Source organism: Pleurodeles waltl, chromosome 2_2 (genome assembly GCF_031143425.1).
Source record: "Pleurodeles waltl isolate 20211129_DDA chromosome 2_2, aPleWal1.hap1.20221129, whole genome shotgun sequence".
NCBI lineage: Eukaryota > Metazoa > Chordata > Amphibia > Caudata > Salamandridae > Pleurodeles > Pleurodeles waltl.
This window is the reverse complement of record NC_090439.1, coordinates 233,306,223-233,378,311: the sequence shown is the minus strand read 5'-3', so window position 1 is coordinate 233,378,311 and position 72,089 is coordinate 233,306,223. Positions and strand designations below refer to the sequence as shown.

General features: G+C 47.2%; 1 protein-coding gene across 1 annotated transcript; it reads right to left on the bottom strand.

Moving 5' to 3' along the window:
* Positions 1-31,952: 31,952 nt before the first annotated feature.
* On the bottom strand, positions 31,953-46,967 carry LOC138273147 (uncharacterized). The gene is made up of 2 exons (XM_069218877.1): positions 44,551-46,967; positions 31,953-32,625 (listed from the first exon to the last, which is right to left on the bottom strand). The coding sequence occupies exons 1-2, from the start codon at positions 45,803-45,805 to the stop codon at positions 32,564-32,566; spliced, it is 1,317 nt and encodes a 438-aa protein (XP_069074978.1). The 5' UTR covers positions 45,806-46,967; the 3' UTR covers positions 31,953-32,563.
* Positions 46,968-72,089: the final 25,122 nt, after the last annotated feature.

The following is a 72,089-nucleotide window of genomic DNA, read 5'->3' as shown; positions in this document are numbered from 1 at the left end:
CACCAACAGGAATACACCCACACTATCACGACCCACGAATCAATGCGGCGGTCTTTCAACCGCGGTAATCCATTGGCGGTACGCACCACCACGCTCAAAATACACACACACTTACAAAACTCAACCACATTGGACAATTCGAAATACACACACCTGATACACATACACACACCACACACTCACAACACTAAAAAACACACACACACATTACCCACAAACCCTTACAACCATAAATTTGAAAGAAGGCCAGAGAGAGAGACTACCTAAAACAACACCAGGATCCACAGACACACAACACTATCACTTACACAACATCCACGCACCTCAAACAACACACACCAACACATCCCCTCACACATCACAACAGACACCACCTCACACATCACCCAGACCACATCATGGCACCTCAAAGACACCCCAGGTTCTCTGAGGAGGAGCTCAGGGTCATGATGGGGGAAATCATCCACGTAGAGCCACAGCTATTCAGATCACAGGTGCAGCACACCTCCATTGCAAGGAAGATGGAGCTATGGCGCAGAATTGTCGACAGGGTTAACGCAGTGGGACAGCATCCAAGAACACAAGATGACATCAGGAAGAGGTGGAATGACCTGCGCATTCCGTGGTTTCAAGACACCAGATTGCTGTACAAAGGACTGGCGGTGGACCCCCACCTCCTCCCCCACAACTAACAACATGGGAGGAGCAAGTCTTGGCATTGCTGCATCCTGAGGGCCTCGCAGGAGTAGCAGGAGGACTGGACTCTGGTAAGTCAAATCTTGGCCACCATATCCCCCCCCACACCACCTGCATGCCATCACATACTCCCACCCTCACCCTCACACCCATCACCCCAACACCCCGCAGATACCCCACTACCACAACCCACACATCCCAAAATCAAGCCCTGCATGTAACACTAATGCATGTACACCCATCACCAAAGCATGCCCAGTACAGAGACCCACTCATGCCCCAAAATCACCAATCACACAAGGGCCACGGCAATAATGCAAGCACAGGAGTAGAGGTCAACACACCCATTGCACAAGATGGCACACACAGATACTAAGATTATGCATTCACACCCCAACAGGGCCCCTACCCAACGTCACCGGACAGGAGGTGCCAGACATATCCAGTCCCCCCACAGAAGAGGCCCACAGTGATGACAGCAGCTCTGCGCGCCTGGATCAAGATGATCAGCCCGGCCCATCAGGGACCTCGGGACAGTCGGTTCCCCTGACACAGTCACAAACCATCACTGAACCTCCCCCCTCAGGAAACACGGCCACAGCACCCACCCAGCGGGCCCATCCTTCTGTCCCCAGAACACGTCAATCAGCAGAGTGTCCACCACTTCAGGTAACCCAGGCAAACCCACTAACACAGGACGATCAGGGACCTGAGGTCAGTGGCAGTGGGCACACGTTCAGGGGACAGAGGCACAGGATAACAGGGAAGCTGGGAGGACTGCTGTGCGATAGGGAGAGGACAGGCCGAGGGAACCCACTCTCCACGAGGCACTCTCCAACATCATGGGAGCTTACCACCATTCCCTGGAGACCATGCGCACGGTTCTGGCCAAGTTTCAGGAGACCCAGTGGCTGCAGGAGGAACACTACCTGGGGATCAGGGAAGACTTGAAGTCCATCAACACCACCCTGGTCACCATTGCAGGGGTGCTGGCAGACCTTGTCAACACCATGAGGGACACAGTAGCACACCAACGAGCCCCTGACACTAGCCTGGATGATGAACAGCCCTCCACCTCCACCGGCGCTAGTGGACAGAAGGCACCACCACAGGACCAACAGGCCACCAGCACCCCACCCCCTGCAGATGGAGAACCACCCTGCAAACGGTCCCTGAGATCAAGGAAAAAGACAGAGAACATTGCCAAGACCCCCGCCAGGAAATAAGACCCCTCCTCAATGCCACCCTTCTGTCCCACTATGGGGGTCATTCTGACTCCCGGCGGCGGCGGTAACCGCACGCCCGGCGGGAGCCGCCGAATGACCGCACTGCGGTCAAATGACCGCGGCGGCCATTCTGGCTTTCTCGCTGGGCTGGCGGGCGAACGCCAGAAGGCCGCCCGCCGGCCCAGCAGGAAAGCACCTTCAACGAGGAAGCAGGCTCCGAATGGAGCCGGCGGAGTTGAAGGCGTGCGACGGGTGCAGTGGCACCCGTCGCGATTTTCAGTGTCTGCTTGGCAGACACTGAAAATCAATGTGGGGCCCTGTTAGGGGGCCCCTGCAGTGCCCATGCCATTGGCATGGGCACTGCAGGGGCCCCCAGGGGCCCCACGACACCCGTTACCGCCATCCTGTTCCCGGCGGTGAAAACCGCCAGGAACAGGATGGCGGTAAGGGGGTCGGAATCCCCATGGCGGCGCTGCAAGCAGCGCCGCCGTGCCGGTTTCCCGTTTCTGACCGCGGCTGTACCGCCGCGGTCAGAATGCCCATGGAAGCACCGCCAGCCTGTTGGCAGTGCTTCCGCGGTCTCTGGCGGTCGGTGACCGCCAGGGTCAGAATGACCCCCTATGTCACCCTGTCCATCCTTAAACAGCCATTGCTCCACTTCCTATGCCCCTTTGGACAATGCACCTGTGAAACAAATAGACTGGACTCTGCCATGGACATACCTCCACCATCACCCCAGCACATTTTACAACCCCGTCCACTTATTTGCACAGGAATAAACACACTTCAATCACAAAAAAATCTGGAGTCAGTCTGTGCTTTCACAAATGTGTTATTGCAATATCTATGGAATACCAATGTAACACAGCTGTAGGCCAGGAGTAAACATAGCAGAGGGCACAAAGTGGGACCCAGATCTGTGAAATGGAAAGTCAAAGTGACAAGTCAGGGTCCATACACTGAGTGAAAATGACAGACTTATGCTAGCTCCAACAATAGTATGAGATGTGGGAAGCAGTGACATCTTCTTACCTGTGTCTCACTGGAAGTACTGCAAGACGATGTTGTTCAGGTTGTTGATATCCTCTTCTTCTGCCTCCTCTTCTTCACTGTCCACAGGCTCCACAGCTGCCACAAGACCACCATCTGGCCCACCCTCCTTCAGAAAAGGCACCTGGTGTCGCAAAGCCAGGTTGTGCAGCATACAGCAGGCCACGATTATCTGGCACACCTTCTTCGGTGAATAGTATATGGAACCACCTATCAGATGGAGGCACTGGAATCTGGCCTTCAGGAGGCCGAAGGTGCGTTCTGTTATCCTCCTTGTTCGCCCATGTGCCTCATTGTAACGTTCCTCTGCCCTTGTCCTGGCATTCCTCACTGGGGTCAGTAGCCATGAGAGGTTGGGGTAACCAGAGTCACCTGCAAATGTCGAGGGACAACTGTTAGACAGACACTAACCCTTAGGGACAACCCCATACCCAGACACCTATGCCAACTGTATTGGGACCTTGGCCTCACCTATTAGCCACACACGGTGCCTCTGGAGTTGCCCCATCACATAATTGATGCTGCTATTCCTCACAATGTAAGCGTCATGCACAGAGCCAGGCATTCACATGGGAGATGTACTGGTCTGCCAAACACACCATCTGCACATTCATCGAACGGTAGCTTTTCCGGTTTCTGTACACCTGTTCATTCCTCAGGGGGGGACAAATGCCACATGTGTACCATTGATGGCACCAATGATGTTGGGGATATGTCCCAGGACATAGAAGTCACCTTTCATTGTGGGCAAATCCTCCACCTGAGGGAAAACGATGTAGCTGCGCATGTGTTTCAGCAGGGCTGACAACACTCTGGACAACACGTTAGAGAGAATTTGCTGGGACATCCCTGATGCCATGGCCACTGTTGTTTGACAAGACCCACTGGCCAGGAAATGGAGTACAGACAGGACCTGCACTAGAGGGGGTATCCCTGTGGGATGGTGGATAGCTGACATCAGGTCTGGCTCCAACTGGGCACACAGTTCATGGATTGTTGCACGATCAAGTCTGTATGTGATTATGATGTGTCTCTCTTCCATTGTCGACAGGTCCACCAGGGGTCTGTACACCGGAGGATACCGCCATCTCATCACCTGCCACAGCAGACGTGCCCTATGGAGGAGAACAGCGAGCAGAGAGTCATCCAACACTGAGGTATCACAATGTGTTATTTTCAGAAACGTTAGTTATCCGCAATGTGCTGGTATCTCTCTGTATTCCCGGCCTAGATAGGTGTGACGCAGTTTTCATACATCCCATGTGGCCCCCTGAAATGGCGGCTGCCTGACATGTAAGGTGGGACAAGGGGATATGAGGTAACTGCGTTGGCGTTGTACACCGTCGCGGTGGGTGATCGAAGACCGCAGCGCAATTCTGTATTGGTTAACATTGGGCCCTATGGGTCCCAGGAGCCAATGACGATGTACGCCGGCGGTGACGGTACGCACCGCCGCGGACGTGACCGCCATTTTCTGTCTGTTCACTCACTTGATACCTGACCTTCAACAGGAGAGGACCTACACTGCAAGTGCTGCTGTGACCTGTGTCTGAAAGTGACAATGGCTCATGTGTCTGGGGAAAGGGCCCCTGCCTTCACTTCGGAGGAGTTGGAGAAACTAGTGGATGGAGTCCTCCCCCAGTACACGCAACTGTACGATCCTCCAGACAAACTGGTGAGGACACTGTGAGCATGCTGCATGGGCAATGCCTGCTTTGAGCGGTGTGGATGGAAGATACATGGGGGGGCTGAGGCCTGCATGTGCGACTGGTGAGTGTATGTGCATCAGGGCATGGGTGGGAACTGGTGAGTATGACAGTCCGGACTGGTGAGTAATTTTCTTTCCCCCTGTACCATTCCTCTAGGTCAGCGTCCACCAGAAGAAGGGTATTTGGCGCGCCATCCCCAGGACGTCCGGACCCTCGGGGTCTACCACAGATGGAGCACCCACTGCCATAAAAGATGGGAGGACCTGCGCCATTGGAGCAAGAAGACGGCGGAGGCCCAGCTGGGAATGGCCTCCCAACGTGGAAGGGGTGTCCGTCGCACCATGACCCCCCTGATGTCCTGGATCCTGGCGGTGGCCTATCCGGAGTTGGATGAGCGCTTGAGGGCATCACAGCAGCCACAAGGGGGTGTGTACACTCTCATTCAGCTGACTCTGCGTGCATTACGAGGTGTCTGGGTGGGGGAGGTGGGCAGTGTGTTCCCCTAGGCCAGTGCAAACTTGGTAGGCAAGGTCCCTTGTGAGGCACGCTATGTGGCACCCCAACCCGACTAGTGGTAAGAGCCATCTACACTTAGTCAGTCTCCTGTGACTTTCAGGTGTGCAGCAATTGGGCTTAGGACTCGTACCCCATTGTCAGGTGAATTTTCTAGTGCATGGCGTAGTGCTGAGGGCTGCTCCCTGTGTGTTGTATCCGCCAACGGTAGTGGTGTTGCATGCGCTGAAAAAGTTTTTATTCTGTCTTCCCCCCCTTTTTGTGGTCTCCCTGTTCTTGTGTGCAATAGCATCATCAGGCGGAGGAGCAGTGTCACTGGAGCAGGAGGGAGCTGCAACCCACTTGGCCCTGGAGGATGAAGCAACAGAGTCTGAAGCTACCAGTGAGACAGAGGGCGAGGGGAGCTCCACGGCAGGGACAGGAGCATACACCAATGACAGCGACTCCTCCTCTGATGGGAGCTCCCTTGCGGTGGCGGGCACCTGTGTGCCCACCGCTTCAACAGGTACCACCGCCACCCCCCCTACCAGCACTGCCCTCCCAACAGCCCCTCAGCATGTGTCCCATGCCCGCTCACCCAGGAGGGTGGGTATCTCCTTTGCCCCAGGCACCTCAGGCCCTGCCCTAGTCCACCCTGCTGCCCTCTGTGAGGAGGCTATTGACCTATGGAGATCTCTCACTTTTGGGCAATCTACCATTTTGAATGCCATCCAGGGTGTTGAGAGGCATTTGCAACAAACAAATGCATACCTGGAGGGCATTCATTCTGGGCAGGCGGCCCAACAGAGAGCATTTCAGGCTCTGGCCTCAGCACTGATGGCAGCCATTGTCCCTGTGTCCAGCCTCCCTCCTCCAACTTCCTCCACCCAGACCCAATCCCCTGTACATCAGCCTATCCCAAGCACACCATCAGACCAGCATGCACACACATCAACACACAAGAGTGGACATGGCAAACATAAGCACCACACATCCCACAGGCACTCACACAAGCACCATCCCCATGCAGACGCAGTAACATCCACTGCCTCGACTGTGTCCCCCTCCTCCACGTCCTCCTCCTCCCTCCCTGTCTCGTCTCCACTCACACCTGCATGCACTACATCCTCAGCCACTACCTCCATCACCAGCACGCTCATCACCACAGACCGCTCACATGCAATCACCACCCCCACTACCATTCACACATCCCCAGTGTCCTCTCCCAGTGTGCCTGTGAGCCCTCCTCCCAAAGTACACAAACGCAGGCACACACCCACCCAACAGCCATCCACCTCACAACAGCCTCTGGCCCATGTACCTTCACCCAAATTCAGCAGACGTACACCTCCTACAACCACTATCTCTTCCTCCACTCCCAAACCCCCTCCATCTTCCCATCCCAGTGTGTCTAAAAAACTCTTCCTGTCTAACATTAACCACTTCCCTATAACCCCTACCCGCCGTCCTTCCCCTAGGGCCAGGCTTTCCAGGTCCCAGCCCAGCACCTCAGCCACCAAATCCCCAGGCACAGTGACGCCAGCAACTATGGGGTCATCGAGTGCACCACCCATCAGGGCTGCCAGTGTGCCACGTAGCGAGGGCAAGGACATTCTGCCACCTGCCAAGGTGAAAAAGGTGCCCACATCCCGGAGGGAGAAGCCGCAACTACCAGCCACCAAGGGCTCAGCAAAAACAAAATGGGATAGTGGCAAGACAACTGCGGTACCATCAAAGGTGAGGAAGGGACAAAAGCACAAGAGCACGTCAGGAGAGGGTACGGTGGCACCGACTGAGGGACCAGTGTCACACCTTCTGTCCACGACCACACCAACATGTACGGAGGCGAACACCGCAAGCTGCCCTGCCACCACAACCGCCACCTGCCAGGCCACCTGCACGGCCACCTGCACAGCCACCTGCACAGCCATCTGCACAGCCACTGGCACGTCTACAGCCTCAGCGACAGTCCCCAGCCTCTTCCCCAGTGGGAAGCCGTCCGAGGCTGCAGGAAACGTCCTGCTGTGTCCCTCAGCAGGTGCTGACCCATGCACCACTGCCAGCACCGCCGGCAGACACGACCGCAAGCACCGCCACCAGCCCCGCGACGTGCTCAGACAGTGGCACCACCGCTGACATGGCTACCATCCCCAGTGGTCAGTCGTCCGAGACTGAAGGAGACTTTCTGGGCCCTGGCCAGTTCCATGAGGCATGATTTCCATCACTGTTTGCACCTGCAGGTGGAATGCAAAGCCGCAGCAGTGTGGGGTATGTCGCTGCCTTCATGGTGTATCATACTACCTGTACCTCGGTAATCTCGTGGCACACACACCCAGGTGAGGAAATTGTACCGGCCACACTGCAAGTGGAGCACTCTGGGCACCAGGCCCCCTCCAGAACCAGTGTAGATTGACATCCACTACCTCAGTCCTTGGCAGGATGAAGCACGCTGGACACCAGGCCCCCTCCAGAACCAGTGGAGATTGACATCCACTACCTCAGTCCTTGGAAGGATGAAGCACTCAGGGCACCAGACCCCCTCCAGAACCAGTGGAGATTGACATCCACTACCTCAGTCCTTAGCAGGATGAAGAACTCTGGGCACCAGGCCCCCTCCAGAACCAGTGGAGATTGACATCCACTACCTCAGTCATTGGCAGGATGAAGCACTCTGGGCACCATGCCCCCTCCAGAACCAGTGGAGATTGACATCCACTTGAGAGACTGTGGCTTTCCACTCCCCAGGATAAAGCAGTGGGCAAACCACCCACTGGAGAGACTTGAGAGACTGTGGCTTTGCACTCCCCAGAATAAAGCAGTGGGCAAACCACCCACTAGAGAGACTTGAGAGACTGTGGCTTTGCACTCCCCAGGATAAAGCAGTGGGCAAACCACCCACGTGAGAGACTTGAGAGACTGTGGCTTTGCACTCCCCAGGACCAATCAGTGGGCATGGAGCCCCCTCGTGCAGCAGTGGCGTCGTGCGTTCATCTGGCTGAGGTGCCCCCCTTCCTCCTCCCCCTGTGACAAACAACAGATATCCATTATAGTTAAACAGATATACCCTCGAAACACACATTTTTCTTGGAAGCCTTTAACAAGCTACAGAGAAACCCCACTTTTACTTACTGGTAGACTTAAAAGCCAATACTTTAGAGGATTATAGGCTGTGTACGGGTATTTTCCCACCTGACCTCCCCATCGCTTGCACACTTAAAGCCAAGTTCAAAGCCTATAAAAAGAATCTTTAAAGAGACTCCCGTAACACTTACACTCCTGACCTTAAAATACAACGTATTAACCATGTCAGCACATCTATGCTGTAATCTAGCCCTCCTACAAATGCTAGTCACTGCCAGCCCCCAGCAAAGAAAGGCCATCCTGTGTGCGGCTTTGGATGTTTTAGGAGCTGCAATTTCAGAGATCATCATGAACACCTTAAAACGCAATGTCCCTATATCAGAGTGCCAGTTACGTGTTTTGAAAGAAGTGCCAACTTATCAAGAAGCTCAGTAACAAAAGGGCTTCCCTCATTTCTGAGAAGAAACATGTAAAGCAGTTGGGTGATTTTATAGGTTATTTGTTGGGCATAGCTATACCACTAATTACCAGCCTCCTAAGCGGGAACTGATAGAGCACACCCAAAAGATGTACTTGGTGCCCATGCAACAGATGGAACAGTTGGGGACGTCCACGGTTGAAGCATGGGATATCCAGAAAAATTTGATGAAGCACCTGGATGCCCAGATTAATAACATTTTGACCCGTACAGATTTAAAACCTTACGACAAAGCAGGCCTTCACTGGAGCACTCTTCAAAACATTTTAAAATATTTCAGGCAGGGGACTGATGAAAGAAACAGGCAGACTGTATATGACCCTTACTCTGAACAACCTCTACCACCCCCTTTCATTGCCTCATGAACCACCACCAACCTCAGACATCTTTGTTGAAGAACTTTTAAAAAATATAGGTCAAAGGTACAGAGGACCCACGCAAATGTTGCTAAGTAAAATGTCAGCTTCTAAAGACCTGACCTCATGGAAGGCAAATTCATCTACAAAGGTCAGCCGGTTGTGCAATCCCATATGTACAACCTAGTCAAAGGTCTTACGCACCTCAAAACACCATTGATCCAGAAAGTGCCAAGAGGGTGGGAACAGTTGTGTGACCCTCTGCAGAACTCATCATTCCTTCTATGATTGTTGGCAATGTGGAACACTGGCGGTGGCTTGACAGTTTGAAAGATCCAACTTATACCCCTCCTAGTACTCCGGTTCCAGTTGCTTTTCACCCATGCATGAAGATACCAACATCACCTTTCTTTGCCCAGCTATTCCCCTCAAGGATCACAGAGGCTCTGCCTCTGAAACCTTCAAAAGACATTTTTCAAAATGAACATGTGGTTCCCTCTCTAATGCTTCTTGTGAATTTTGAACTGCTGTGTATCTGAGCTTATGTTTGTGTGTATACTTTTGCCAGAGTTAACATTTGGTGTTTTTTTCTACTTTTATTTCTTTAGTGAATTTTATCCGTTTGTACTGCAAAAAAAGCTGTGTAAATAAACATTTGAGCTTTCCTGTCATCTTTTAAAAACAGTTTAAATGTGTGCGCTTGTGTAGGAATAAAAATGCAGACTCTGTATTCAAATTTTCAAAAATGTTTATTTTGAGACAACCATCATTACACATGAGTCGTTACACGACCTTACACTTTTGACAAATGTGTAATCTATTTTAACAACCCTTGATGTAGATCTAGAGTTTCCCTTCACATATTTAATAACAACACGATCATTGCTAACTAGGTTGTTGGAATATAGATATAACACATTTCTAAACTTCATACCCTTGGCCATTTTACTAATAAGATCTACGCAATGTTCCCCATATTTGATGGCAAGAGAGTCCTGTACCTGTATTTTGCTACACTCCACCCTTGCAGCAGCTTTTTTTACATACGTGAAAATAGGTTTTGTAATGATGCTATGCTCAGGAAACGCTGTTGAACTGTCAAACACTGTAACCTTGTCTTTATCTACAAACAGGGCTGCCCAGTGAGTTCATAGCATGTAGCCTGCCGCATATCCTTCTTTTGTGATATGCACAAAGAGAGGTTTATAGTAGGAAAGAATGATACTACCTTTATAGTGCCAGTGAGAACATAAAGTAGTCACTGTTAATCTGGAAATCACTTTGAAAAACATATTTATTATAATTCATCAAAGTCACGCAGTAATCTGTTGCTTGATACACAAAGCACCTAGAATGTGAAAACATCAATGCACTTTGAAAGATATACAACATAAAATGCCACAATCCACAAAGACAAAAACAGTGTCAAACTTCTAGCTGAAAATTCAGTTAGCTGTGATCATACTCCAATCCTCCTTTAAATTTGGCTTAATGTGGCTGTAATCCTCAATCTATTAATCAGTCCACATGGGAGGTAGTTTAAATGCAGAACACGTCAATAGGGTACTTCTGTCCACTTCTTTTCAAGGATGTGTTTCTCAAAATCATTTGAATATCGTTATAGTTCGAAACAACTCCTCCAAAAAAAGGTGTTGATGCATTTCAGCCAACTTGAAACCACATAGAGATAGACAAGTATCATAAATGCCAGCACAAGTGCCAAAGCCTCACTTGTGATGGTTGCACCACAACAAATGTGTCATAATTGGAACTTGTGTATATCAAGAACAGTGAAGTGTCAAGCCAGGAGGGGGGGTGCATTAGTACCGGTGACCAACCATAGGTGGACTAAGTGGTGACTAAACTCAGATTAGTGTACACCAAAGTATTACCAGGTCACACGTTACCTACCACTCATAAGGCAGTGAGAACACTCAAGAAATCCTGTCAAACGAGTGCGTCGTGAGCCTTTGGACTATTCATGTTGCTCCACGACAAAGCAAGGTGGCATAGGCCTGTATCCATTCTTTGAGTGGTATAACCAAATTAGACCTGCCTGCAATACACAAGTTAACACACAGACCATCAGCAATTGTAGCACCAGATCTAGGAAGTGGTGCTGGCTACAAGCACCTTCAAGGTATAAAGAACAGGAGGTGCTGGAATTAAGCTTTGGTGACTTACCCGTTAAAAATAGCATGGTGCCTGTAGCGTGTTGAGATTGATTATCTGCCTGTATCTGAGTCCTGTTTAGTAGGACTGGGTCCTGTGTCTGTACTTAGGTGAGCAGGTCAAGGGGCATTACTATAAATGATTTACCCATCACTAGGTCCCTGCCAAGAGCTGGGTGCCATAGGAAAGCATCAGCCATCTTGAAAGGTGCATCGAGTAATGCACTGGAGTCCTCCCAGTGTTACTGTAACCTCGCTTGCTAAAAAAACCTGAGGTAGACAGAGCCAACCAAAGATTGATTTGTTCTATGACTAATACCCCAGAGCCTAAAGCCTAGTATAGTAGGACTCCATCTTATGTCAGGGCAATGACTAGATGTGCGGGTGAAAGGGCGTGCCTAGAAACGCTCACCCGATCATAAGGCTCATGCCGTGGTAATTCTGAGCCAAGGGAAAGTATTGGCTTTCCTTCTCTTGATACAATGACCCCGAGCCTTTATCTAAAAACAGGGCTACTCAACGAGTTCACACCATGTAGCCCACCCCATATCCTTGTCTTGACATGACGCCTCCTGTGTCAGGCAGGTGCTTCCTGGCCCAGATATTCCCTAATAAAATTAGCATCTCCAAAGCTGAGTGTGTGCATTTTTGCAGGAATCACAGTCCCCATTGTGGAATAGTGCCACACAATTGATGCCGTAGAGTTTGAAATTGAACAGGTTTTTGGCCATATTATCGACACAACCCTTGATAATATGTTTTGGTAGTTTCCCCAGAAATACATTTTTCTGCTGGGTTAATCTGGTGTCGTCTGGGATGCTGAATATCTTCAGAGGTACTCTTTCAATGGTGTACATGGCGTTCAATAAATGTAAAGCTTTGGCATGAGCCAGTGTGACATTTGAGGACACTTTCACTCTCTTTACAAACAAACTATTGGACAGTGAGAAGTTTATTCTATTCCACATCCTTGCTCATGGGACTGAACAAGTTCTTGTTGCGGTTAAGTTTAATCTTAAGATTGATACCGTTGATAAGCAGTTTATCTTGGAAGAAAAGGTCTAAATGTATATATCCAAGGAAGTCCATTTTTTAACTGCCGGAGGCAAAGCTTGCTCTTTTAACAAAACATTTATTAGCGCTGTCCAGCTCCTTGTCTTCAAAATGTGAAAATGTATCCTTGTAAAAGAGCCCTGCTGAAAGCTGAGTGTGCAGGATGTTGCAGCTGTAATTTACAATAGTCTCAACGTAGGCTCTGTGGGCATACATGTTAGTACTTTGCGTGATGAATCAGTCGCTGATGGTAATGTCCACCTGATTAAACATGGTTGCTATGGGGTAAGCGATCATCGCCACTTTAACGGCTCCCAGTATGTTGGTACCACCAACTTTTGTGATTTTACAGACAAGATGCAGCAAAGTATTGGTGTGATCCAAATACATATCCATCCACCCTGACACAAAAAGCTCCATCAGCATCACTGGCGTCATTGCGGCTAGAGGCAATACTTCCATGAAAAAACTGCTTTCAATGCTGGTCTGAGTGGGCTTTAGTAAAAACAATTCTAACTCTGATTTGGCACATTTTCTGGATGCACAGTACACAAAAGCCATTGTTTTAGGTTATTGTATTTTAAAAAATATTTACACTAGTGGGTTATGTCTTGTTCTTCAAGACACTCTTCTGCCTTATGGATCTTCTTTTGTGAGTGCCTTTGGAGACACCCTCCTTTTTTATAGGGCACCGGCGGACCCCTACGCCATGAATACCTTTGCTTCCTTTTAAAACTTGTGCTTTGTCTGTACACAAGTCCTGCTTCTTCGTGGGGTTTTTTGTTCTTGCGTTTGGTGACCAAAGAAGTCACAGATTGCACCACATCCTGGGTAATGTTCATGGCGACTGCTTCAAGGTGGGGTTTAGCAATTTCAAAGACTCTTCTCAAGAAAGCATAGCTCTTCTAAATTATCTATATAGAAAAAACCCTCCCAGTCTTGCAGGGGAGGTACATAATAGGGGCCCCATGATAGAATGATGACCCTCCATATCCCACCATGTGTCTGTAATTGTGCCTGAACAGAGCAGGTTGAACAGAACGTGTATCGGTGCCCACTTGGCTGTAAAGCAGAAGGCGGTGAACCATAACATTTTTATACCTCAAGTGAAAGTCCTGACTTTAATTTTTTTTTTTATAAAAGGGAGGAACTCATTTCCCAATGAAGTTTGGAGATCAGACATACTCCTTATTGGAACTACTCCTATAACAAACGCCGTTCGGGATGATGTGGTGCAGTGAACAATCCTGAAATCTTGAACATAAGTTCTTTTGGGATACCAAAATGGAAAGATAAGCTCCTTCAAGGAACTATTACACACATTTTTGGTTTATATTTATTTTTAATGCTTGTGGGAGAATATATTTTTTGTCCTGAGAAAGGTGGTAATCATCTGTGGCATCCACCAAAACTTGTCAACTGAATCGTCCCTTTTGTTTCTCCCTGCTTTTTTGCTTGATTTTTGCATTTTATTAAAGTTTACTGTGTGCTGTATTTTTTGGGTGGTGTTTAATTATGTCTTGCGATTGGAAGTGTTTTTAACCCTTCAGGTGCCCAGGACGAGGTGGTTACGTCTGCTGCCGTGATACTCAGGCACCAGGGATGGAACTACCTCGTCCAGCTACAGGCCCTTGGGGGAAGTGCTAGCGCTCCCCCAGAGGGCCTGCCGCCCCCCTCCCATGGGCAGGGATTGAAGAGGAATCGTTCCCCCTTCCAACCCCTGACCCCCAAGGCATCTGATGACGTCAGCACGCCTTTGCGCACTGACCTCATCAGAGGCCTGCCCCTCCGCACTGAAAGCTCAGCTTCCAGTGCGGATCGGAGGAGAAATGCAAAAGCATTTATCCTCCGATCACATGGAGGGGCCGAGAGAGGCATCAAAGGAAAGGAAAGGCCTTTCCTATCCTTTCACGTCTCTCTCTGCATTTCTGCTGTCAGATTGCAATGCGATCGGGCAGCAGAACTGCCACTAGACACCAGGGAAATGGTTTGTTTTGTTTATTTGTGAATGAGGGGAGTGGCCCCTTGGGCAAGGGCTGCTTCCCAGAGGAGCAAAATATTTTTTGTGATCCCACACAGAAATGTGGGAAAAATTTGATTTTTTAGCTAAAATGTAGGTCTGCTGAGGATTCTGGATAAGGAAACACTGGGGGATCCACACAATTCACACCTCCCTGGACTCCTTCGGGTGTCTAGTTTTAAAAAATGTCTGGGTTTGGTAGGTTTCCCTAGATGGCTCCTGAGCCCAGGACCAAAAACACGGTTGCCTCCCCCGCAAAAATAGGTAGTTTTGTATTTGATAATTTTGATGTGTCCAGATAGTGTTTTGGGGCATTTCCTTTCGAACACAAGTGAGGTGCCATTTTTATTCGAAGACTTGGGGGAACGCTGGGTGGAAGGAAATTTGTGGCTCCTCTCACATTCCAGAACTTTCTGTCACTGAAATGTGAGGAAAAGGTGTTTTTTGGGCCAAATTTCGAGGTTTGCAAAGGATTCTGGGTAACAGAACCTGGTGAGAGCCCCACAAGTCACCCCATCCTGGATTGCCCTAGGTGTCTAGTTTTAAAAAATGCACAGGTTTGGTAGGTTTCCCTAGGTGCTGGCTGAGCTAGAAGCCAAAATCTACATCTAGGCACTTTGCAAAAAACATGTCAGATTTCAATGTAAAAAGGTCCATGTTGCGTTTCCTGTCGTGAGCATTAGGCCTACCCATGCAAGTGAGGTACCATTTTTATCGGGAGACTTGGGGGAACACGAATAGCAAAACAAGTATTAATGCCCCTTGTCTTTCTCTACATTTTGTCCTTCCAAATGTAAGGCTTTGTGTAAAAAAGACGTCTATTTGAAAAATGCACTGTAATTCACATGCTAGTATGGGCACACCGGAATTCAGAGATGTACAAATAACCACTGCTTCTCAACACCTTATCTTGTGCCCATTTTGGAAATACAAAGGTTTTCTTGATACCTATTTTTCACTCTTTATACTTCAGCAAATGAATTGCTGTATACCCGGTGTAGAATGAAAACACATTGCAAGGTGCAGCTCATTTATTGGCTGTGGGTATCTAGGGTTCTTGATGAACCTACAAGCCCTATATATCCCTACAACAACAAGAGTCCAACAGAGGTAATGGCATATTGCTTTTAAAAATCTGATATCGCAGGAAAAGGTTACAGAGTAAAACGTGGAGAAAAAGGACTGTTTTTTTGAACCTCAATTTCAATATATTTTTTTATTTCAGCTGTTATTTTCTGTAGGAAAACCTTGTAGGATCTACACAAATGACCCCTTGCTGAATTCAGAATTTTATCTACTTTTCAGAAATGTATTGCCTTCCGGGATCCAGCATTGGTTTCACACCCATTTCTGTCACTCACTGGAAGGAGGCTAAAAGCACAAAAATAGTAAAAATGGGGTATGTCCCAGTAAAATGCCAAAATTGTGTTGAAAAATTGGGTTTTCTGATTCAAGTCTGCCTGTTCCTAAAAGCTGGTGATTTGAGCACCAAAAACCCTTTTTTTATACCATTTTCAGGGAAAAAGCCAGCAGCCTTCATCTGCAGCCAATTTGTTTTAAAAATAACTACATTTGCGCTGTATTTTGGTCTCCTTCAGGGGAACCCACACATCTGGGTACCTCTAGTATCCCTAGGATGTTGGAAAAAAAGGATGCAAATTTGGCGTGGGTAACTTATGTGGACCAAAAGTTATGAGGGCCTAAGCGCAAACTGCTCCAAATAGCCAAAAATGGCCTGGCACCTGGGGGGAAAGGCCCGGCTGCAGCATTTCTTTTGCCACCCATAGGGAGCTCTGACAATTCTTACACAGGCCTGCCACGGCAGCCTGAGTGAAATAACGTCCACATTATTTCACAGCCATTTTACACTGCACTTAAGTAACTTATAAGTCACCTATATGTCTAACCTTTACCTGGTAAAGGTTAGGTAAAAGTTACTTAGTGTGAGGGCACCCTGGCACTAGCCAAGGTGCCCCCACATTGTTCAGAGCCAATTCCCTGAACTTTGTGAGTGCGGGGACACCATTACACGCGTGCACTACATATAGGTCACTACCTATATGTAGCTTCACCATGGTAACTCCGAATATGGCCATGTAACATGTCTATGATCATGGAATTGCCCCCTCTATGCCATCCTGGCATAGTTGGCACAATCCCATGATCCCAGTGGTCTGTAGCACAGACCCTGGTACTGCCAAACTGCCCTTCCTGGGGTTTCACTGCAGCTGCTGCTGCTGCCAACCCCTCAGACAGGCAGCTGCCCTCCTGGTGTCCAGCCAGGCCTGGCCCAGGATGGCAGAACAAAGAACTTCCTCTGAGAGAGGGTGTGACACCCTCTCCCTTTGGAAAATGGTGTGAAGGCAGGGGAGGAGTAGCCTCCCCCAGCCTCTGAAAATGCTTTGTTGGGCACAGATGTGCCCAATTCTGCATAAGCCAGTCTACACCGGTTCAGGGGACCCCTTAGCCCTGCTCTGGCGCGAAACTGGACAAAGGAAAGGGGAGTGACCACTCCCCTGACCTGCACCTCCCCTGGGAGGTGTCCAGAGCTCCTCCAGTGTGCTCCAGACCTCTGCCATCTTGGAAACAGAGGTGCTGCTGGCACACTGGACTGCTCTGAGTGGCCAGTGCCACCAGGTGACGTCAGAGACTCCTGCTAATAGGCTCCTTCAGGTGTTAGTAGCCTATCCTCTCTCCTAGGTAGCCAAACCCTCTTTTCTGGCTATTTAGGGTCTCTGTCTCTGGGGAACCTGCAGATAACGAATGCAAGAGCTCATCCGAGTTCCTCTGCATCTCTCTCTTCACCTTCTGATAAGGAATCGACTGCTGACCGCGCTGGAAGCCTGCAAACCTGCAACATAGTAGCAAAGACGACTACTGCAACTCTGTAACGCTGATCCTGCCGCCTTCTCGACTGTTTTCCTGCTTGTGCATGCTGTGGGGGTAGCCTGCCTCCTCTCTGCACCAGAAGCTCTGAAGAAATCTCCTGTGGGTCGACGGAATCTTCCCCCTGCAACCGCAGGCACCAAAAAGCTGCATTACCGGTCCCTTGGGTCTCCTCTCAGCACGACGAGCGAGGTCCCTCGAATCCAGCGACCCAGTCCAAGTGATCCCCACAGTCCAGTGACTCTTCAGTCCAAGTTTGTTGGAGGTAAGTCCTTGCCTCACCTCGCTGGGCTGCATTGCTGGGAACCGCGACTTTGCAGCTACTCCGGCCCCTGTGCACTTCCGGCGGAAATCCTTTGTGCACAGCCAAGCCTGGGTCCACGGCACTCTAACCTGCATTGCACGACTTTCTAAGTTGGTCTCCGGCGACGTGGGACTCCTTTGTGCAACTTCGGCGAGCACCGCCTCAGCAGTGTCCAAAAATGCTAACCGCATGATTTGCAGCTAGCAAGGCTTGTTGGCGTTCTTTCGGCGGGAAAACACTTCTGTACGACTCTCCACGGCGAGAGGGATCCGTCCACCAAAGGGGAAGTCTCTAGCCCCTTTCGTTCCTGCAGAAACCTCAGCTTCTTCTGTCCAGTAGAAGCTTCTTTGCACCCGCAGCTGGCATTTCCTGGGCATCTGCCCATCTCCGACTTGCTTGTGACTTTTGGACTTGGTCCCCTTGTTCCACAGGTACCCTAGATTGGAAATCCACAGTTGTTGCATTGCTGGTTTGTGTCTTTCCTGCATTATTCCTCTAACACGACTGTTTTGTCCTTAGGGGAACTTTAGTGCACTTTGCACTCACTTTTCAGGGTCTTGGGGAGGGTTATTTTTCTAACTCTCACTATTTTCTAATAGTCCCAGCGACCCTCTACAAGGTCACATAGGTTTGGGGTCCATTCGTGGTTCGCATTCCACTTTTGGAGTATATGGTTTGTGTTGCCCCCATCCCTATGTTTCCCCATTGCATCCTATTGTAACTATACATTGTTTGCACTGTTTTCTAAGACTATACTGCATATTTTTGCTATTGTGTATATATATCTTGTGTATATTTCCTATCCTCTCACTGAGGGTACACTCTAAGATACTTTGGCATATTGTCATAAAAATAAAGTACCTTTATTTTTAGTATAACTGTGTATTGTGTTTTCTTATGATATTGTGCATATGACACTAAGTGGTACTGTAGTAGCTTCACACGTCTCCTAGTTCAGCCTAAGCTGCTCTGCTAAGCTACCATTATCTATCAGCCTAAGCTGCTAGACACCCTATACACTAATAAGGGATAACTGGGCCTGGTGCAAGGTGCAAGTACCCCTTGGTACTCACTACAAGCCAGTCCAGCCTCCTACATTGGTTGTGCAGTGGTGGGATAAGTGCTTGAGACTTCTTACCACTCTTGTCATTGTACTTTTCATAAGAGAAAAATATACAAAACAAGGTCAGTGTATATACACATAGCCAAAAAGTTTTGCATTTCCTCTTTTCACTTTTTTCTAAGTGCTGAAAAGTACTCCTAAACTTTCAAAAAGTTCTTAAAAGTTTAAAAAGATTTTTTTCTGTCTTTCCAAAAAGTTCTGAAAACTTTTTTCTCTTTTACTATCACTTTAACTCTCTCTAAAAATGTCTGGCACAGGCCAAAATGTTGATCTGTCCAAACTTGCATATGACAACCTTAGCTGGAAAAGAGCAAGGAGTCTCTGTATAGAGAGAGGTTTAAGTGTAGGGAAAAATCCTTCCTTGGAACTGTTACTTAACATGCTTAGAGAACAGGATAAGGCCATAGGTGCCTCATCTGTTGAAAAAGTACCTAATAGTTCCCAATCTGATTCAGGGACTCCCCCAGGAAAAGATTCAGGAAAGAAACTTCCTAGCCTGCCCATTACTAGACAGTCTAGCATAGTTGGGAATGATGATGAGCCACACCATACAAATAGTGTTGTCTCACATCATAGCAAAAGCATTTATTCTCACCATACTGGTAGTAATGTTTCTGTTAACCAAGCTGTTAGGGTGGCTTCTGTAAGGGACAGGTCTCCTTCTGTTCATTCCCATCATAGCTCTGTTTCTAGGAATGTCCCTCCCACCAACCCTGATGACAGAATGTTAGAGAGGGAACTCAATAAGTTGAGGGTGGAACAAACCAGACTGAAGCTTAAAAAGCAACAGCTGGATTTGGATAGACAGTCTTTTGAATTAGAGAAGGAAAGACAGAAGTTGGGTTTAGATACCCATGGTGGCAGCAGCAGTATTCCCCATAGTCATCCTGCAAAAGAGCATGATTCCAGGAATCTGTACAAGATAGTTCCCCCTTATAAGGAGGGGGATGACATTAACAAGTGGTTTGCTGCACTTGAGAGGGCCTGTGTTGTACAGGATGTCCCTCAAAGGCAGTGGGCTGCTATCCTATGGCTATCATTTAGTGGAAAAGGTAGGGATAGGCTCCTTACTGTGAAAGAAAATGATGCTAATAATTTCCAAGTTCTTAAGAATGCACTCCTGGATGGTTATGGCTTAACCACTGAACAGTACAGTATAAAGTTCAGAGAGACCAAAAAGGAGTCTTCACAAGACTGGGTTGATTTCATTGACCATTCAGTGAAGGCCTTGGAGGGGTGGTTACATGGCAGTAAAGTTACTGATTATGACAGCCTGTATAACTTAATCCTGAGAGAGCATATTCTTAATAATTGTGTGTCTGATTTGTTGCACCAGTACTTGGTGGACTCTGATCTGACCTCTCCCCAAGAATTGGGAAAGAAGGCAGACAAATGGGTCAGAACAAGAGTGAACAGAAAAGTTCATACAGGGGGTGACAAAGATGGCAACAAAAAGAAGGATGGTAAGTCTTCTAACAAGGGTGGGGACAAATCTAAAAATGAGTCTTCATCAGGCCCACAAAAACACTCTGGTGGGGGTGGTGGGTCCAAATCCTCCTTTAATCAGAACAAGGAAAAGAAACCATGGTGCTATTTATGTAAAATAAAAGGCCATTGGACAACAGATCCCAGTTGTCCAAAGAAAGGCACCACTGCTCCTACCACTACAACCCCTACTGCTACACCTAGTGTCCCTACTAATAGCAGTGGTGGTGGGAGCAAACCTACTAATAGCCAATCCAAGGGAGTAGCTGGGCTCACTTTTGGTAACTTAGTTGGGGTTGGTCTGATTAGGGAGACCACAGAGGCTACTTTAGTCTCTGAAGGGGCTATTGATTTAGCCACTTTGGTTGCTTGCCCCCATAACTTGGAGAAGTACAAGCAACTAACCCTAATAAATGGTGTTGAGGTCCAGGCCTACAGGGACACAGGTGCCAGTGTCACAATGGTGATTGAAAAACTGGTGCACCCTGAACAACACATACTTGGACACCAGTACCAAGTAACCGATGCTCACAACATAACACAAAGCCACCCCATGGCTGTTGTAAATCTCAACTGGGGGGGGGGGGTAACTGGTCCAAAGAAAGTTGTGGTAGCTTCAGATTTACCTGTAGACTGTCTATTAGGGAATGATTTGGAGACATCAGCTTGGTCAGATGTGGAGTTGGAGGCCCATGCAGCAATGCTGGGCATCCCAGGGCATATTTTTGCTTTGACAAGGGCGCAGGCCAAAAAGCAAAAAGGACAGGGAAGCTTGGATCCTGGAACAATGGACCAAGTGCTCCCTAAAGCTAGGGCTAGTAGAAGCAAACCACTTCCTACTATCCCTCCCTCTACAGTGGATTCTACTTCTAAGGAAGAAGAATTCCCTCCCTGTGCAGAACCTACGCCAGAGGAGCTGGAAGAAGACACTGCTGAGCTTTTGGGTGAAGGGGGGCCTGCCAGAGAGGAGCTGAGTGTGGCACAGCAAACCTGTCCCACATTAGAGGGTCTCAGACAGCAAGCTGTCAAACAGGCTAATGGGGATGTCAGTGACTCTCACAGAGTTTACCGGGAGGACAACCTCTTGTACACTGAGCATAGGGATCCTAAACCTGGAGCTGCCAGGAGATTAGTGATTCCTCAGGAGTACAGAAAGTTCCTCCTAACACTGGCACATGACATTCCCTTAGCTGGGCACCTAGGACAAATGAAAACTTGGGACAGGCTTGTTCCCCTGTTTCATTGGCCTAGGATGTCTGAGGACACAAAGGAATTTTGTAAGTCCTGTGAAACCTGTCAAGCCAGTGGCAAGACAGGTGGCACCCCAAAGGCACCCCTTATCCCACTGCCTGTGGTTGGGGTTCCCTTTGAGAGGGTAGGGGTTGACATAGTTGGCCCCCTTGACCCTCCTACTGCTTCAGGCAATAGGTTTATCTTAGTGGTAGTGGACCATGCCACAAGATATCCTGAAGCTATTCCTTTAAGGACCACTACAGCACCTGCAGTGGCAAAGGCCCTCCTGGGGATATTTTCCAGGGTGGGCTTCCCAAAGGAAGTAGTATCAGACAGAGGAAGCAATTTCATGTCTGCATACTTAAAGGCCATGTGGAAGGAGTGTGGTGTAACGTACAAGTTCACAACACCCTATCATCCACAAACAAATGGACTGGTGGAGAGATTTAATAAAACTCTCAAAGGCATGATTATGGGTCTCCCTGAAAAACTCCACAGGAGATGGGATATCCTTCTACCATGCCTCCTTTTTGCCTACAGGGAGGTACCCCAGAAAGGAGTGGGCTTCAGCCCCTTTGAACTTCTTTTTGGACACCCTGTTAGGGGTCCACTCACACTTGTAAAGGAGGGTTGGGAACAACCTTTAAAAGCTCCTAAGCAGGATATTGTGGATTATGTACTTGGCCTCAGATCAAGGATGGCTGAGTACATGAAAAAGGCCAGTAAAAACCTTCAGGCCAGCCAAGAGCTCCAGAAGCAATGGCATGATCAAAAGGCTGTTTTGGTTCAGTACCAACCAGGGCAGAAAGTGTGGGTCTTGGAGCCTGTGGCCCCAAGAGCACTCCAAGATAAATGGAGTGGTCCCCACACAATTGTTGAAAAGAAGGGAGAAGTCACCTATTTAGTTGACTTAGGCACTGCCAGGAGACCCCTTAGGGTGCTCCATGTCAACCGCCTGAAACCCTACTATGACAGGGCTGATCTCACCCTTCTCATGGCAACTGATGAGGGACAGGAAGAAGACAGTGATCCTCTACCTGATCTCTTCTCTTCCACAGAACAAGATGCTCTTGTGGAAGGTGTAGTTTTGGCTGATTGTCTTACTGCTGAGCAGAAAGATAATTGCATAAATCTCCTAGATCAATTCTCTGAACTCTTCTCTACTGTGCCAGGTACCACTTCCTGGTGTGAGCACACTATAGATACTGGAGACAGTTTACCTGTCAAAAGTAAGATCTATAGGCAGCCTGACCATGTCAGGGACTGCATAAAGCAAGAGGTCCAGAAAATGTTAGAACTAGGAGTAGTTGAGCACTCTGACAGTCCATGGGCTTCTCCTGTGGTACTGGTACCAAAACCCCATTCCAAAGATGGAAAGAAGGAAATGCGGTTTTGTGTAGACTATAGAGGTCTCAACTTGGTAACCAAAACTGATGCTCACCCTATACCCAGGGCAGATGAGCTCATAGATACACTGGCATCTGCCAAGTATCTAAGCACTTTTGATTTGACTGCAGGGTATTGGCAGATCAAATTGTCAGAAGATGCTAAACCTAAGACTGCACTTTCTACCATTGGAGGACATTACCAGTTTACTGTAATGCCTTTTGGTTTGAAAAATGCACCTGCCACTTTTCAGAGGTTGGTGAACACAGTCCTGCAAGGGCTGGAAGCTTTCAGTGCAGCATATTTGGACGATATAGCTGTCTTTAGCTCCAGCTGGGATGATCACCTGGTCCACCTATGGAAAGTTTTGGAGGCCCTGCAAAAGGCAGGCCTCACTATCAAGGCTTCAAAGTGCCAGATAGGGCAGGGTAAGGTGGTTTATCTGGGACACCTTGTTGGTGGGGAACAGATTGCACCACTTCAGGGGAAAATCCAAACAATTATTGATTGGGTTCCCCCTACCACTCAGACTCAGGTGAGAGCCTTCCTAGGCCTCACTGGGTATTACAGGAGGTTCATTAAGAACTATGGCTCCATTGCAGCCCCTCTTAATGACCTCACATCCAAGAAAATGCCTAAAAAGGTATTATGGACAGCAAACTGTTAGAAAGCTTTTGAGGAGCTGAAGCAGGCCATGTGCTCTGCACCTGTCCTGAAAAGCCCTTGTTACTCTAAAAAATTATATGTCCAAACTGATGCACCTGAATTAGGAGTAGGGGCAGTCTTATCACAACTTAATTCTGAGGGCCAGGATCAACCTGTTGCTTTTATTAGTAGAAGGTTGACCCCTAGAGAAAAGCGTTGGTCTGCCATTGAGAGGGAGGCCTTTGCTGTGGTCTGGGCTCTGAAAAAGTTGAGGCCATACCTGTTTGGCACTCACTTCATTGTTCAGACAGACCACAAACCTCTACTTTGGCTAAAACAAATGAAAGGTGAAAATCCTAAATTGTTGAGGTGGTCCATATCCCTACAGGGAATGGACTATACAGTGGAACATAGACCTGGGAGTAGCCACTCCAATGCAGATGGACTCTCCAGATATTTCCACTTAGACAATGAAGACTCATCAGGTCATGGCTAGTCTTATTGACCTTCGTTTGGGGGGGGGGTTGTGTAGGAAAGTACCATCTTGCCTGGCATGTTACCCCCATTTTTCACTGTATATATGTTGTTTTAGTTGTATGTGTCACTGGGACCCTGGTAACCCAGGGCCCCAGTCCTCATAAGTGTGCCTGAATGTGTTACCTGTGTAGTGACTAACTGTCTCACTGAGGCTCTGCTAATCAGAACCTCAGTGGTTATGCTCTCTCATTTCTTTCCAAATTGTCACTAACAGGCTAGTGACCATTTTTACCAATTTACATTGGCTTACTGGAACACCCTTATAATTCCCTAGTATATGGTACTGAGGTACCCAGGGTATTGGGGTTCCAGGAGATCCCTATGGGCTGCAGCATTTCTTTTGCCACCCATAGGGAGCTCTGACAATTCTTACACAGGCCTGCCTCGGCAGCCTGAGTGAAATAACGTCCACGTTATTTCACAGCCATTTTACACTGCACTTAAGTAACTTATAAGTCACCTATATGTCTAACCTTTACCTGGTAAAGGTTAGGTGCAAAGTTACTTAGTGTGAGGGCACCCTGGCACTAGCCAAGGTGCCCCCACATTGTTCAGAGCCAATTCCCTGAACTTTGTGAGTGCGGGGACACCATTACACGCGTGCACTACATATAGGTCACTACCTATATGTAGCTTCACCATGGTAACTCCGAATATGGCCATGTAACATGTCTATGATCATGGAATTGCCCCCTCTATGCCATCCTGGCATAGTTGGCACACTCCCATGATCCCAGTGGTCTGTAGCACAGACCCTGGTACTGCCAAACTGCCCTTCCTGGGGTTTCACTGCAGCTGCTGCTGCCAACCCCTCAGACAGGCAGCTGCCCTCCTGGGGTCCAGCCAGGCCTGGCCCAGGATGGCAGAACAAAGAACTTCCTCTGAGAGAGGGTGTGACACCCTCTCCCTTTGGAAAATGGTGTGAAGGCAGGGGAGGAGTAGCCTCCCCCAGCCTTTGGAAATGCTTTGTTGGGCACAGATGTGCCCAATTCTGCATAAGCCAGTCTACACCGGTTCAGGGGACCCCTTAGCCCTGCTCTGGCGCGAAACTGGACAAAGGAAAGGGGAGTGACCACTCCCCTGACCTGCACCTCCCCTGGGAGGTGTCCAGAGCTCCTCCAGTGTGCTCCAGACCTCTGCCATCTTGGAAACAGAGGTGCTGCTGGCACACTGGACTGCTCTGAGTGGCCAGTGCCACCAGGTGACGTCAGAGACTCCTGCTAATAGGCTCCTTCAGGTGTTAGTAGCCTATCCTCTCTCCTAGGTAGCCAAACCCTCTTTTCTGGCTATTTAGGGTCTCTGTCTCTGGGGAAACTGAAGATAACGAATGCAAGAGCTCATCCGAGTTCCTCTGCATCTCTCTCTTCACCTTCTGATAAGGAATCGACTGCTGACTGCGCTGGAAGCCTGCAAACCTGCAACATAGTAGCAAAGACGACTACTGCAACTCTGTAACGCTGATCCTGCCGCCTTCTCGACTGTTTTCCTGCTTGTGCATGCTGTGGGGGTAGCCTGCCTCCTCTCTGCACCAGAAGCTCCGAAGAAATCTCCCGTGGGTCGACGGAATCTTCCCCCTGCAACCGCAGGCACCAAAAAGCTGCATTACCGGTCCCTTGGGTCTCCTCTCAGCACGACGAGCGAGGTCCCTCGAATCCAGCGACCCTGTCCAAGTGACCCCCACAGTCCAGTGACTCTTCAGTCCAAGTTTGGTGGAGGTAAGTCCTTGCCTCACCTCGCTGGGCTGCATTGCTGGGAACCGCGACTTTGCAGCTACTCCGGCCCCTGTGCACTTCCGGCGGAAATCCTTTGTGCACAGCCAAGCCTGGGTCCACGGCACTCTAACCTGCATTGCACGACTTTCTAAGTTGGTCTCCGGCGACGTGGGACTCCTTTGTGCAACTTCGGCGAGCACCGTTTCACGCATCCTCGTAGTGCCTGTTTCTGGCACTTCTCCGGGTGCTACCGGCTTCAGAGAGGGCTCCTTGTCTTGCTCGACGTCCCCTCTCTCTGCTGGTCCAATTTGCGACCTCCTGGTCCCTCCTGGGCCTCAGCAGCGTCCAAAAACGCTAACCGCACGATTTGCAGCTAGCAAGGCTTGTTGGCGTTCTTTCGGCGGGAAAACACTTCTGCACGACTCTCCACGGCGAGAGGGATCCGTCCACCAAAGGGGAAGTCTCTAGCCCCTTTCGTTCCTGCAGAAACCTCAGCTTCTTCTGTCCAGTAGAAGCTTCTTTGCACCCGCAGCTGGCATTTCCTGGGCATCTGCCCATCTCCGACTTGCTTGTGACTTTTGGACTTGGTCCCCTTGTTCCACAGGTACCCTAGATTGGAAATCCACAGTTGTTGCATTGCTGGTTTGTGTCTTTCCTGCATTATTCCTCTAACACGACTGTTTTGTCCTTAGGGGAACTTTAGTGCACTTTGCACTCACTTTTCAGGGTCTTGGGGAGGGTTATTTTTCTAACTCTCACTATTTTCTAATAGTCCCAGCGACCCTCTACAAGGTCACATAGGTTTGGGGTCCATTCGTGGTTCGCATTCCACTTTTGGAGTATATGGTTTGTGTTGCCCCCATCCCTATGTTTCCCCATTGCATCCTATTGTAACTATACATTGTTTGCACTGTTTTCTAAGACTATACTGCATATTTTTGCTATTGTGTATATATATCTTGTGTATATTTCCTATCCTCTCACTGAGGGTACACTCTAAGATACTTTGGCATATTGTCATAAAAATAAAGTACCTTTATTTTTAGTATAACTGTGTATTGTGTTTTCTTATGATATTGTGCATATGACACTAAGTGGTACTGTAGTAGCTTCACACGTCTCCTAGTTCAGCCTAAGCTGCTCTGCTAAACTACCATTATCTATCAGCCTAAGCTGCTAGACACCCTATACACTAATAAGGGATAACTGGGCCTGGTGCAAGGTGCAAGTACCCCTTGGTACTCACTACAAGCCAGTCCAGCCTCCTACAACCTGTTACTCCATCACAAATGTGATGGATATCCCGTCTGCCATATTACGATCTATGTAGATTATTATGGGATCGAAATAGGGCGGATGGGGTATCCGTCACTCCTGTGATGGAGTAACCCCATCCGCCAAACTCTAAATCAGGCCCACAGTGTCAAAATGTTTTTGAGAAATTACTACACAATCAGGTTTGATAGACTGAATATTAATCATAGTGTTATTTTCCCTCTTCAACTTACCCACCTTAACAATGGTGAATAACTATACCCAATCCTCTGTGTCTCTACAATGTCACTATACACATAGAGGGGGTTATTCTAACTTTGGAGGAGGTGTTAATCCGTCCCAAAAGTGACGGAAAAGTGACGGATTTACCACCAGCCGTATTACGAGTCCATTATATCCTATGGAACTCGTAATACGGCTGGTGGTATATCCGTCACTTTACCGTCACTTTTGGGACGGATTAACACTCCTCCAAAGTTAGAATAACCCCCAGAGTGTACAGAACCCCCCATTAATAATGTGGTGTGTAGTGTCTGGCTCTACCTGGCTTTTTATATGTTGTACTGTATCTAAACTCCTGCCTAATGTACCCTTACAGCAAAACTCTGTATCGCAACTTGGGGTTTTAAGAGACACTTTCCTTCTAACATTATTTAATACTATCTGAATATTCAAACAAGTTTCGATCCCGGCTATCGATTTGTTGATGGCATCAACCACTGCTGCAACATTCAGGTATTAACCTTGATGAAAGCATGTTGGAGGATCAAGGGGTCCTGATCACGCTTTATAGTAAATTTGGCCTTGAGCATATTAAATGTATTCCAAGTTCCCAGGTATTGGATTTCAGTTAGGGCTACCTCCCAGTCCCCTTTTAGATCCACCGGTTTAGCAAGCTTCACTGTACAATTGGAAATGTGATTGTCGGGGAACATGTCCCTTAAAGCGTTGGATGGCCAGGTGATATAAAATAATGTCTTCTCCATATTGTCGCCTTTAAAGCGCACCAGACTCAGACATCCTGCATGGAGCTGGCAGGCACCCAACTGTACAATTCGTCCGACCACCCCCTCCATTTGACATAGTCCTGTCTGTTAGGCCTGCTACCTTTCCTTTTCCCAATCTTTTCAACCCTCTGCACCTGTTGTGGATCTTCCAGGACCATTTATAACTCTTCGTTGTAAAAGCCACCGGACACAGTTTCGCCATGGTAGTCCTTTAACAGTTAAATATATACACCTTCTTTAAGCTCTACACTTTCCAATATATAAATATTTCAGCACTGAAAGTCTTCTGGTAGCCCTTCATAAAGACCCCTTTCAACGTTGACACCCTAACACGATCACCATCTTTTGAAAGAGACTTCTTTACGTCATCAGCAAAACATTCTCCACACCACTAAGGAATTAACAGGTGTTACCTCTACGGGAAAGGTTTTAATAGTTCTGTGATAACTAGCATTAAAAACATTATAAATGCCAGTAGAACATCTACATAGCAGTAGGTGTTCTAGGCTGTGAAATGTATCTGCATCTTATATTTTAAAGTTCTGTTAAAATGCACTATGACCTCTACTTTTACCTCTGTGTGTATCACAAAATGATGAACTGTGTGCTGTTTTAATCATTTCTGGAACAACTTGCTTAAACATTATTTTCCTACATCTGTTTTTAGTTTTTGAGGGGTTAGCCCTCTCCTGCAAATGGCTTTAAAGGGTGTGGTGATGCTAGTACCAGTTTTATCGTTTAGTGCTTCAGAATATTCGTATTTGGACAACACATCTATTACCATTAGTATATATAAAGCTCTGTTATTATACTTGGCTAGATCTTGAAGAGTGACTGCCTGCCATTGATAATCTAGCTGTGCATTAATGATGGTCGGTCTCCTCTTAAAACACTTCCTGGCTGGTATGTAGTGAATACGGCTCTTTCCCAGACAACTACGTCTTCTCCTGCACTCTGTTTACTGGCTCATTTTCGATTAGAGCGCTTCTAAACAGAGATTCCGCACTTCCAAAGCTTCTGACCCCACTCAAATCATAATAAATCCTCCTTAGCCCATTCCCCAACATGCTATACACCCCGGCATCCCATGAAATGAAAGACAATGTGAAAGGTCATTCCTACATGCTTCAGACATTATTAGGAGCCGGTAGATAATTTGTCACAGCATCCTAAGTTTTGAAATTTTTACAGCTATAAATTCAATGGCTCTAGATAGGACTTCACAGTCACCCCTCCTAAAACCTTGTACAGTTTGGATAGCAACGGCATACACAGAATAGTAAAACTCCCTGTCATACAATACATAACCTTTATTTCTAAAATAATCTTCAGCCTAAAGCTCCAAGGTGCTATGTAAGCTGGTCGTCGGCGATAGTATTAATGCCGGCATATGGTATTTGTATATGCTTCAGTATTCATCGTTGTAGGCAGCCACGCATTGACATACCAGTTGGATATGCACGTACTACTGTCACATTTCATCGCCACAGGATTTGCAGGTTGTATTTTAGCTATTCTTTCTTTAAGTAACATGTATATCAATCTGACAATACATATGTATCCTGGCTTTAACTTGGAATCCGCTTGGGCACTGACATTCTAATGCTTGTCCTAAAAGTGAGTAAGTATTAAATAATACACTAATGACACTATAACGTGGGGTTCATCATTTTTTAAAACAGTTTTCATGGGGCTTAAGAGCCGACTTGTTGTCTGTTTTTAAAAGAGTATTGTACATACGCTTTTTTTTTTAGCATTTTCTGCCATCCTTCTAACAAAATATGTACACAACCCTTGCATACGGCAGAGTTTAGAGCTTGGCTTGCATGAGCATTGGATCTCTTTGAGCATGGTCGACAAGACCTTAAACATATTAGGGTGGACATTTTTCTTTTCCTCCAACAAACGATATGCCAGCCGTAACGGTTTATCTACTTTGTACCGCTCTAGCAAGCTACATATCGGACAAATTGTTCTTGATGTGTATGAGGCGTTTAGACACTGGTGAGCTTCCTGCTGTGGATCATTAATTATGTGGCCATAACAGAGGTTATAAAGGTCATGTTTGAGATACGCGTTCACAACAATTGCAGCAAAACCTTTACAGGTCACATGTTGTCATAGGGAGGCCTGGTTCTTCCTTTTCAAAATCTGTGATATTGTGGATACAAAAACATTTCTTATGTGGCTCTTTGTTTGAGATTATGGAACTTTTAGTCTGTTTTGAACAGCTTAAGCAGTATATCTTAACAGTATTAACCGTCAGCCGCGTCCACTCTACCCTGATGCTTTATGCTGATGCCTTCTATGGTTTAAAAAAGACAAACTATTAGTTAAAGTTAAAATATAGCCATACATATGGTATATGTGTCTATAATGATCTTTCAACTCTGTCATTTTTGTGGGACCCAGCAGTGGCTTCGAAATCGTTTGGCACTGAGATCCATCGAGGCATAACCAGCATCGGAGTTTGCGGGTGGCTGATGCACGGGGACAGCTTCCAGAGCCAGTTCCTCCAGAAACCCCATATCTTCATAGACCGGTGAATTAGGAACTGTTATAGATTCTTCACCATCTTCCATTTCGATGAAATTGTTTTCAGCCGTTGTTTTGTTATTCAAGGCTTCGCTGATGGACTCCTTAATAGGGGATATGAGTTGCAGCAAATCCTTGAGGCTGAGGGCCTGATTATACCCTTGGTGGATGGGATACTCTGTCACAAACGTGACGGATATCCTGCCTGCCATATTACAAGTTCCATTATATCCTATGGAACTTGTAAAACGGCGGGCGAGATATCTGTCACGTATGTGACTGAGTATCCCATCTGACAAGGTCGTAATCAGGCCGAGTGTTTTAAACCAGTGGCAGAGCTCCTTGTCAAAACCTGGAGACATTATAAACCCCCTCTTTAAGGCTGCTCTGCTGCACAGTCTGCTCTATAGTCGCTGGTATCAGGCTATGATAATATCTATCAATAGTGTTCAAACCATCAACAGAGCGTGTCTTTTTGGTGTTGGGACTGTATCACTTCTTAACAACCAAGTGATTTATTTCTGGAGGGGGCACCTGGGTTTGACATAGGCTGCTTTGGGAGCTTCTTATATGTAGTATTCTACACATCAAAAACAGGGGGCGTACTCCTGTATATCACATCATGGTCACATGATCATGTTGGGTTACGTGTGTTGTGACATCACAATAGTCATGTAGTAGAGCATGGAGCACATGACTAGGATGATGTCACAACACATGACCAAACACAGTTATGTGACTCCGGAATTGACAACACTTTAGGGGAGGGCCCCATGGGGCCTGAAAGTCCTGGTAACGGAAGTGATGTTGCTTCTGGGGTGGTAAGATTTTCACTTTTTGGGCTTGATCTAAAGTATCCCATTGTTCTACTGGCAGCTCAGTGGAATCTCTGTGGATGGCCTAAACCTCAGAGATTCACTCAAATATTAGGAGTTATAAAAGAAAGAAAACTGTTTTTTTACAGATCAGCAATATCTTCCTCACATATTACATATATAAAGTTGCCCACCAGACACAAGTCAAATATATAAAGAGGACTGGCTGCCTCGGAAGCAAATATGAGAATTGCAGTTTGATGTAGGAAAGATAAGTGTTACACAAGCGGGATTTATCAAAAATGCCAGACAGGATTTTTTTGGGTGTAATCTCTGTTTTCCTTTTATTAGGTATTTATAATAGTGTGTAAAGTAATTCCTTCTTTTGTCCTTTCTTCTCTTTTTCCAGGAATCCTGAAGGCATGACCACCAGGTTGGGAAATGCTTCTCAGAAAAAAAAAGAAACAGCAAATGGTAAAAAAAAAAACACTTTCTTTCTGTCTCCCAATCACCCAGAGCTCGGTAGCTCTTGTGAAGTCTGCTGTGCGATATCCCTCTAGGGAAGGGTATCAGAACAATCTAGCATTAGGCAAGTGACCCATAAAGCACCCCCAGTGACGTATAAGCAGTGTTTTCGTATAACCAGTGTTTTCAAAAAGAGGGAGGAGAGAAACAAAAATAAAATAAACACAACGAAAATCTTCTCTCAAACATGGATACGAATTCTAAGCTTGTGGGTAGTGTTCCCATACCAAAGCATACAAATGAGTGTGTCAGATTCAGGTTTTACTTCTTTGGGACACTTGCAAGGTTTAATGTAACCTGGTTCTTCCCTTCTACCACCTGCCTCCCACTCTAGGGTCTTTTATGAAAAAAACTCCCAGGAGACAATTCCCTACTTAGAATAGCCATGCTCCTCCTGGAACGTGGTGGGCCATCTTGTTTCACTGGTGGCCCTCAGCTTCGTTTGTGATCTTTGCTTCTCTTGTTGTGTCCTGCAGCTCGGTCTCTGAGGCGGCCTTCAGGTCTGAAGGAGTATAAAGTTCTCCCATCTCGTCTCCTCTCCCTGTGCTAGGTATCTTCACTGACTGCATGACTATTGCTGATTTGCCTCTCCTCTTTTCGACTGCTCCTTGTCTTTCCCTCCTTGATTTTCACTTGAGTCAGGTTTATCTTCGCAGCCAATTCCTCATTGGGCAACCCTTGTATCATGTGACCAGTAACTATGGCTGAATTCAAGAGTCCGCCTTTGTTCTTTCTGTTTGACAGTAAGTTGGGCCCTCTCCTTTCACAAGAGTGGGGATATGTGTCCAAGGAGAGTGCCCCTTCGGATTGTATACTTGTGGAAGGCTGTGAACAAAGAAGATTTGAATCACTAAGGGAGACGGATTCATAGGGAAAATGCCAAGACAATCCATCTTCTTCTTCCTCTCCTATTCCCTCACCACAAGGTACTTTCTGACACACCCTCCCCCAGGAATTTCCCACTCCGGGAAAAGAAGGAGCCTAGAAAGAAAGTCAGCATTGTCATTCTCTCCCCCTTTCTGATACTGTACCTCGAACTTAAACAACAGAAACCACCTGAGTACCCTGGCGTTATTACCTTTATTATGACTCATCCAGGTTGAGGGAGCATGATCAGCATAGAGGAGGAAGGGTTTCCCCTCTGTAAAGAAATGGCTCCCTGTTGCAGTTACCCCCCACTTTTTGCCTGATACTGATGCTGACTTGACTGAGAAGTGTGCTGGGACCCTGCTAACCAGGCCCCAGCACCAGTGTTCCTTCACCTAAAATGTACCATTGTATCCACAATTGGCACACCCTGGCATTCAGATAAGTCCCTTGTAACTGGTACTTCTAGTACCAAGGGCCCTGATGCCAAGGAAGGTCTCTAAGGGCTGCAGCATGTCTTATGCCACCCTAGAGACCCCTCACTCAGCACAGACACACTGCTTACAAGCCTGTGTGTGCTAGTGAAAACAAAATGAGTAAGTCGACATGGCACTCCCCTCAGGGTGCCATGCCAGCCTCTCACTGCCTATGCAGTATAGGTAAGACACCCCTCTAGCAGGCCTTACAGCCCTAAGGCAGGGTGCACTATACCATAGGTGAGGGTACCAGTGCATGAGCACTGTGCCCCTACAGTGTCTAAACAAAACCTTAGACATTGTAAGTGCAGGGTAGCCATAAGAGTATATGGTCTGGGAGTTTGTCAAACACGAACTCCACAGCACCATAATGTCTACACTGAAAACTGGGAAGTTTGGTATCAAACTTCTCAGCACAATAAATGCACACTGATGCCAGTGTACATTTTATTGTAAAATACACCCCAGAGGGCACCTTAGAGGTGCCCCCTGAAACTTAACCGACTATCTGTGTAGGCTGACTAGTTTTAGCAGCCTGCCACAAACCGAGACATGTTGCTGGCCCCATGGGGAGAGTGCCTTTTTCACTCTGAGGCCAGTAACAAATCCTGCACTGGGTGGAGATGCTAACACCTCCCCCAGGCAGGAATTGTCACACCTGGCGGTGAGCCTCAAAGGCTCACCTCCTTTGTGCCAACCCAGCAGGACACTCCAGCTAGTGGAGTTGCCCGCCCCCTCCGGCCAGGCCCCACTTTTGGCGGCAAGGCCGGAGAAAATAATGAGAAAAACAAGGAGGAGTCACTGGCCAGTCAGGACAGCCCCTAAGGTGTCCTGAGCTGAGGTGACTCTAACTTTTAGAAATCCTCCATCTTGCAGATGGAGGATTCCCCCAATAGGGTTAGGATTGTGACCCCCTCCCCTTGGGAGGAGGCACAAAAAGGGTGTACCCACCCTCAGGGCTAGTAGCCATTGGCTACTAACCCCCCAGACCTAAACACGCCCTTAAATTTAGTATTTAAGGGCTACCCTGAACCCTAGAAAATTAGATTCCTGCAACTACAAGAAGAAGGACTGCCCAGCTGAAAACCCCTGCAGCGGAAGACCAGAAGACGACAACTGCCTTGGCCCCAGAAACTCACCGGCCTGTCTCCTGCCTTCCAAAGATCCTGCTCCAGCGACGCCTTCCGAAGGGACCAGCGACCTCGACATCCTCTGAGGACTGCCCCTACTTCGAAAAGACAAGAAACTCCCGAGGACAGCGGACCTGCTCCAAGAAACGCTGCAACTTTGTTTCCAGCAGCTTTAAAGAACCCTGCAAGCTCCCCGCAAGAAGCGTGAGACTTGCAACACTGCACCCGGCGACCCCGACTCGGCTGGTGGCGATCCAACACCTCAGGAGGGACCCCAGGACTACTCTAAGACTGTGAGTACAAAAACCTGTCCCCCCTGAGCCCCCACAGCGCCGCCTGCAGAGGGAATCCCGAGGCTTCCCCTGACCGCGACTCTTTGAATCCTAAGTCCCGACGCCTGGGAGAGACCCTGCACCCGCAGCCCCCAGGACCTGAAGGACCGGACTTTCACTGGAGAAGTGACCCCCAGGAGTCCCTCTCCCTTGCCCAAGTGGAGGTTTCCCCGAGGAATCCCCCCCTTGCCTGCCTGCAGCGTTGAAGAGATCCCGAGATCTCTCATAGACTAACATTGCGAACCCGACGCTTGTTTCTACACTGCACCCGGCCGCCCCCGCGCTGCTGAGGGTGAAATTTCTGTGTGGGCTTGTGTCCCCCCCGGTGCCCTACAAAACCCCCCTGGTCTGCCCTCCGAAGACGCGGGTACTTACCTGCAAGCAGACCGGAACCGGGGCACCCCCTTCTCTCCATTCTAGCCTATGCGTTTTGGGCACCACTTTGAACTCTGCACCTGACCGGCCCTGAGCTGCTGGTGTGGTGACTTTGGGGTTGCTCTGAACCCCCAACGGTGGGCTACCTTGGACCAAGAACTGAACCCTGTAAGTGTCTTACTTACCTGGTAAAACTAACAAAAACTTACCTCCCCTAGGAACTGTGAAAATTGCACTAAGTGTCCACTTTTAAAACAGCTATTTGTCAATAACTTGAAAAGTATACATGCAATTTTGATGATTTAAAGTTCCTAAAGTACTTACCTGCAATACCTTTCGAATGAGATATTACATGTAGAATTTGAACCTGTGGTTCTTAAAATAAACTAAGAAAAGATATTTTTCTATATAAAAACCTATTGGCTGGATTTGTCTCTGAGTGTGTGTACCTCATTTATTGTCTATGTGTATGTACAACAAATGCTTAACACTACTCCTTGGATAAGCCTACTGCTCGACCACACTACCACAAAATAGAGCATTAGTATTATCTATTTTTACCACTATTTTACCTCTAAGGGGAACCCTTGGACTCTGTGCATGCTATTCCTTACTTTGAAATAGCACATACAGAGCCAACTTCCTACACCCTCTAAATAGTAACACAACTTATCTATAGCCACTTAAGTGCCAGGCTCCCCTTTTATACAACTGGATATTTTTGTTCTTGTGGGAATAACTTGTGACGAATGTACAGAAGGGGGTCTTCTACTCCGTCATTATGAAGCAGAGATAAAACAGCACTGATCCCCACTTCAGATGCATCTGTTTTAGAATAAACTATTTTTTTTAAATCTGGAAAAGCAAGATTAGTAGTAAGGGCCTGTTTGAGTAGACAAAAGGCTTTTGGGACTTTCTGGGAAGGATGTTCGTTCTCTTGTCTGGAGGTTCCTTTTTTTAACAGATTGGTCAAGGGGCCTGCTATGTCAGACTATTGTGGTATACACCTTTGATAATAGCCAAGGCAGCAAAAGAAGGCTTGTACCTCTTTTTGGTTTGGGTAGAGGGGCATCCATTACAGAGTTCACCTTTTCCTCTTGTGGCTCGATCAACCCATTTCCCAGGGAATACCCCAGGTACTTAACTTTACTGTACCCAACTCTGGATTTCGCAGCATTAGCGTGCAGAGTGGCAAATCGTAGTTCCAATAGGAGGTTGTGTACATAGGAGAGGTGTTGTTCTCAGGTCAGAAGGTGGTTGACAATATCATTGAGATAAGCTGCTGAATAAGCCTGATGTTTCTGTAAGACTGAATTAATTAATCTTTGAAAAGGGTCAGGAGCCCCATGGAGGCCAAATGGAAGGACCGTAAACTCAAACAACCCATAGAGGGTAGAAAAAGCAGGCTTTTCTTGATCTTGACGATATCTCTTGGTGAGATCTAAAGTTGTGATGTATTTTGCATCTCCCAGTTTCTCAACTAACTCATCTACCCTGGGAAGGGAGTAAGCTTCAAATTTGGATACACTGCTGACACCTCTGAAGTCGCTACAAAAGCGTATTGAGCCGCCGGGTTTAGGGACTAAAACAATAGGTGATTATCAAATGCATTGGGAGGGTTTGATGACGCCCATTTGTAACATTACATTTATTTCCTGTTGCATGGATTCTCTTCTGGTTGCTGGAATCCTGTAGGGTTTCTGTTTAATAACAACCCCTGGTTGAGTGGGTATATTGTATTCAGTCGGATGAGTGCTTCCGGGAGATCTGAGAATAAAGAAGGAAATGGCAGAATGATCTTTAAGTGATATTCTTTCTGTTCAGGGGCTAAGGCATCATTGATAACTAACTGGTCGAGGGTGTTAGCTTGAAGGACCACAGGTTAGGTCATTTGAATTTGTTTTGTAAAGGGTCTCAACCACTTCTTCAGGTGACTTATATGGTCATTTTTCCTGCTTTCTAGGTGTCATTTGGAGCCGGTATGTGACCTTGCCTATTTTAGATACAATTTTGTACGGTCCTTTCCATTATGCCTTAAACATTTTAGTAGAGGAGGGCATAAGGACCCGAGCCCAGTCTTTGAACTAGTATTTCCACCATTTCTTTCTTTATTATACAGTTTTGCCTCTTCTGCATGGTTTCAAGATTGGCATGAGCTAGATCTTGGAGCTTGCTGATTCGTGTCCTCAAGCTCCAAGTGTGTTGTATTAGTTTAGTGGCTTCGTCTCCAGAGTCTTTTTCCCATATCTCTTTTGTCATCTCAAGCAGACTACAAGGTTGTCTACCATATAACAGCTCAAACGGGGAGCAGCCAAGGCTACTTTGGACTTTTCCCCTGATGACATAGAGAGCCAAGGGCAACGACTGATCCCAATTTTCCCCTCTCCAGTGAGCATTTTTTTCAGGGTAAGCTTAAGAGTGTTGTGTATCACTCAACTAAGCCATCTGTTTGTGGGTGATATACATGGGTTTTGCTATGGAACAGATTAAGCACTTGGCATACTTGTTTCATGAGCTGTGATACAAATGGGGTTTCTTGATCCTTGAGTATTTCCTTGGGGAAGCCCACTGAGGAGAAGACGTCAACTAGGATCTGTGCAGTGTTTCGGGTCATATCTTCCTTTAGGGGTATGGCTTCTGAGTACCTCGTCACATAGTCCTCCAAGACTATTAAAAATTGGTTTCCCTTGTTAGACCTTGGAAGGGGTCCTATGAGGTCCATTCCTACCCGCTCAAATGGTTTCTCTATAATAGGAAGGGGTTGTAAGGGAACCGGGTTGGGCAGAAAGGTTTTTCCTCTTGCAGACCTCATATTCCTGACAATATTTCTTTATTGAGGCATAGACACCCGGCTAATAGAAATGACCCCAAACCATCCGGGTTGTCTTTTGTGCCCCAGTGTGTCCAGCTGATAAATGAGAGTGAGCACAGAACAAAATCTGGTCTCTGAACTCATGGGTAACCAGCAGTTGTGGATAACTCCCTTTTTTCTCCATCCTATATAGTAATCCCATTAATGTGAGTAAATGAGTGTAAGACTAATTGGAGTGTTTTCTGGGTATTATGGGCACATTGCCATGCGTTCTGTAAGGTTGCAATCGTTTTACTTTGGCCTCTCTAAAACTTCTACCTGGAAGTAGAATGCCACAAGGGGATTAATTAACTTCCATAGGTTTTTCTGTCGACTTTTTATGGGAGCACACTCGAGCGATATGACACCACTCCCCACAAGCATTGAGGCCGTTTAGCAGTGGTGTTTCAGATTTATATCCCATTCCTTTTGTGCAATCTGTGATACTTTTACTTGTCTTTCTTTCGTTCTTTCTGCTGGATGGTGTTAAGTTTCATTGAGATTTCGCCGGTTCCCGTGAAAATGTACGAAGTTGAGCCTGAGAAAAAGAGGTGGCCATCTCAACTGCCTACTCTATAGTAAGGTTCATGTGTTACCTTAACCATTGCTGAGTGGGGAGGGGAAGAGCTTCTAGAAATTGTTCAGGCTATATATGATTCCTTGTGTCCTCTTTTGTGCTTTCTGTTGGTCTTAGCCATTTGTCAGCGGTCATTTTTAGTTTGAAAAATAAGGTCTTAAGAGTATCTCCAGGTGACCCCTTTTCTTTGCGGACTCTAACCCGATAAGTTTCCACATCCATTCCAAGGTGATCTAAGATAACACATTTGATCTCCATGTATGGAGTGTTCCCTTGTGGATTGGCAACCTGATAGACTGCCTGAGCTTCCCCTGATAGGAGATGAGCGAGAAAGAGAGACCATTTATCCTGCGGCCAGGCACAAGCTCTCACCCCTTGTTTGAAATTTGACAAAAATGTATTAGGATCTTCCCCCGCTGCATATTTCTGTAGCGCTACTCCCACATTGATTGGATTTGGGGGTCGCAGGGCAGAGGTATTGGTGGCTAGTTGTTGTTGGTCTTCTATTACCCTATGCTATGTAGTCTGTCAGCCTGTGCTTTAACTGCCTCCCTTATGGTCTCTCTGTCAGCCTTAGCCGAGTCCGTCTGCTACTCAATAGCCCATTCAATTTTCTTCTGTCCTTATACCAACTGGTAGACCACTCCTTCTATTTTGTGTCAATGGACGACTGCCTGCATTCGCCGCCATGTGATACACAAGCGGGATTTATTTTGGTGTAACCTCCGTTTTTTTGGTGTAATCTCCGTTTTCCTTTTATTAGACATTTATGATAGTGTGTAAAGTAATTCATTCTCTTGCCCTTTCTTCTCTTTTTCCAAGAACCTTGAAGGTAGGACCACTAGGTCAGGAAATGTCCCTCAGGAAACAGCTAAAGGTAAGTGTTTAAAAAAAAAAAAACACTTTCTACAGGGAGTGCAGAATTATTAGGCAAGTTGTATTTTTGAGGATTAATTTTATTATTGAACAACAACCATGTTCTCAATGAACCCAAAAAACTCATTAATATCAAAGCTGAATATTTTTGGAAGTAGTTTTTAGTTTGTTTTTAGTTTTAGCTATGTTAGGGGGATATCTGTGTGTGCAGGTGACTATTACTGTGCATAATTATTAGGCAACTTAACAAAAAAAAATATATACCCATTTCAATTATTTATTATTACCAGTGAAACCAATATAACATCTCAACATTCACAAATATACATTTCTGACATTCAAAAACAAAACAAAAACAAATCAGTGACCAATATAGCCACCTTTCTTTGCAAGGACACTCAAAAGCCTGCCATCCATGGATTCTGTCAGTGTTTTGATCTGTTCACCATCAACATTGCGTGCAGCAGCAACCACAGCCTCCCAGACACTGTTCAGAGAGGTGTACTGTTTTCCCTCCTTGTAAATCTCACATTTGATGATGGACCACAGGTTCTCAATGGGGTTCAGATCAGGTGAACAAGGAGGCCATGTCATTAGATTTCCTTCTTTTATACCCTTTCTTGCCAGCCACGCTGTGGAGTACTTGGACGCGTGTGATGGAGCATTGTCCTGCATGAAAACCATGTTTTTCTTGAAGGATGCAGACTTCTTCCTGTACCACTGCTTGAAGAAGGTGTCTTCCAGGAACTGGCAGTAGGACTGGGAGTTGAGCTTGACTCCATCCTCAACCCGAAAAGGCCCCACAAGCTCATCTTTGATGATACCAGCCCAAACCAGTACTCCACCTCCACCTTGCTGGCGTCTGAGTCGGACTGGAGCTCTCTGCCCTTTACCAATCCAGCCACGGGCCCATCCATCTGGCCCATCAAGACTCACTCTCATTTCATCAGTCCATAAAACCTTAGAAAAATCAGTCTTGAGATATTTCTTGGCCCAGTCTTGACGTTTCAGCTTGTGTGTCTTGTTCAGTGGTGGTCGTCTTTCAGCCTTTCTTACCTTGGCCATGTCTCTGAGTATTGCACACCTTGTGCTTTTGGGCACTCCAGTGATGTTGCAGCTCTGAAATATGGCCAAACTGGTGGCAAGTGGCATCGTGGCAGCTGCACGCTTGACTTTTCTCAGTTCATGGGCAGTTATTTTGCGCCTTGGTTTTTCCACACGTTTCTTGCGACCCTGTTGACTATTTTGAATGAAACGCTTGATTGTTCGATGATCACGCTTCAGAAGCTTTGCAATTTTAAGAGTGCTGCATCCCTCTGCAAGATATCTCACTATTTTTGACTTTTCTGAGCCTGTCAAGTCCTTCTTTTGACCCATTTTGCCAAAGGAAAGGAAGTTGCCTAATAATTATGCACACCTGATATAGGGTGTTGATGTCATTAGACCACACCCCTTCTCATTACAGAGATGCACATCACCTAATATGCTTAATTGGTAGTAGGCTTTCGAGCCTATACAGCTTGGAGTAAGACAACATGCATTAAGAGGATGATGTGGTCAAAATACTCATTTGCCTAATAATTCTGCACTCCCTGTATATGTCTCCCAAACACCCGCAATACCATGCTTTTGCGAATTCTGAGGTAACATAACCCTGTAGGGAAGGGTATCAGAATAGACGAGTTTCAGGCAAGCGACTTGCAAAGCACCCCTAGTGACGTATAGCTCGAGTTTAGAAAAAGATGGAGGAGAGAAACAAAAACAAAAAAAAAAACAACGAAAATCTTCTCTCATACATGAATACGAATCAAAAAGTTTCTAGCTTACGCAAGAAGAATTTTCAATTCTATTAAAACACGGAGGCGAGGATTATGCTAATCTCTTATCTTTACTGCAACACACAGCAGCCAATAAAAACAGTAAAACACAAAAAACTATATTTCCCATAAACATAAGCCTCGTAATGACCTTCCAATCAGGCTGCACTATCTCCTATATAGTACAAAGCAAGCAAAGTCCTTCCTCTTTTTTTGCCCGTCCATTGTAAGAGAATCTGAACCAATTTATCCTCGAGAACTCAGTCCAACAACAACATATTCCCAAAACAGGAACCTAGAAGGACTTGCACAACGGTGCAGGAATACACAAACTCTTCCAATTCTTAGCAGAATGTTCCAACATCTATCAGGTTGGTTTCTCATCTATAAAGAAGAAAGGAAAACGGTAACATCCTGATATTGTATAACATTGTATATATTTGAACAATCTACTGTAAAATAGTACTGAATACATAGTATAATCCATACAGGGTGGGACAAAATACTTTGAATTTATATATGATAATAATCAAATGCTTCCGGGTGGGATAATCCTTGCCTCCGTGTCCTTAATAGAATTGAAAATTCTTGTCAGGTAAGCTAGAAACTTTTTTAATCTATGTCACGACCGGAGGCTTCGGTTTATGCTAGTTTAAAGTAAGCGATCACATTAGAAACAACATCAACAATTGGCTTATTATAGAACAATTTAAACATGGAATCTAATGACCAATCAGCTGCTGTCATTATATCTTCCAATCTGGAACCTGAATCGAAAGCCTTAGAAACCATAGCTCCCCGAACAGAATGAGCTCCAAAAATGGAAACATCTATTCCTGCTTCTTGCAACAACCATCTGAGCCATCTCGCGAGAGTCGCCGAGGAAACTGGGCCAAAAGGCTTCTGCAAGGAAATTAACAATTTCCCATTTACTCTCTTCGCAACTGTCTAGTAAAATCTTCATATGTTTTTTAACAATTTACCACACAAAGTTTGGAGTTATCGCTAAAAGCTGGATAGCTAATACATCTCGAATTTGACTTTGTACGGTTAGAGATGCGAAAAGATACTCCTGTAGGAGTAAAAACTCTACCTGCAATGTCCAAGGCTTTGACATCCGAAACTCTTCTGTATGAAATTAAACAAAGCAGCATAGTCAATTTTGCCGATAATTGTTTTCTTGAAAGAGCTTCATTGGCCGGCCAAGCAACCAAGAATCTTAAAATGACATTAACATCCCAAAGAGATGAATATTTTGGAAGAGGAGGGCGAAGCATACGAACACCAAGCAATAGCTTACAAATTAGTGGATGTTCCCCTACCGGTTTACCCTCAATATGAGGATGCTTAGCTGAAATGGCAGACCTAAGATTATTCACTGTCCTGTATGCAAGCCCCTGAGCTGCAACGTGAGACAACAAGTTTGCTATCATTTGCACTGAGGCCCCCCAGGGGATCCACATTCCTTTGACTGCACCAATCCAACCATCTCCTCCAGGCGGAGGCATATCTTTTATGCGTACTAGGTGCCAAGGATTGGAAAAGGAAGAATCTAGTGTCTTCTGAAATTCCCGGACCTTGAGAGGTTCCCCCGATATTCTCCCGGCCATGAGAAACAATTGATTTTCTAGAATCAGGGGGTGAGGATTTCCCATTGAATCCAATAATAGGTCCCTTGACGGGAAGATTCGAATTGGGGCAGCACAGCACAAGGCCAGCGCCATCGGGCACCAAGCCTGTGCCTTCCAACACGGTGTTACCAGAATCAACTCTGCTTCCTGCCGAATGACTTGTGAGAGAACTCAACGGATCATGGAAAACGGGGGAAAGGCAAGGTGCACGTCCCCTTTCCAGTTCTGGAGAAAAGCATCTGAACTGAGGCCACTCGGATCTGGCCTCCAACTGAAGAAGAGCGGGAGATGCGTATTCAAACGGGAGACAAACAGATCTATCTTGCATGGGCCCCAGAGATGATTCAGGAATTGAAATATCCTGGGGTGGAGATGCCAATCGCTGGCATCTCTCAGATACCTGTAGTCCGCCACTATATTCACGTTCCCTGGAATATATTCCGCTGACACAGAAATCTGATGAGCTAGGCAAAAATGCCAGAAGTCTTTGGCAATTTCGGCCAACATCTAGGACAGGGTTGTTGATATATCAAACTGCTGAAAATATTGTCCATTTTCAGGAGAATACAACATTTCGATTTGGAAGGGGACAAAGTCTTCACTGCAAAAGATCCCATCAAGAGTTCTAAGCAATTGATATGCAGTTGAAGCTCCTCCAGAGACCAACAACCCCCGTCTCTATCTGGCCACACCTGGCACCCCAGTCCCATCTGCTGGCATCTGACTCTATGACCACTTCTGGAACCGAGGCGAAAATCACTCTGCCATTACAAGCGACCATTGAAGCCCCGTTTGGGCTTCGTGAGACAGAACAATCAAATTGGGGTACGTCAGGCCCTTCTGAAGATGAAGAATCTTTAGCTTTTGTAGGCACGATAGTGAAGAGGTCCCGAGAAAATGGCCTGAATAGATAATGCTTGGAGGCCCGCCAGACGGGCAAGTACCCTCAAGGAAATTGAATGAGTCAACAAATCTTTCTTCAACTCTTTCTTTATGGCAAGTCTTTTGGTCAATGCCAATTTCAACAGAGCCGCAATGGAATCTATCCTGAACCCTAAGAGTTCTGTGTTCTGAACTGGTTGAAGTTGAGACTGCTCCACATTTATAATGAAGCCGAGATCTTGAAGGAGCTGCATCGTCCATGAGAGATGGAGACGAGCAAGACGTTCTTCTTGGGCCATAATGAGAATATCGTAAAGATAAATTATCAGACGAACCCCTTTTTCCCCGTAACCACTGCATTACCGGTTGCATTACTTTTCTGAAGCATCAAGTGGCCGAAGAAAGACAGGAAGGGAGGGCTGAAAATTCATAACATCGGTTTCTCCAAAGGAACTGAAGAAATCTGCGATGTGGAGCAAAAATCAGGATGGTCAAATACGCGTCTTTGAGATCCAGACAGACCATCCAATCTCCTTCCTGTAAAAGATCTCTGAGAAGATGGATACCTTCCATCTTGAAATGTCGATACACTATCCAGGTATTGAAATGTTTCAGATTGAGGACTAAACGGGACCCCCCTCCCTTTTTCTGAACCAGAAAAATTGCACTTATAAAACCTCTTGGGTGAGGATCCGATTCGACAATCGCACCTTTTTGTAACAGAGTCCTTAACTCTTGATCTATAAAAAGCATCTCTTGTTGGGAAAAATGGAGAGGAGGTGGGATCTCGGATTGACGGGGTTCGGAATAAAACTCTAGATGGTAGCCTGAAATTGTGTCCAACACCCAAGCGTCCTGAGTAATCAAAAGCCAATTTTGAACAAAATGACTCATTCTTCCCCCCAAAACAACCTCTGTGTAAGATATTAGACTTACCTGCTTGATGGGTGTTTTGTCTGTAGTATCCTCCTCTGCGAGGTCCTCTGGGATTACGACCCTTGTAGCCGCGACTTCTGTTTGGATAGAAGTTGGGATTGGACTGATGAGTGGATTCTCCAAGGTTTCTTTGGTAGGGGCGAGAGGTCTGGGAAGCGAAGCTGCCTGACGATCGACCTCTGAAACGGCCACTGTTAAACACTTTTTTAATAGAAGTCTGGGCATTGTCTAACGCTGAAAAAGTAGCGACGTATTTGGCAAGATCCTTGATGAACCTATTGCCAAACAAAAGGCCTTTGGCAGCCAGTCCAGCATCCACTGAAGCCAGTTCTGTCAGCTTTGGGTCGATGCGGATCAAAAAGGATTTTCTGCGTTCGGTGGACATTGAACGATTAGCGTTAGCCAGCAGGGAAATAGCTCTCTGTGCCCATTCCAGCAAAGTGTCTGGGTCAATGGGCTCTTGCGATTCCTTGGCTTGGATTGCTAGGCCCAAGATTTTGGTTAGGGGACCTGAAATATCCAGAAGTGTATCTTGGCAACCGCACCAAGCTCTATCAATACTCTTCTTTGGGTCTTTGGAGAACTTCTTAAAAAAAGTAATCATGTGTGGGTCTGATTTGGGAGTCTCCGCTACCTTTCCCTCGAGAGACGGTCGAGGGCACTCCGAACGTAGAGTACTATGAATGTCTTTTTCAAAACTCTTCCTGAGTCTGGACTGAACATAAGCAGCCATTTCCGGACACGGAGTCCATTCGGTTGATTTGGGGTGAATGATATTGTCAGGATCGAAGAGCAAGTATTTCGCCGGAGGGGGAGAAAGATCAGAGTTGTCATAATGGCGCTTTTTGCATTTGCGTTTGCCTTTGCGCTTATCTGACGAGGACTTATCCTCAGAATCGGATATGGAAGAGGTGTCTGAGGAACTGCGTCTTGACTGTGCCATTGGGTCACTTCCCTGATCGAAAAAGGCGCCGTACTCGTGATCATTTGATACCGAGTTAATGGTATGCTCAAAGGGGTACAAATCAGACCGGCCAGGCTCATTTATTTCGACCCCATTTGGGGTGGGGTTCCCTGAGCCTGTGCCAAATCGCATGCGGACAAAATTAAATATAGGTTGAGCAAAAGGGCGTAAAGCCTTCACCAAAGCCTTATTTACAGAGTCTTGCACATGGTAATCAAGAGCCTCGACCAGGCGTTCCTCCACGTGATGGCCTTCTGTATACTCCCCATAATAATCATCTTGTTGTGCCATGCTGGCAGTCTGGAGGAATAACAATTAGAGGTCCCAAATGTAATGCTGTAAAAAGTCAGCAAGGTGGGGAAAGCCCTGGTGCCAGGAAGGTCAAACAGACCTCTGCCGGTGAAAGAAAGTAATATTAACAATAATATTCAAGGGAAAATGAGGGGAAATGATGGGGACTGGCACCTAATCCCCTCGAGCAAGGCTCTAACAGTATTATTACAGCCCCAACGAGTGTATGAGGGGAGCGTGGAGTCGGCAGATGTCCAGCTCCTAAGAATGCCGATCGCGTGTTTGCAAACCCGAAGGATTAAAGGTTTGCGCACACGCGAGTATGCCACAGAAAACGGACTAATCTGCAGAGGCTGCGTTTCCCCTGAGACCCCCCACCGGCTGTTCGGAAGGGAAACTATCCGAAAAATTGTTTCCAAGCAACGCGGCAAAGCCGCTAAAAGGAACATTAAATGGCACTTGAAGGCAATTGCTGCGTTCATTGAAAGATATAATTAAACACTTGTGAAAATATCAAGGTTTAAACATATAAATACACAGCAAAAACGAGGCACTTATCTCTTTTGCGAATCAGCAAAGTAAGAGGACGGACTTTGCTTGCTTTGTACTATATAGGAGATAGTGCAGCCTGATTGGAGGGTCATTACTAGGCTTATGTTTATGGGAAATTTAGTTTTTCCTGTTTTACTGTTTTATTGGCTGCTGTGTGTTGTAGTAAAGATAGAGTAGCATAATCCAAAGCCTCCGGTCCTGACAGAATTCTAACCTCACGGGTAGTGTTCCTGTACCGAGCATGCCAATGATTGTGACAGATTCGGGTTTTACTTCTCAAGGACCCTTGCAAGGTTTAATGTTACCAAGTTCCTCGAATGAACAACACAGCTTTAAGGTATTTTCGAAGGAAAAAAAAACTTCCAGGAGGCGATTTTATAACGGGAATAGCCACGCTCCTCCTGGAGTGTGGCGGGGCGTCTCGTTTAGTCGGTGGCCCTCGGCTTTGTTTGTGGTCTTCGCTTCTCGTGCTACATCCTGTAGCTCGGTCTCTGAGGCGGCCTTTGGGTCGGTAGGAGTGTTTGATTCTCCCCTTCTCGTCTCCTTCACCCAAGCATGGCATCTTCATTGCCTGCTTGACTATCGCCTATGTGACTCCCCCTGCTTTAACTGTTCCTCGTCTTTCTCTCCTGGATTTCCATTTCAGCCAGGTTTATCTCCCCAGCCGATTTCTGATTGGGCAACCCCTGTATCATGTGACCGGTAACTACGGCTGAATTAAAGGCGTTGCCTTCGTTCTTTCTGTTTGAATGTAAATCGGGCCTATCCTTTTACAAGAGTCGGGGTTTGTGTCCAAGGAGAATGCCCCTTCGTATTGTATACTTGTGGAAGGCTGTGAATAAAGAAGATGTGAATCAGTATGTGAGACGGAATCATGGAGGAGATACCAAGGCAATCCATCTTCCTCTTCCTTTCCTATTCCCTCACCACAAGGTACTTCCTGACAATAAGACAGTAATTCTTTGTTATTCCTTCCACTGTAAACAAAATGATTGTAGTCTTGCAGGAGGATGATTAGGAGCAAGAGCAGAAATAGGTTGGGGTAAATAAGAGAAGGAATAAGACTCATCGCTAAGTCTGCTTAAAATCCTCAAATGTGGCAGCATTCAAACTTCTGACAGTGTAGTCTACTATCCACGCACACTGTAATGAAGTCAAGAAAACATCTAATATACTTTAACATGCATTAGAAAACATGCAGTCAGCGACATCTAAGATGATTTGACTACAACAAAATTCAGTAGCACAGCTGCAATTCCTTCAAGGGTTCAAAGAGAACACATGAAACACTACTTTCATAAAACAGATTAACTATCTGTCGAAATGCATCAGAGATTTTGTTAAACAGAGAGTTCATATTTACTGAAATTATGTCATAAACAAAAACGCACAAATAAAGACATTCAATAATCACTGATGGACTGAGGAAAGAGATTCAAATCACAATATATAAAGTTTACAGATGACTGCTAACCACAGCTTTATCTCACCAAACAGAAGCTTTATTGAAAAGAACGAGTTATGAGATGCTCCTACCATTGTTTTTTCCGCTTCCCAGAGCCTGCTTCGGAATACGTATCTTTTCTTCACTTACAACCCCTCGGTCCGTAGGGCTGTTCTTTTGGACACCTTCTAGCCTTTTGAGGAAGCCAGACCGCTAGTTTAGTCCCTTTGGTGATTTAGTCCAGGACAGATAAACTTTGACAATTGCAATCAACTGTTACATTATTTTCTCTGTAGTTTAACATTATTTTACGACCAAATTCATTCCCGAGAGCAGGATTTGATTATGATCAAACTGGGGTCTACCCATTTTTTGAACAAGAGTTCAAATGGGGTTTTCTTCGACAGCACTTGTGGGCCGTAACTGTGGCACTTTTCTTCATTTGTAGTCTTCATGGCGAATCCATGAGATATTTGACACCTGCTTTCAATGTCTCCTTATCATGTTCTGTGCATTGACCAATTTCTTATCTTTTAGCTTCTGGGTTGCTGATCTTAGTAAAGGTATCGGTTTATGAGACAAATATACCTTTCATCAGAGAGAAATTGTTGTTGTTAGTCACAGGCCAATGGATCTGTGTCATTGGCTAGGATTAACCAAGAACAGTACAACCCATTAAATTGTCACCACAATCCCAATTCTATTTTCAGTCTATGATGAGGATTTAGTATGAGTTTTCAGGGTTTTATTAAACAAATCTTTTTGTGAATTATCTTTATCAAAAACAGAATTTAAATTCATCCATATCAGTCATTAGTTTTGAAGATAATCAAAATAAGTAATCAATAAAACAAAAGAAAAACATTAATGGCATCCTAAAAAGGAAAAAGTCCCTATTCTAGGAGTGGGAACAGAAAGGGTGTCAGTTAGAACCCATAAAGAGTTCCCATGAAAGAGAAGTCAATAAGCATAAAGCTTCAGCGCCAAATTAGCTCAATATTCAATAATCAATCAAAGCAGATCTTGCCATAAAGAGACATTCAGGAAACACAGTTAAGTCTCAGCCTGGAAAATGACAAAGCAGACTGCTCTGTGAACGAAAGGCCTAGGAATGCAGTTACCCTACTCTGGGATCATGCACTGTTATAGGCATCACATATTTTCAGTGCTTCAGTTCCCTGGTTCCTCTTTCTTCAACCAGCCAATCATCTTTTGATGCCCTCATGAGGACAAGACCACTCCTCATCTTCTCACCAAGAATAAAATAGTCTATAGACCGTGATGTTGAATGAAACTTTTCTTAACAACTACAATGTTATTTCTCTTACATGCTCACATAATTCACTTTCTTTAGAAATGCTGCACCTTTCTGTGTGAACTTAGTAACAAATCTCTATTCATTTGTTAACAGTGATGGTTGTGTAAGTAAAATCATTAGCAGAATTAAATTAAAACATTAAAAACAGATAACTTTGGCTGTGCTAATATGCACTGCAAGAGTGATACAGAATTGTAACCAACAATGCATATATCACGTGTTTGATACTACTAACATATATTGGAGCATCCAAAGTATCATTGAAGGAGCATTCACAGTGGGAGATGAATAATGAGCATTCAAATGATGATTTTAGCATGCTGGAGTTTAATACTTGTGCACATTTATATTCACGTATTTTGAGTAAGATATTATGGTGAACTTACAGATAATTTATAAATTGTTGAGAGACTAGTTGAAAATGTATGTATAATCTTGTATTTTGAATGTGCATTGAAGTATCATGCTAAATTAGATTGACTAAAGGTCTGAATTGTTGATTGTGTGTCTAACCTTCAACCTGGAGTTTCCTCGCGTTGCATCATTCTTTATTTGCAGTTACACCCATCTGAGTCTACAGTTAATGAAAGGCATGTTATGGATTTACTATAGTAGGATACAGACAGATATTTTGGCAAGGACATAGGGAGCACTAACGAACTGAGAAGGAAGACTCCTATTTGTGTGTTGTGCTACTAAAGGCTCTCAAGGTCGTCCTGATGTTCGACTCAATGAGAATTTGATGGGAGTTGCCAATTCCAATTGTGCATGAAAGATGGAAAACTACTGGTATTGATGAATCGGATTCTCGACGTTTAGATAGTAACCTATTTCTAGCATGGCTACGCCCATTTTTGGCCTGTTTGTGAATGTTTGTCAGTGTGTTTTTACTTTCTCACTGGGATCCTGCTAGCCAGGACCCCAGTGCTCATAGTTAAAACCCTATTTGTCAGTGTGTTTTGCCTGTCTCACTGGGATCCTGCTAGCCACGACCCCAGTTCTCATAGTTTGTGGCCTATGTCTGTTGTCAGTATGCTTGACTGTGTCACTGAAGTTCTGCAAACCAGAACTTTCAGTGCTTATGCTCTCTTTACTTACCAAATTGGTAACTTTACATTAGTGACTCTATATTCCAATTCCGATTGGCACACTGGAACCCCCTTGTATGTCCCTAGTATATGATATTGGGGTTCCAGGAGATCCTTATGGGCTGCAGCATTTCTTTTGCCACCCATAAAGAGCTCATTCAAACCTTTCATCAGGACTTCCACTGCAGCCTGAGTGAAAAGGGGACGCCATTGTAAGCGTGCACTACATATATGCCAATACATATATGTAGCTTCACAATGGTAACTCCGAATACGGCATTGTGACGTGTCTAAGATCATGGAATTGTCCCCCCAATCCAAATCTGGTACTGAGGGGGCAATCCCATGCACCCTTGGGCCCCACCACAGACCCCAGTACTGCCAAACCTGCTCTCTGAGGTTTCCTTTGCAACCTAAGCTGCTGCCACCTCACAGACAGGATTTTGCCCTCCTGGGGACTGAGCAGCGCAATCCCAGGAAGGCAGAACAATACAGTTCCCTTGGAAGGAGGGTGTTACACCCTCTCCCTTTGGAAATAGGTGTTACAGGCTTGGGAGGCATAGCCTCCCACAGCCTCTGGAAATGCTTTGAAGGGCACAGATGGTGCCCTCCTTGCATAAGCCAGTCTACACTGGTTCAGGGATCCCCAATCCCTCCTCTGGCTTGAAACTGGACAAAGGAAAGGGGAGTGGTGCCCATAGCTCCTCTAGAGTTTCCCTGGTGTTAGCCATCTTGGATTCCAAGGTGTGGGGACCCTCTGAGAACGCTGAGTGATGTCAGAGACCCCTCCTGATAGGTGCATACCTGGGTAGGTAGCCAATCCCCCTCTCAGGGCTCTTTAGGGTCTCTCCTCAGGGTGTTTCCTCAGATTCGGTTTGCAAGATTCTTCCAGGACTCCTCTGCATCCTCTGCTTCAGCTTCTGACCGTCGGATCAACCGCAGACTGCTCCAGGAACCGCTGTAACTGCAACAAAGTATCCAGGACGACTCCTGTGACATGCAAATTCAGATCCAGCCAGCAACTGCAACAGTTTCCTAGGTGTGCACACTCTGAGGACTGCCTGTCTTCACCCTGCACCAGAAGGACCGAAGGAATCTCCTGTGGAGTGACTGAGTCATTTCCCTGCTTAGGCTGGCACCCTTTTACGATGAGACCTGTACTCTGGCGCTCCTCTCCTGTCAACGAGATTGATCCCTGGAACAAAGGTGGTGGACCAAAGTGACCCTGACTTTCCAAAGGTTCAGCTGTTCAAATTTTGTGGAGGTAAGAGCTTGCCTCCTCGTGCCAGACATTACCCCTGTGCAGCTCCTTGGGCTTCTGTGCACTTCTTCCAAAAGTTCTTCTTGCACAGCTTAGCCCAGGTCCCCAGCACTCCATCCTGCAATGCAGAGCTCTCTGAGTTGTTCTCTGGTGCCGTGGGATCCTCCTGTGTAGTGCTGCAATGACTGCACTTTGCAACTCATTTGTCCCCATGTCCTGGGACTCCCGTGGGTGCTGCCTGGTCTTCTGAGGGCTCTCTGAAGTGCTGGGAGACCCATCTGTTTCCTCAGTCTGAGTTGAGACCCCCAGGTCCCTCCTGGGTCCGGGCAGCTCCTCTTTGATGCAAAACACACGTTTGCATGAACCAAGGCTTGTTGGTGGAATCCAGTGACGCAAACAGCCTGCATCCAACAACTCGACGTGGGACATCATCTGCACCAAGCAGGAACCCGCAGCCATCTTCTTTGGTGCTTTTCTGTACTTTTCTTCTGACCAGAGAATCCACTTTTGCATCTTCTTCCAGGTTGGCAGGGGCTTTTGGACTCTTCTTCAACTTCTGGACTTGGTCTCCTCTATCCACAGGTCCAGGAATCCATCGTTTGTTGCTTGGTTCTTGCAAAATCCTTTATCAGGACTTGTAGTGTGTCCTGAGGAAACTTGCTGTACTTTACTCATGCTTTCCTGGGCTCTGGGGTGGGGTACTTTACTTACCATTGGTGTTTTGTTACACTCCCAGTGCCTCTCTACACGCTACACTTACCAAGGGGGGAAATCGACATTCGCATTCCACTATTTTAGTATATGGTTTGTGTTGCCCCTAGGCCCATTGCAATCTATTGTATTTTCTTCTGTTTGCACTATTCTATGACTGTTTACTTACCTGATTTTGGTTACTAGTGTATTTATTGTGTATAATACATACCTCTAGAAGGAGTATTGCCTTTAAGATATTTTCGGCCTTGTACCACTAAAATAAAGTACCTTTATTTTTGGTAACACTGAGTATTGTATTTTATTGTGTATAAGTACTGTGTAACTATAGTGGTATTGCTGGAGCTTTGCACATCTCCTAGTTCAGCCTAAACTGCTCTGCTACAGCTACCTCTAGACAGCCTAAGCTGCTAGAACACTGCCTACATTTCACTAATAAGGGATAACTGGACCTGGTATAAGGTGTATGTACCTTAGATACCCACTACAAACCAGGCCAGCCTCCTACACTCAAAGGTTCTGCAAGGTCTAAATTGGTATTCATTTAGCTAGATAAGAGCAGACCTCTTTACCCTTTGGCAATAGCAGATTACCTTGGAATTTGAGAGATACAGAACCCTCTATTCCTAATCTGGTTGAGTGGCTTCATACTACGTGCACCTCTCTATAAGAACTTCTACTTAGGTTGCTGTAATGCTGACACTTTCCTTTTGTTTCTATCATTTCCTGTATTTCCTGAAAAATAATTAGGGTTCCCCATAGCTGAGCTAAAATATTTAGTTTAGATTAGTTTTCAAATGATTAGGCCACGACTTGTATACTGATCACCAAATGCTATTTCTTATCGCCTGCATTGCTGCAGCTGAGATTCTTCCATGCCTTATGCTTGTACCCTTTAATCTGTTTCAATGCTTTACTTCACCTTTTGTGACTCTGTACTTATATAGCATGTTTCTGAGACTTAGGCCCTCATTACAACCCTGGTGGTAAATCCTGCTTACCGCCGTGCCAACGGCTGCCAAGATACCGTGATTGCAGCGGTAATCTGACACGGGTATTATGACCCACACAGAGACCACTGCCACAATACAGACACCCACCCAAGTCCGCCACACTAAAGGTCAGTGACAAACTGGCGGTACAAAAACCCACACCGTTATGCCAACAGGAATATACGCACAGTATCACGTTCCATGAATCAACGCGGCGGTCTTTCAACCGTGGTAAACCATTGGCGGTACATACCGTTGCGCCAGTGGCAGTTTCTCTACATGGGCGTCGGGGCTCCGCCCTCCTTCACAAAGCGATCAAAAAAAGCGATCGTTTTTAAAATTAAAAAATTATTATAATACCCTGTTGTAATTTTATAAAAACGTTATAAAACAGCCACTCACCGAGTGTCGAGCATTAATGTTGCTCGACAAGTGAAGTGACGTGACTGACGTCACATGCTCACTTCAAATGCAGGCCCAAAGTGAGTCTATTTGCCGGGCTGATAATCTCACAGCCCTGAGGCCTGTGAGGTCATCAGCTTCAGCAAAGACCCATCATAAAGGCCTTGTCTCCACCCCCTGATGACGCGGAGGCCAAGTTAGCCCCGGGCGTTTTTATTTCAAGCCCTGAAGCGCTTAGCCTCCACGTCAATCAGGGAGTGGAGAGCATTCACCCCACCCTTTCCCAACTTCCCAGAGGCAGAGGGCGTGGGTGGGACCTCTCACCCTGTGACGAGCTGGGAATTGGGAAAGGGTGTGGCTGTGGCAGGCGGCAATTTTTCACACAGTGCTGCAGTGCATCGAACGTTTGATGGATTGAGTTTACCGAAAATCAGGTATGTGAATTAGTGAATATTGAATATGAAATAATATACCATAAATGTCTCAACTAAATCAAGCGCTGATTGGTTCTCGTTTGGTCTCGGGCCGGCAGGATGTCCCTTTCTAGACACCACATAACATACACAAAGCAATATAAAGAGCAATGTGCTTTGCAAGGACTGCAGTCACAGGGGCAGCATAGGATACGTCAACCGCAATAAGGAATTTACACAAAAATGTGCCATGTTCGATCAATTAGTTAAATAAAATCCACGCTAGGGGTTATTTACCAAGGAAAGGTAAGGTTCGATCACAGCTGGGATTGAGATTAAAACCTGAACTCTTTCTGAAATGTATTTAATTCTTGCAGAGATCGTGCACTAGTTTAGTAGTACAATGAAAAAATAACAGTTTCTTTAACGGAACGTTTAATTAGAGTCTGGGCTCGTAATAAAAACTCGGGGACATTCAGTGCACCAAAAGTGTGAAATGTACAGCACAGGCGCCAAACGTTTCAGTGCTTTGAAGGCAGGTGAGGTGAAGGGCTCTTAAAAACAATCCTCTCAGTCGGTTAACACTTGAACAACGCCGTAAACGAAGCACAGGGCATATCAAAGGCAATATGCGATTTATTCCAAATACAGCGCCAGATTAATTTCACACGCGTCCTGAGGCCTGAGCCTCGTAAAGCCTTAGCCTTAAAATAGTCTTTGTGAGGCAAGAGTAGGCAGAGGGCTAGTTAAAAGGAAAATATTACTGCGGATATTATTGCAAACCTTAAGTCAGGGGAAATTGTTGCTGATAGGCATGTGTTCTAATCTGTTACTATGGGCTGCGAATGCGATTTCTTTTTTTTTTTTTAAATGTGCACGCCCATCCCCCGCCACGCTGCCGAGCCCAGCCCCACCACTCACAAACCTCACCAGCCGCCACTGCGTTGCGCTCAAAATATACACACACTTACAAAACAACACCACATTGGACAATTCAAAATACACACACCTGACACCCACACCACACCCACACACTCACAACACTATAAAACACACACCCACATTACCCACAACCCTTTCAACTAAAAAAATAGAGACCAAGCACTCAAAGACAAGCAAACAGCACACACCCAACACAGACACAGAACACCTTCACTCATGCACTATCAACCTACATCACAGTATACACCCCAACACATCACCCCACACATCACCTCGCACATATCACTCACAGCACATCCATGGCACCTTAAAGACACCCCAGGTTTTCTGAGGATCTAAGGGTCATGGTGGAGGAAATCATCCGGGTAGAGCCACAGCTATTCAGATCACAGGTGCAGCAGACATCCATTGCAAGGAAGATGGAGTTATGGCGGAGAATCGTTGACAGGATCAACGCTGTGGGACAGCACCCAAGAACCAGGGATGACACCAGGAAGAGATGGAGCAACCTACGGGGGAAGGTGCGTTCCGTGGTATCAAGACACCAGATTGCTGTACAGAGGTCTGGCGGTGGACCCCCCTCTCCTCCCCCACACCTAACAACATGGGAGGAGCAAGTCTTGGCGATCATGCATCCTGAGGGCCTTGCAGGAGTAGCAGGAGGACTGGATTCTGGTAAGGCAAGCCTTAACTACTTTATTCCCCCCTACCTGCATGCCTTCACATATCCCCACCCTCACCCTCACTCCCATCACTCTATCACCTCACATTTACCACACCATCACAACCCACACATCCCAATACCAAGCCCTGCATGCAACACCAATGCTTGGACACCCATCACCCCAGCATGCTCAGTAGAGAGACTCACCCAGCTCACACAATCAGCAATCACACAAGGCCAATGTGACAGAGAAACCACTATTATATAAGGGAAACACACCCATCACACAAGATGGCACACACAGGTACAATAACAATGCATTTGCATCTCAACAGGACCTCTAGCCAACGTCACCGGAGAGGAGGTGCCACCTACATCCCGTCCCCCCCCCAGAAGAGGCCCACAGTGATGACAGCAGCTCTGCACGCCTGGATCACGATGACCAACCTGGCCCATCAGGGACCTCTGGACAGTCGGTTCCCCTGCCACAGTCCCATACCACCACAGAGCATCCCCCCTCAGGAAACACCAGCACAGCACCCACCCAGTGGGCCCATGCCACTTTCCCCAGGACACGTCAATCAGCAGTGTGTCCACCAGTACAGGGTCCCCAGGCAACCCCACAAACACAGGACTAGCGGGACCTGGGGTCAGTGGCAGTGGGCACATGGTTCAGGGGACAGAGACACATGACAACATGGAAGCTGGGAGGACTTCTGTGCGACAGGGGGAGGACAGGCCAAGGAAACCGACACTCCATGAGGCACTCTCAAACATCATAGGAGCATACCACCATTCCCAGGAGACTATGGGCACGGTACGGGCCAAGTTGCAGGAGACCCAGTGGCTGCAGGAGGGACAGTACCTTGCGATCAGGGATGACCTAAAAAACATCTACAGCATCCTGGTCACCATAGGAGGGGTGCTAGCTGACATGGGCAAGACCATGAGGGAGGCAGTGGCACAACAAAGGGCCCCTGACACTAGCCAAACCGAGGAACAGCCTCCCACCTCGGGCGGCGCTAGTGGACAGGCGGCCCCGCCACAGGACCAGCAGGCCACAGGACCAACAGGCCACCAGCACCCCACCCCCTGCAGAAGGAGAACCACCTCGCAAACGGTCCCTGTGATCCAGGCACAAGACAGAGAACATTGCCAAGACCCCCGCCAGGAAATAGGACTCTCCTGATTGTCACCCTTCTGTCCCACTCTGTTCCCCTGTCCACCTTGAACTGCCATTACTCCCCTTCCTATGCCCCATTGGACAATGTGTAGGAGGCTGGCCTGGCTTGTAGTGGGTACCAAGGGGTACTTACACTCTGTACCAGGTCCAGTTATCCCTTATTAGTGTAGAAGAGGTGTTTCTAGCAGCTTAGGCTGATAGAAGGTAGCTATAGCAGAGCAGCTTAGGCTGAACTAGGAGACATGCAAAGCTCCTACTATACCACATGTGTCATATGCACAATATCATAAGAAAACACAATACACAGATATACTAAAAATAAAGGTACTTTATTTTTGTGACAATATGCCAAAAGTATCTCAGTGAGTACCCTCAGTATGAGGATGCCAAATATACACAAGATATATGTACACAATACCAAAAATATGCAGTAATAGCAAAAGGAAGTAATGCAAGCAGTGTAAAGTTACAGTAGATTGCAATAGGAACACATAGGTATAGGGGCAACACAAACCATATACTCCAAAAGTGGAATGCGAACCACGAATGGACCCCAAACCTATGTGAGCTTGTAGTGGGTCGCTGGGACTGTAAGAAAACAGTGAGGGTTAGAAAAATAGCCCACCCCAAGACCCTGTATGGTAGGTGTAAAGTGCACCTACAACCCCCAGAGAGCACAGAAGTCGTGATAGGGGGATTCTGCAAGGAAAACGAACACCAACAATGCATCAACAGTGGATTTCCAGACCTGAGTATCTGTAAGACAAGAGGACCAAGTCCAAGAGTCGCGACAGTGTCGAGAGTGGGCAGATGCCCAGGAAATGCCAGCTGAGGGTGCAAAGGAGCTGCCACTGGATGGAGGAAGCTTGGTGTTTTGCAAGAACGAAGAGGACTAGGAACTTCCCCTTTGGAGGATGGATGTCCCACGTCATGAAGAAGCTTGCAGAGGTGTTCCCATGCAGAAAGACCGCAAACAAGCCTTGCTAGCTGCAAGGGTCGTGGTTAGGGTTTTTGGATGCTGCTGTGGCCCAGGAGGGACCAGGATGTCACCACTTGGATGAGGAGACAGAGGGGGCGCCCAGCAAGTCAGGGAGCCCTCACAAAAGCAGGCAGCACCCTCAGAAGTACCGGAACAGGCACTTAGAAGAGGAGTGAACCGGAGTCCACCCGAAGTCACAAAAGGGAGTTCCACGACGCCGGAGGACAACTCAGAAGGTTGTGCACTGCAGGTTAGAGTGTCGGGGACCCAGGCTTGGCTGTGCACGAAGGAAATACTGGAAGAGTGCACAGGAGCTGGAGCAGCTGCAAATCACGTGGTACCCAGCAATGCAGTCTAGCGTGGGAAGGCAAGGACTTACCTCCACCAAACTTGGACTGAAGAGTCACTGGACTGTGGGAGTCACTTGGACAGAGTTGCTGAGTTACAGGAACCACGCTCGTCGTGCTGAGAGGGGCCCCAGAGGACAGGTGATGCAGTCTTTTGTTGCCTGCGGTTGCAGGGGGAAGATTCCGTCGACCCACGGGAAATTTCTTCGGAACTCCTGGTGCAAGAAGGAGGCAGGCTACCCCCAGAGCATGCACCACCAGGAAACAGGCGAGAAAGCCGGTAGGATGAAGCGATTCAAGGTTGCAGTAGTCGTCTTTGCTACTTTGTTGTGGTTTTGCAGGCGTCCTGAGCAGTCAGCGGTCGATCCTTTGGCAGAAGGTGAAGAGGGAACTCTGGTGAGCTCTTGCATTCGGTATCTGAAGAATTCCCCAAAGCAGAGATCCTAAATAGCCAGAAAAGGATGTTTGGCTACCTAGGAAGGAGGATAGGCTAGTAAGAAGGGTAAGAGCCTATCAGAAGGAGTCTCTGACGTCACCTGCTGGCCCTGGCCACTCAGAGCAGTCCAGTGTGCCAGCACACCTCTGAATCCAAGATGGCAGAGGTCTGGGGCACGCTGGAGGAGCTCTGGGCACCTCCCCTGGGAGGTGCAGGTCAGGGGAGTGGTCACTCCCCTTTCCTTTGTCCAGTTTTGTGCCAGAGCAGGGCTGGGGGATCCCTGAACCGGTGTAGACTGGCTTATGCAGAGATGGGCACCATCTGTGCCCATCAAAGCATTTCCAGAGGCTGGGGGAGGCTACTCCTCCCAGCCCTGACACCTTTTCCAAAGGGAGAGGGTGTAACACCCTCTCTCTGAGGAAGTCCTTTGTTCTGCCTTCCTGGGCAGGGTCTGGCTGGACCCCAGGAGAGCAGAAACCTGTCTGAGTGGTTGGCAGCAGCAACAGCTGCAGTGAAACCCCGGGAAAGGCAGTTTGGCAGTACCCGGGTTCTGTGCTAGAGACCCGGGGATCATGGAATTGTCTCCCCAATGTCAGAATGGCATTGGGGTGACAATTCCATGATCTTAGACATGTTACATGGCCATGTTCGGAGTTACCATTGTGACGCTATACATAGGTAGTGACCTATGTATAGTGCATGCGTGAAATGGTGTCCCCGCACTCACAAAGTCCGGGGAATTTACCCTGAACGATATGGGGGCACCTTGGCTAGTGCCAGGGTGCCCACACACTAAGTAACTCTGCACCCAACCTTCACCAGGTGAAGGTTAGACATATAGGTGACTTATAAGTTACTTAAGTGCAGTGGTAAATGGCTGTGAAATAACGTGGACATTATTTCACTCAGGCTGCAGTGGCAGGCCTGTGTAATAATTGTCAGAGCTCCCTATGGGTGGCAAAAGAAATGCTGCAGCCCACAGGAATCTCCTGGAACCCCAATACCCTGGGTACCTCAGTACCATATACTAGGGAATTATAAGGGTGTTCCAGTATGCCAATGTGAATTGGTGAAATTGGTCACTAGCCTGTTAGTGACAATTTGGAAAGCAGAGAGAGCATAACCACTGAGGTTCTGGTTAGCAGAGCCTCAGTGAGACAGTTAGTCATCACACAGGGAATACATACAGGGCACACTTATGAGCACTGGGGCCCTGGCTGGCAGGGTCCCAGTGACACATACTCTAAAACAACATATATACAGTGAAATATGCGGGTAACATGCCAGGCAAGATGGTACTTTCCTACACAATACACCTGTGATACCAAGAGACTGGACTCTACCATGGACCGTCTTCCACCATCACCCCAGCCCCTTTCCCCTACCCCCATACTATTTAGCACAAAAAATAAACACCATGGAAATATAAACCATACTGGAGTCAGTGTAATGACTGGAAAGATGTATTCATACAACATTCTCAAAGCATTGCATTATTCAAGTTCATTGAATCATAGCAATGTATGAAAGTTGGTGGGCAGCAGTAAACATAGCAGAAGCCAGAATGGGGTACACAGATCTGAAAAAAGGCAACCCAAAGGGAACAGTCAGTGGCCATACACAGAGAGTAAGATGATGCCATGTACAATGTCCTAAAGTATACTGAAATGTGAAGAGGCGTTACAATCTCTTACCTGTGTGTCACTGGAAGTACTGCTGGATAATGTTTGTTCTGTTGTCCACATCTTCTTTATCTGCCTCCTCTTCCTCACTGTCCACAGGCTCCACTGCTGCCACAAGACCATCACCAGGCCTATCCTCCATCAGGAAAGGTACATGGCATCTCAATGCCAGGTTGTGAAACATACAGCATGCCACGATGATCTGGCACACCTTCTTCGATGAGTAGTACAGGGATCCACCTGTTAGATGGAGGCACCGGAACCTGGCCTTCAGGAGGCCGAAGGTCCACTCAATTATCCTCCTTGTTCGCCCATGTGCCTCATTGTAACGTTCCTGTGCCCTTGTCCTGGGATTCCTCACTGTGGTCAGTAGCCATGAGAAGTTGGGGTAACCAGAGTCACCTGTAAATATCAAGGGACAATAGTGAGACACACACTAACCCTTAGGGACAACCCCATACCCAGACACCTACATATACTGTGTGGGGACCTTGGCCTCACTTATTAGCCACACCAGGTGTCTCTGGAGTTGGGCCATCACATAAGGGATGCTGCTATTTCTCAAGATATAGGTGTCATGCACAGAGCCAGGATATTAGGCATTCACTTGGGAGATGTACTTGTCCGCCAAACACACGATCTGGCATTCATCAAATGATAGCTTTTTCTATTCCTGTAGACCTGTTCATTTCTGCGGGTGGGGACAAATGCCACATGTGTACCATCAATGGCACCAATGATGTTGATATATGTCCCAGGGCATAGAAGTCAGCTTTCACTGTGGCCAAATCTTCCACCTGGGGGAACACAATGTAGCTGCGCATGTGTTTCAGCAGGGCTGACAACACTCTGGTCAACACGTTAGAGAACATTGGCTGAGACATTCCTGATGCCATGGCCACTGTAGTTTGAAAGGAGCTACTTGCCAGGAAATGGAGCACTGACAGGACTTGCACAAGAGGGGATATTCCGGTGGGGTGGAGGATAGCTGACATCAGGTCTGGCTCCAATTGGGCACACAGTTCTTGGATTGTGGCATGATCAAGCCGGTATGTGATTATGATCCTCCATTGTCGACAGGTCTACCAGGGGTCTGTATACCGGAGGATGCGCCATCTCATCATCTGCCTCAGCGGTTGTAGTCTATGGAAGAGAATGGTGAGCAGAAGTTCATTTCCCACAGAGATAGCACAACTGTGTATGCATGAATGTCACAGAAGCAGTGTGTGTGAACTTGAGTCAGTATATGTGCCAATTTGTGCTGTGACGCAGTTGGGTGCCATGCCTGATATGGCGTCTGCCTGACCTGTGAGGAGGGAGAAGGGGAAATGTGGTAACTGTGCTGGCGTTGTGCAGCGTCGTGGTAGGCGGTCGAAGACCGCCGGGCAGCTCCGAATTGGTTATCATTGGGCCCTATGGGTTCCAGGAGCCAATGGTGATGTACGCCGGTGGTGACGGTATGCACCGCCGCGGACGTCACCGCCATTTTTTATCTATTCACTCACTTTCTACCTGACCATCAACAGGAGAGGACCTGCACTGCAAGTGCTGCTGTGACCTGAGTCTGAAAGTGACAATGGCTCGAGTGTCTGGGATAAGGGCCCCTGCCTTTACTGCAGAGGAGTTGGAGAAACTGGTGGATGGGGTTCTCCCCCAGTACACGTTACTCTACGGTCCTCCAGACAAACAGATGAGTACACTGTGAGCATGATGCCTGGCCCATGAATGTAGGGAGTGCTGTGTATGTAAGCCACATGTAGGGTGGGGACTGAGGCGTCCTGGCCTGAATGTTGCATGAGAGGTGGTCAGTGTATGTGCATCAGGGCATGGGTGGGAACTGGTGGGCAATGAGTATGACGGTTTGGACGGGTGAGTAAATACATTTTCCGCTGTCTTTTCCCTCTAGGTCAGCACCAGCCAGAAGAAGGGTATTTGGTGTGCCATCGCCTAGGAGGTTTGGACCCTGGTGGTCTATCACAGGCGGAGCACCCACTGCCGCAAGAGATTGGAGGACCTGCACTGCTGGACCAAGATGACGGCGGAGGCCCAGCTGGGACTGGCCTCCCAACGTGGAAGGGGTGCCCGTCGCACCATGACCCCTCTGATGTTCTGCATCCTGGCAGTGGCCTATCCGGAGTTGGATGGGCACCTGAGGGCATCACAACAGCCACAAGGGGGTGAGTACCGTTTCAGAAAGCTGACTTTGCGCGCTTTAGGAACTAGCTGGGTAGGGTGTGTGGCCTGTGGATGCCCCTAGGCCAGGGCGATCATGCCAGGGTAGGTCCCTTGTCTGCAGGCTCGGAAACACCCCTACCCCAATGGTACAAGTGGCCAACTACTACTGAGCAGGGTCCTGTGGGTGTCAGGTGTGCAGGTGCTGGCATTAGGCATTGTACACCATGTTTATCCACTGTCTATCCCCCCTTCTTGTTTTGTCACCCTGTCCCTGTGTGCATTAGCATAATCTGGTGGAGGAGCAGATGCACGGGCGATGGAGGGAGCTGCATCCCACATGGCCCATGAGGGTGAATCCACTGAAGGTGAAAGCCCCGGGCACAAAGCCCCCTCCAGTACCAGTGGAGAGATGCATCCACTCACCCAATTCTTGGCAGGATGAAGCACACTGCGCACAAAACCCCCTCCAGAACCAGTGGAGAGATGCATCCACTCACCCAATCCTTGGCAGGATGAAGCACACTGGGCACAAAGCCCCCTCCAGAACCAGTGGAGAAAGGCATCCATTTGAGAGACTGTGGCTTTGCACTCCCCAGGACCAATCAGTGGGCAAACCACCCACTAGAGAGACTTGAGAGACTGTGGCTTTGCACTCCCCAGGACCAAGCAGTAGGCAAACTACCCACTTGAGAGACTGTAGCTTTGCACTCCCCAGGACCAAGCAGTGGGCAAATCACCCACTTGAGAGACTGTGACTTTGCGCTCCCCAGGACCAAGCAGTGGGCAAACCACCCACTTGAGAGACTGTGGCTGTGCACTCCCCAGGACCAAGCCGTGGGCAATCCACCCACTTGAGAGACTGTGGCTTTGTACTCCCCAGGACATCACTGTGGGCATGTTGCCCCCTCGAGGAGCAGTGGTGTAGTACCATCATCTGGCTGAGGTGCCCCCTCCCCTTCCCCCTGAGGTGCCTGTGTGTTTTCGACCTGATGCCCCTGCAGTGTTCTCTCCGTTTTGAGGCAGGAATCAAGTGTGGGCTTTGCCCATGGTTTTTGGGCCCACTGGTCCACCGACATTTGCAATGGACAGTGTACGGCCTTCTGTACATAATGTAAATATATGTCTATTCTGATTTTTTATACTCGTTTGCTATATCTGCATGTTCCTAAATACCACAGATTTAACTCAATTCCGTTTGACCTTGCGTTCTTCCAGGGGGTTACGGTGTGTATCTGTAATGTTGTTGGATGTTTGTGTGAATGGTGTTGTGGGTGAGGGTGGGGATGTTGCGTGTCACGTCTGTGTGTCACTCTCTTTGACCTCCCCTGTGTGCTAGGTGCAGTACTCACTGTCGTCGCCGCCTTCTTTGGTGTTCCTGGTAGATGAGGAGGTAAACCAGTATGGGCAGGACCTGCAGCTCGGGCTCCATGGCATCCTGGTTCTTCGTTGAGTGTCGAAAGGTGAGTGGTTCCCCTTCAGTGTACTGTTTCCGCCGTACATTTGATGTCATTGGCACCGCCCCGGAAAAGCTGGCGGATTGGCCTCTATAATACAGTGGGCGGTACATTGTCTTCCATCTGTCTGTTCGCGGTGACCGCCGTGGTGTTTGTTGCTACCGCCCTGTCTGTCGGAGTGTTAAAGTGGCTGCCTATGTTGGCGGCTTCCGTCATGGTCGTGATTCAATTTTTTTTACCGCCAGTCGCTTTAACACCGACCCCCAGGGTTGTAAGGAGGGCCTTATTTACATATGTTTAGCCTTAGATTTGTAATAAACCTTTGAACTTAAATCTCTGACTCCAAGATGTAATGTCTGACCAAATAGGTTACACTGTTAAGTGATTCAAAGTGTTAATTTTAACTCCTTTTACCCCCTCTGAACTACTTAAAAGGTCTGCGAAAGAAGAGAAACAAGAAAATGGGCTCTGATCATTATCAGGTAGCAGCAGAGGGATAATGGTTGGGATCCCAAAGTAAGGAGAGATAGAACCCTTTATTCTAGATTAGTTAGTCCCCAGAGCCCAGCCCTTAGTGTCTATGTCCAGACTTTGGAGGATCGCCAGAGTTTCGGAGATTTGGGAGAGAGTTGTAACAGCAGTGAAAGAGTATCAATAGGGTTATACATTGCAGTGGTTTATGTTTCGCTTAAGGTGTTTTGCGAAGTCTGGAAGATGTTTTGCGAAGACGTTTTGAATGCTGTGTGAGTATGGTGTTTAGTGAAAGAAGTTGAGGATCAGGCCCGACGTGACCTAAGATCCAGGGATAGTGTTAAAAGGTGTAGAAAACACCATATTGTAATTGTCTGCTAAGTTTGGTGGTGCTTATAGTGAGACGTCATCGATGGCATACTTGAGATAGGGGTTTATATTTGTGTGAATGTGAGGTGGTTAGTATAGTGGATCTTAATGGCAGGGTGAACCTATACTAATCTGGATGATTCCCTGCAGGTGGAGGTTTAATTTGAAGTGTTTGATACTCTTGTGTGACTGGATACTGCTGATTTTCTAGTGGAGCAGACAAATGTTATTGTATTGTATTTTGTTGTATGTGTTTGATATTAAGGAGAGTGTGTGTGTCCAGACTGTAAAGGAGGGTGAGCTGCTGCATGGAGGGAGACAGTGTGCCATGCTGGTATTGGTTGATTGATGTACTGCCACTCTGGTATTGGTTGTTGACATTATATGGGGATGTGTTTTGATTGGTTGTCACTGTTGAACAAGGAAGTATGGCTAAAGAGTTACTTCATGGTCTGGAACAAAATGTCTGTTTCTGATTTTGATATTTGTTTGAAAAATTAATTGTTTAAGGTAATAGGAGGTTTGTTTAGAGGAGATGTACCTAAACCTAGTAGGGTGGGAGAAGAGGAACCTCTTGAAAATACCCCAGGTCATTATATGGCAATAAATGTAGGGCTCCATACATCTATTTGGCTGGGTCATTGGCACAAAATCAACAAAAAAAAAGATGCACTGAGGTTTTCACGTTATGATACATTGAATTTGAGAATTATTGAAAACTTGAAGAGAGTGTTGTACGAGATAATACCACCTCCTTGACCTGCACAATATGAGGCACTTAATGCTTTGGGGTGTGCTGCTCATGCTAGAGAGAAAGAGAAATATCAGGGAAGAGCTTCAAGAGCAGTGTGCACCTATGTGGCTGTTAGATGGGATGCAGAACAAAAAGGATGAACTAATATGATAGAAGGAGTTAGTTTATATCCAGCCTTGATAAGTAAAGTATTTGAGGGAGAGAAGGATAAGAAAAGAGACAAGAAACAAAAGGAGGGAAAGTGAAAGGAACCAGTTGATATGATTGAGGTTAGTATTAGTGTCTGTGGAGTCAGTCTTCTACATGTACTATTGTCAGAACGTCCACCCCTGTATAATGAGACTCGGGAGGAGCGTGGAAATGGCAAAAGTAATGGTGGAAACGTTGGATTAGCTATTGCTCTGGTAAATGTGACTCCTGGTCCTGTAGGGTTACTCTGGCAAATGTATATTATGAACCAAGGGGAGAGGGTTTAGGAATTCGTGTTCCTGCTGATCCTGTCATCTAAACAAAAAAAGACCAAACATCCAGCATACACAAATCAAGTTATGAATTTTGAAAGAATAAGAGTGTTAAATCCTCTAGAAAACAGTGATAATGTTGTTAGTATACAAAAGTACCTGGGTAGCATCAAAATAACACCGCACATGCAAGTGTGCGTCAGAAAAGGCCAGCAATGGGTCGATTTCTCACTCGCAAGCGAGACTGTGCGTTGTTCCTCCTCTGGTCAGGTCAGCGTGCGTCGTTTCTTCTCGTCCGCGAGAGAGCGATGCGTCAATCCGGACAGGCACCTAGGGTCCGCGCAGGCTTTGCGTTGTTTTTCCGCACCCAGCGATGTTGCATTGAAAGTACGGTTGCATGGTATCACAAAACAGCACTGTGTGGGGTTTGCATCATTATCAACGTCTGTTTGCGGGTGTTGCGTGTTGTTTCTCCAGCTGTGTTGCGTTGATCTTCTAGCCGCGATGCAGGTGGAGCATTGATTTCACCCGCTAAGCCGGCGGTGCATCGTTTATCAGCCGCGTCACTGAAGTTACATCGAAAATGTCTGTGCGTGGATTTTCAGTCTGCCAGCTTCACCTTTCAATGGCCCAGGAACTGGATAGGGCACCACTTGGCAGGGCAGGAGTCTCTGCAGAGAGACAAGGTGCTGACAGGGGAAGTCTTTGATGGCTCTGAGACTTCAAAAACAGGAGGCAAGCTCAGTTCAATCTCTTGGAGATTCTTCACAATCAGGAATGCACAACAAAATCCAGTCTTTGTTCCATTTGACAGGCAGAAGCAGAAATTGCAGGATAGCTCCACAAAGTACAGTCACATGCAGGGCCGCACTTCTCCTCAGCTCTTCAGCTCTTCTCCTTGGCAGAGGTTCCTCTTGATTCCACAAGTTATCTAATTTTCAAGGGTTTTGGGTGCTCTTCTTATACCCTTTTCTGCCTTTGAAATAGGCCTATTTCAAAGGAAAGTCTCTCTTGTTTGTGAGATCCTGCCTTGCCCAGGCCAGGCCCCAGACACACACCAGGGGGTTGGAGACTGTATTGGTGAGGGCAGGCACATCCCTTTCAGGTGTAAGTGACCACTCCTCCCCTCCCTCCTAGCACAGATGACTCATCAGGATATGCAGGCTACACCCCAGCTCCCTTTGTGTCACTGTTTAGAGAGAGGTGCAAACAGCCCAACTGTCAAACTAACCCAGACAGGGAATCCACAAACAGTCAGAGTTATAGAGGCCCTCATTACAACCATGGCGGTCTTCTGAGAAGACCGTGAGGCTGCGGGTGCCAGAATACCGCCAGTGCTGGCAATAGTTCTGGCTCCCTATTTTGACTTTTCCGCTGGGCCAGCGGACGGTAACAGTGTTACCATCCGCTGGCCCAGTGGAAAAGTCACATCAACATTACTGCCGACTCGTAATAGAGCCGGCGGCAATGCTGATGTGCAGCGGGTGCAGTAGCACCCGTCGTGCATTTCACTGCCTGAAATTCAGGCAGTGAAATGCACAATGGGGCTATGCCTGGGGGCCCGAGTCCCCTTACTGCCAGCCTGTCCATGGCGGTATCTACCGTCATGGACAGGCTGGCGGTAAGGGAGTCAAAATCTCCAGGGCAGTGCTGCTTGCAGCGAATCCTGGTGGATTATGACCGCCGGTACCGCCGTGGTCAAAATGAGGCAGGCAGTACCGCAAGAAAATGCCAACTTTCTAAAAGTGGCATTTTTAAACACACAATCTCAAAACCAACTTCACTACAAGATGTTTTTTTAAATTGTGAGTTCAGAGACCCAAACTCCATAAGTCCATCTAATCTGCGCTTTAATAATATTAAAAGGCAGCCCCCATGTTAACCTATGAGAGAGATGGGCCTTGCAACAGTGGAAGCCGAATTTGGCAGTATTTCACTGTCAGGACATATAAAACACATTAGTATATGTCCCACCTTAAACATACACTGCACCCTGCCCATGGGGCTACCTAGGGCCTACCTTAGGGGTGCCTTATACGTAAGAAAAGGGAAGGTTTAGGCCTGGCAAGTGGGTACACTTGCCAAGTCCAATTGGCAGTTTAAAACTGCACACACAGACACTGCAGTGGAAGGTCTGAGCCAGGTTTACAGGGCTACTAATGTGGGTGGCACGACCAGTGCTGCAGGCCCACTAGTAGCTTTTGATTTACAGACCCTGGGCACCTCTAGTGCACTGTACGAGGGACTTACCAGTAAATCAAATATGGCAATCATGGACAGCCAATTACACATACATTTTACATAGAAGCACTTGCACTTTAGCACTGGATAGTAGTGGTAAAGTGCCCAGAGTAACAAAACAGCAAAAATAGAGTCCAGCACTCATCAACAACCTAGGAAACAGAGGCAAAAAGTTAGGGGAGACCACACCAAGGACACCAAGTCTAACAAAATGTTTTCGTACATTTTCTGCATTAAGAATCAGCAATATCTGGAGCATCATAGCGCCCTCCACAATAGTCATATTTAGCAACAGCATAACCCACCCAACCAGAAACCCCTGCCACCCTCCCCATATTACCCATTGCGGTATATCTAGTCATGATGACTCTGAATAACCCATCGGTAGACAAGCTTGTAAACTATTGCAAGTTGTGCTGGGTGTTAACTTCTGTTAGGCACAGTAGGTGTATCTAAGGCATGAGAGCTCTTGGAACTCCGCTTTGAGTAGTGCAATAAATTGGCTCCAAAGTTCACTGTAAGAGTCACCCTCTCCATCCCCAGGATATGCCAGAGATGGTGTAGCCAGCCAAAGCGCATTGGGATGTGCAGCAAGCCCTATCTAATGTCCCCTACAGGACTTCACTGGGAAGTTGAGTGCATTGGGGAGCCCCAAGATTGTGTAGGCAGGGAACCGTGGAAGTTGTGTGTCAAGATAATTGTCAATATTGTCTTAGATGGTAGTCCAGTATGTCATGATCCTAGGGCCACTCCAGAACAAATGAAGCAGTGTGCCCTGGGAGCCCCCAACCCCGCCAACAGTTAGCCAACCTTGCTGGATTACCCATGTGGAGGTGCACTGGAGTTAAGTACCAGTATGTAGCTATCTTGGTGGCCGTTTTAGTACTGGCCACATTGCTTGCGGTATGCAATGCTCTATAAATCACCTCTCCCCACTCCTTCTATGTTAATTGTCACCTTAGTTCTGCCTCCCAACGCAGCTGACCCACTGTTTTACTGAACCAGGTAGCTTGGCATAATATCCCATATATCTAATTGATTAGATGTTTGTCTGACATCTTCATCACCAAGCAACACCCTAAGATGGTAAGTGGTCTCTGCGCTCCGGGCTGTGTGGTCGGATGCATGAGACGGTGTCTTACGAGCAGATATTCCATTGTTTCCGCTTTGGGAGTTTGTAATCCCCCTTGGGCTGGTTGAAAGAAAGCAAACCGTCCTCTACGAAAAGATGTCCCACAGAGCAACATCTTGCCGTTGCCATGCTGAGAACGTCACATGATCTAGGTCCGGTGTGAAGTTGGCATTACTTATAAGCGGCGTCTATGGGGACGGGGAGGAGGACAGTCCCTTCCGTAGGCTCACTTGATCCCATACTGCCATGGTGGCCTTAGTGACTGGGGAGAGGTAGAGGCTCCGTGGCCAATGTGCTTTTTTAAGAAAGCGAGTCTTATATAAATGTTTTCCAGCAACAGCCTCGTCCATAAATATCCAATATTTCTCAGATTTCTCCCTACCCAATTCTAGAAGATATTGGAGCTGTGCCTCCTGATAGTGCCGCCTGATGTTGAAGATTCAGGATGCCCAAACCTCCCTCTCTTGGGTTCCTGTAGCTGTGTTCCCTCCACATTTGGCCGACCCCCGGCCCATACAAAACCGTTCATTTCCCTTTGAAGGGATTGGATCACTCCTGCTGGAGACACTATTGGCAAAGTCTGCAAAAGGAATACGATCTTTGGTAAAATGCTCATTTTAAGGGCAACTACCCGACCAAGCCAAGAATGTTTAAAGTGTTTCCACCTGGAGAGCTCCTGTTGTTGTTGATGTGGCAGAGAAGAGGCCCCTAATTAAGGGAAACCGTCATTGCAACAGATGGTTCTAAGTAGACCCTTAGGTATAGGATAGAGCCAGATGTCCATTGGATTGGTTACAGCTCTGCAAGACATGACATAGGCGGTCATTCTGACCGCGGCGGTCGGCGCCTGCCAAGCGGTTCCCGCCGAAAGACCGCACTGCGGTCAAAACACTGCGGCGGCCATTCCGGCTTTCCCGCTGGGCCGGCGGGCGACCGCCAGAAGACCGCCGGCCGGCCCAGCGGGACAGCCCCTTCAACAATGAAGCCGGCTCGGAATGGAGCCGGCGGAGTTGAAGGGGTGCGACGGGTGCAGTGGCACCCGTCGCGATTTTCACTGTCTGCTAAGCAGACAGTAAAAATCTTTGTGGGGCCCTGTTAGGGGGCCCCTGCACTGCCCTTGCCAGTGGCATGGGCAGTGCAGGGGCCCCCAGGGGCCCCACGGCAACCGTTCCCGCCACCCTGGTTCTGGCGGTTGACACTGCCAGAAACAGGCTGGCGGGAAGGGGGTCGGAATCCCCATGGCGGTGCTGCAAGCAGCGCCGCCATGGCGGGTTCCCTGGGCCAGCGGGAAACCGGCGGGAAACCGGCGGGAAACCGGCGGGAAACCGCCGGCTCCCCTTTTCTGACCGTGGCTTTACCGCCGCGGTCAGAATTGCCCAGGTCAAGGACCGCCAAGGTCAGAATGACCCCCATAATCTCTTGAGAAGGGAAAAAATTAAGAGCCTGGGATTTGTTAACATTGAGGTGGAACCCAGCCACAATGCCAAAGATGTCCAGTTCCGCTAGGAAGGCTAGCAGGGCCACCAAGGGGTTGTCCAGCGCCACTAAGACATCATCAGCATAGAGACTGATAGTGTGTTTCATCCCGCCAAATAGGACTCTGGTGATTGCAGGGTTTTCCCAAATGCATTGCGCCAGGGGCTCCATATAGAGGGCAAGCAGGAGGGGTGAAAGAGGACACCCCTGCCATTTGCCCCTCTCCACAGAGAAAGGTGCCAAGACATTCCTGTTTACCCGGGTGGTTGCCCTATAGCAACTATATTTGCTGAGGACCCAGGTCTGAAAATGCTCACCAAACCCACGGGCCAGTGTGGCGGCCATATGAGGCCAATGGACTTGCAGAACGCCTTTTCGGTGTCTATTGGCAACAGTATTATTTCCCTCTGGGATCGTTTGGCCCTATTTATGAGGTGAAGGATGTGTTCCGTCTTGTCACTACATTGCCAGGGCGGGACAAACCCCACCAGATCTGGGTCAAGCAGCCCGGTATAGAAGGTCCCAACTGGGCAGGCAGTATGCTGGTGAAGAGTTTAATATCCACATTAAGAAGGGATATTGGACGGTAGGAGCTACATTTCTGCTTATCCTTCCCCTTCTTGATGATGACTACAATTGCATCTTCCAGCATCAAGCTCGGGATCACAGCCGGGCCTGTAATCACGTTGAGTAGTCGGGTCAGGATGGGGGCGAACGTGGTGTAGAAGGTTTTTATAAAAGATGGACGGGAATCCATCTGGCCCAGGTGACTTGAGTGGATTCTGATGGCTGATTGCCAATATCACCGCCTTTATGCAGATCGGACCATCAGGAGTATCTGCTTTTTTAGGGGAGAAAGAGGGATGGTCTGTCAGGGTCCAGCTCCTGCATCACCACCTCAAGATTGTCCCAGAGTGTAGTGATGGAAGTGCCTACTGTATCATTTATCTCCAGGAAAGCAACCAGGGCCCGTTTAAGCTGTCCAACTGCATCTGGCCAGAGTAGTAGCATTTCCTGCATCCTCCATGGTCTGTAGGGCCGGGGCCCAGGGGGAAGATCTAAGGTGAGGGAAACTGCAGCATGGTCAGCAGAGAAAATGTAGCTCAGTCTCAGATGCAGTGGCGAGGGAGTGGATCTTCTTGGTTGCCAAGAAGTTGTCTAGTTGGGCATATGTTCTATGGACATGTGAGTAGAAGGTGGAATCCTATGTGTGTGGGTGCTTCTCTCACCAAATGTCTCTAAAACCCATCTACTGAAGCCATTGTATAGCTTGATGAGAGAAAGCCCTGTGAAGCCATGGCGTTGTGCTGATCTATCTAGATTTAGGTTGAATACTA

Bases quoted from the DNA above. Each gene is read 5' to 3' on its own strand.
- LOC138273147 (XM_069218877.1), bottom strand. From the start codon at position 45,805: ATGGCACAACAAGATGATTATTATGGGGAGTATACAGAAGGCCATCAC. The intron at 32,626-44,550 runs GTAAGTCTAATA...CTTTGTTCACAG, and splicing joins ACAAAACACCCATCAAGCAG to CCTTCCACAAGTATACAATC.